Below are 72,089 nucleotides of genomic sequence, written 5' to 3' on the forward strand. Positions count from 1 at the left end.
TCCGCCTGCACAGAAAGCCAGAACACAGGGAGAACAGGGCTTTGATAGAACCGCAGGAAACTGGAGCCATAAGATGAAATCAACCTGAAGTTCTGGCTGATATCTGAATACCAGTAATGTTGGCCATGTATGATGCTATTCAAATAAGTTTGAGGTTACTTGTGGTTGAAACTCTTCCAATTCAGAAATTTCTTTGGAATATTTAAGAACAAAGGCTCAGGTATGTGAATAAAGATAGGGCACTGGGAAAAAGAAATGCAAAAAACCCAGAAAGATAGTTTTTTTCCCCAAATGTTTTGTCCCTGGAAACCAAACCATCCTTTCCTCTTACCACCTACTCAACTTGTGGCAGAACTATCTTTTCCTGATTTTGTATAATTTGATTCATTCTCAGATGTTTGTTCCTATCACCTTCCAGTTAGTATGGTAATGGCCTGACTGAACTATGGCATTTATTATTCACTGAAGCTCTTATTAAGTCAGTATGAATCATGTTCGCCTTCTAAGAAGCCCAGGGGACTAAGTTATTAACTTGGAAAAGGTGGCCCTCTCCCCGTACTGGGGTCGATGCTTGAAATTCTCCTGTTAGAATTCTACCACTTTCCTCTGCTTCCATTGATTGGGTGGTTCCTTCCTTTCTGTAGCGCTCTTGTTTCCTAGCTGTGGCAAGAATTATTTATCTCCACCCTCCACTCCCGTCATGTTACAGCAATAACAGGGCACTGATTAAGTGAGCAGTCAGTCAAGGGACTTGTAAAAGTGACATTAAAAATACTGTGAAGGAGCAAAAGGTAATATCTCAGAATGAGAATCGGTAATTTAAAAATACTTATAAATAGCCTTACAGTGTACTTATAACTCAGCTAAGAAATTCTTGACATCCAGAAGGTAAAACATTGAGTAAGAACATTGGTAATATTCATTGGATACCTACTATGTGCTCTTTACTATATGGGGTCCACCAAGCGCATTTCTCATTCAATCTTCACAATGATCCTGGGAAATAACTATGATTGTATACATTTTAGGGAGAAAATATTGAACTTTTTCAAGGTCTCACAGTTAACATGTGGGAAGTTAGGATTTGAATTTGGACTTGAGTCCATTTTATTTATACTACACTGTACTAGAGAGACATAGCACAGTGATTCTGGGTATAGACTTACCCATGAGAATAGTAAAATTTGACCCTGTCATCTACGAGTTGTATAATTTTGGCCAAATGACTTAACCTTTCTGCACCTTAGTTTTCTCCTTTGTAGAATGGGAATAACCTGTTGTTGACCCCCGAGAATAGCTGTCAGAATTAAATGAGATAATGTAACTAAAACATTTAGCACAATGCATGATGTATAATAAACTCTCAAAAGATGGCTATTTTTATTACCTAGTGAATGCCTGATACAATGTGGTTCATTAGACTGTTCTGTGATGATAGAAAAGGTCTATATCTGTGTCATCTGATGCTTTAGCCTCTGGACCCATGTAACTATTGAGAATTCAAAGTGTGACTAGTGTCACTGAGGAACTGAGTCATTTATTTCATTTTAATGAATTACAATTTAAATTTAAATGGCCACATGCACCTATTGACTATTATATGGGTTAACACAGGTGTAGTATGTGCTAGATACAATATGTAAAAAAAGAATAAGATTAATTCTCATCAGTGGGGAGCTTATGGTTAAGTGGAGGAACAGGCTGACAAGCAAACTATTTGCAGACACAATAAGTATTATAGTGCAGCTGTAGACAAAATGCTCTGGAAACTTGAAGAGCAAGGGGGTATTGTGCTCGAAAATCAGGGAGAGCATTTTAGATGTAAGGAAAGTTGAGTTAGGCCTTGAAGAAGGAGTAAGATTCTTGAGGTATTCATTCAACAGATAAGCGGACACACGTTTAGTGCCTTCTCTGGGCCAGCAGCAAGCTGGAGAGAGCATATATTGTCAGGTGAGAGGTAAAGGTAAGAGTTCAGAAGAGATATCTATGTTGTTTAGAGTGTTCAGCATGGTCTTATAAAGGTAGAGCTCTCAGTGTCCCTTGAATCAGAGATAGGATTTGAATGATGCTGGCATGCCGGGTAAGAACAGTATAAGGAAAGAGGTTCAGATGAGAAGAAGAGCCAACCATTAGGCAAGCTTTACTGGTTGTAGAGGATATGAGGGGAGAAGAGCTATGGTGAGGTCATGGAGAGGGTTAGGGTGAAGTCGGGGAGGGTGTGAAGCAGGCTTTGAATGGTGGTTAATGGAATTTTGCCTTTATAGCACTTGAGATTTTGGAGCCATATATTGTCTACGTTGTATCAAGCAGTGTAATAGACGGGCTAAAAGTGCACTTGAAAAATAAAGGCAGAGTTCATTTGGGAAAGAACCCCCAGGCAGACAATATTCAATGTTTAAAACATTTCCTGTTATTCAGGCCACCACCATCCGTAAATCCATTCCCTTCCCATAGCCTCCCTCTTCATCCACACTTCCCTAGGGAGGCGTGACCGGATCTTCATTGGATGTCTGGAGCTGTGGTCTCTCCAGTGTCTCCTTCTCACTGAAGGGGGAATCAGGCACCGCCCCCGGACTCAAGCATTGGGTGCCAGGGAGGGGGCATTAGGAGGTTAGAGCATCACTGCTGCAGTGTGCCAGAAGCAGCTGTGCAGAGCAGTGTGTCCTCACCAGACTGTCAGCGTGACTGTGAGCCTGGCTGTCAGGTCAGCTCTGGCTCTTACCTGTTCTCAGAGTCAGACTATCCAGTCTCTTGCAATTCTGATAGATTTCTATTAAATCTTGTTTAAGATCAGCAGTAAGTTTCCTGCTTATAGCCAAGAACCCTTGCTGATACATTTGAAAATGAACCTGGGAGTGGAATGCTTGGCAATGGTCCCAACTCTGCCCTAACCTCTCATCTCAAGGAAGTCCTCCACTGCTTTGGCCTCACTTTCCTGTCTCTCTAACAGGGGACTTCTAGTGATTTCTAAGGAAGCTTTTGAACAAACATTGATCCACACCATAGACTCCCAGCCATGGCTTTATTTCAGTGCGGGGCAGTGGAAGCAGCAGGAAAGACCTGGTGGCTGATTGCCCGGAGAAGACAAAGAAGTAGAGTGAGTTAAACATTCTCTGAGCTTTAGAATCAGAAGGAAAGGAAAATTTGTTTTAAAATCACCCAAATCCATTTTTATCATTCTGTTAGTTATTATCTTCATTTGACCAAAGAATTGGGGTTTAAAAATATCCTTTACCTTCCCTTCTCTGTTATTTCTCTTGAACAAGTTTTGTTCATAACCACTTACATCTATCAGGAGTTCCTGAGTCCTCAGAAGTCCTCTCACGACTGTAACTCACTAGTAATGGGATCACTACTGTCACCTGAACTTTAGTGTTGAAGGGAAGGGAACCTGGAGACAAACAGTTCAGTCAGGACTTGGGAATGTGTCCTCTTGGAGACAGAAAGTGATGGTGTCTTCTAGATGGACATATCTGATGCTTTCTGTTCATCACACACACAAAAACCTTGGCTCAGCTGTTCTCCTCTCTCTGGCAAGAAGCACCTAATCCATCCTTCCAACGCAAGTTCACTCTGTTCACTGAGTAGACATGTACTAAGCCAGGCTCTGTGTTAGGCCCCAGCAATTCAAAGATGAAAAGACACAGTCCCCAGATTCAAGGAGCTTCCATCAGCTGAGTTTGGAGTTTTGTCCCCAAGCTCACTCATTGATATTTGTTATTTTGCCTGTAGATGCACTTGGGCCATTTCCTGAGTCAGCATGGGGACTTGTTCTGTATCCTTTACAGGTCTGTGTGCTCTGAGTGGGTGTTCAAGTGTATTCACTGAAAAACCCACTATACTTTGTTTGGAGTAGAAGTCTTATTGTATAATAGCTAAGAGAGTGGGTTGTAAGGTTGTACACATTTATTTCAAATCCCTCCTCCAAACATGGCTGTGTGACTTATTAAGAGGGTGACAGGGGCAAGTATTCAACTTCTGTTTTCTCATTAAATGAAGGATAGGTAACAATAGCATCTGTTATTTGAGTTTAAGCAATGTGTTGCACTTGTCATATAGAATGGTCTCAGAATACATGGCTAGTGCATTTTTTTTTTTAAAGATTTTATTTATTTATCTTTAGAGGGAAAGGGAAGGAGAGAGGGAACGAAACATCAATGTATGGTTGCCTCTCGTGCATCCCCTGCTGGGAACTGGCCTGAAAGCCAGGCATGTGCCCTGACTGGGAATTGAACCGTGATTGTGTGGTTCGCAGGCCTTGGCCCAATCCACTGAGCCACACCAGCCAGGGCGCTAGTGCATTCTTTTAGTGCCTAGAGAGCTTCAGGGATGCAGTGTGTAATTCAGAGTGACACAGGGACAGCTCCTCCCTTCCTTTCCTTTCCTTCCTTCCTTCCTTCCTTCCTTCCTTCCTCTGTTCTTTCTCACTCTTCCTCTTTTCCTGTTCATTTTCATCATTTCTCTCCCATTCTCTCTTTTTCCTCCCCTCCATATCCATCAATATAAGGGAAATTATTGGTTATAAATTATATCCAAATGCAAAAATGTATTGAGCAGATAGGCTTGGTGAATGAAATCTAGACTGTGTCCTCTACTCTGAGAAGATGGACTTTTGTTTTCTCTTCATGTTGTTGGGGTCCAAGCATCTCTTGTGCTGTTGGTTTACTCAGAATTCCCACCAGTACAGACTCACTTAGCCATCTACCCAAACGCAGTGGAAGAAGAGCAAAGTGCAAATACATTTTCCCCTCTTTCTCCAGAATTCTGACTGATTTTCTGGTAGTAGAATGCTGGCTCTCCAGAAAAATAGAACAAGAAAGAGGGGCAAAGGCCCTGAGGGTTTGTCAGTTCCTGTGGGTTAGATACTCGGTCACATTCCAGCTTGCGGCATCAAATCACTGAACTCGGTGCTTAGGGAGATGTGCACCCTCAGCTCTCAAGTGCTGCTCTTGCTCTTGTGCAGCCTGCTTCTGCTCATCGCTGTTCAGGAACCTGCAAACTTGCTCTGCTCTTGGCCCTGTCCCCTCCTCTCTCCCACACTGGGGTGCTGTTCCCTCCCACAGCATCCCCGTCCCAGCTGGGGTTTCTGCCTCCGTTCTCTGTCCCTCCCTTCAGCTGCCAAAATAATGTTCTGAAGCCTAGATCAGAACATGGTATCTCCCCACTGTGGGCTCCCCAGTGGCTCCCCATTGTCACCCCAGGCCCTTCTCCACGTTCTGCACCTTTCCATGGAGCTAGGCAGACCTCTCACCTTGAGGTAACTCCGTGACATCTCCATGGCTTTGCTCACATCAAACATGCCGCCTAGAATGCTGTTCCCAGGGGCCCTGGATCTGCTTTCTTTTCTGCCTGGTGAACTCGAGTCATCTCCAAGCCTGGCTCAAATGCCTTGTCCCAGGTAGCTGTCCTGCCCCTCTGCCCAGCTCCAGATGGCACGATTGATGCTCTTAACTGGGACTCCTTGATACTCTTCTTTCATCCGCCAAACAGTCTGACATTCTGTTGAGGAGACCAGCAGCTTCCCTTCACTCACCACCCACTCTCCAGGCCTCTTGGAATTTCTTAGTTTCCATTGAGGAAAGAGACATCTTCCTGACTAATGGGCAGATCCCTTTGTATTAGGCTACTTAGATGGTCTTAGGCCAGCCTGTGAATAGGCCAGCCTGGGGTTAGTGGCCATCTCTGTTCTAAGCAGGGGTGCCCAGTGGCTGGTTCTGTTGATCTGAGCTGGGACTATGGACAGGGTAGTTTCAGAAAGAGAAGGAAATTGAAGCAGGGCTAGTGCTGCAATTAGAAAGTCCTAGATGTTGCCTCAAAGTTTTTGGTGAGAGAAATTCATTTGCCATGTTTCCTAATTTGCAACTACCTGAAGAACATCTAATTCATTTCATCATTTTATTCTAAAGATAATGACATTTTTGTATACACATTTTCCTTCCATTACCCTGGTTCATAGTGTTGTCTTTAGCTTATTGTTACTTTTCTTTTTAAACTTTTTTAGAATTTTAAGTGGTATTTAAGTACAGTTTTCTGTCTTTTACTCCCATCTCAGCCTACCCACCCAGCCCTCCCCACCTCCCTCCCATTTCCACCCCGCCCCCCCCAGTTTTTGTCCATGTGTCTTTCATACTTGTTCCTGTAAATCCTTCCCCTTTTCTCCCGAAATTCCCTTTCCCTCCCCTCTGGACACTATTACTTTTCATGAATTCTCTCATCCAGTTGTAGGCTCCATACTTCAACCAGAGTATGGATATAATAGAGCACAAATGTCTTCTTTTGTGAAACATTGTCATCAACATGTCATACCAGCATCTAACTGGCTCCAGGGAGAAAGATGGAAATAGACTTGCTCTATCAAAGAATGCTAGAAGCATACATTAAAACTGCCCATTATTAATCTCTTTGTAAAATATTTCTTCAAGAAGTCGTGTATACTAAAATGCAATATAACTTTCATATCAAATGATATTGGGATTGCTTTAAGCAAATTTGTACTCTATATAATGAATAAGGCAATAAAAATACATATTCGTTTCCTGATCACAAATCATAGCAATTTAAGCCATCTTCTCCCTGGTGCTAGGATTTGGAGGAAAAAACATATGTGTGAGTCCCCTCCCCCTTGAACACGTGGGTCTGGGAAGAAGCCTCTCTGGGTGTCGTGTTGCATGGAGCTCGTTTATTTGCAAGGTTTTCTCATCGGGACTCTGGGGGTGGTGGCGAGGCTGTCATTTGACAAACAATCAAAGAAGCACTGCTGCGATCACTGCACAGTAGGACATTAGTATGTTTTAAAAACGTGAGTGTGTTCAAGTTCTCTGGAAACTTGTTACCCTGCACACAAAATCTCAGCTCTGAGTTGGAGCGATAGAAAAATCCAAGTCATCAAAGTTGGTTTAATTTTCTTAAGTGGGAAAGCACATTCTCTGGGTATGGTTGAAATATTATTTAAATGACATGATGGTGGGTATCAAACAGAGGACTTCAGAGGTCACTCTAGGATTGGGGGAGTGGTGTGGAACACGGAATCATTTTCTTTTTACTGGGGAGCAAAACATGCCAGTGGCCTCTCTCTGTGACTGTTGTGCCTTCTGCCTGTGACTTCAGAGGATTTGGACAATCCTCAAATCTTCACTGGTGTCAGCATGACAGGTGTTGAAAGCATGTCTTCCTGATCTCTAGAGGTTCTTACTATCAGCAGCTTAGGGGCTGTGAGCAGTTTAACACTCTGAGTTGAAATTCAGCCCGAGAGGTAAGGTTTCTGAGAAGCATGGTGCGAGCCCCGAATATCTGTTTGCTCAGGAGAGTTAGGTTATTTGCTCTGCAGGGAACCTGAGAGATGACTAGGTATGAACTAGCCTCCTTGCCCCAGTGGCACCATATGGCCTCCAAAATTATTTCTAAATGTGGCTCTTTGTCCATAAGGGACTGCCTGGTGACCGCAATGCAAACTCCAAATTCTAAAGTCTCGCCTACAGTGGTTCTGGGATAAACTACGTGGTCAGTCTTTCTGCAGCCATCCCATTCCTCTCTCATCTTTGTAGCAGCCACATGGTTTACAGAGACTGGCTGTCCAGTTTCAAATGTCTCTGATTCATCTAAGCCAAAAGGATAACACCATGCCTGTTGCTATGGTGATTGAATGAGATGTTCCAAACCTAAACCCATGTCTTTTCCTAGCCACAGAGATTGGTTCAGGGGTGAGTTTGTCTTTTGTTAGATGATCTCAAGAACAGGCTTTCTTTCTTCCCTGGATGTTTCTTGGAAAACATGCAACCTTGGCAGTTGGCAGCCACTCTGTGACAATGAGGGGCATCAATATTAGGATGAAGAAGATTCTACAAAAGAGCAAACAGTAGAAAGGTAAAGAAACCACTTCTTTGGCGATACATTTGAGTCATGGGATCAAACAAGTGTTAAATCTGACCATCCAGGTATTCATGTTTTTAAAAGCCATAAACATACCTATGCCCCAAAACACTAAACCACTTTTATTGTTTGGGCCAGTTGAAGCTGTGTTTTCTCTTATTATCAACTAAAAGCCTTCTGACTAATATGTTGTTTGTAAAGTAGGCCTAAATCCCTCTCTAGATTCCTCTGTACCATTTCCTGCATACATCAATGATTTGGCCTTAAATTTTACTGTTCTGCCCTGGTTGGGTGGCTCAGTTGGTTGGAACGTTGTCCCATAAACCAAAAGGTTGCAGGTTTGATCCCTGGTCAGGGCACATGTGGAAAGTAATCAAACAACGTTTCTCTTATGTTGATGTTTCTCTCACTCTCTCTCCCACTCTCTCTCTTTCTCAAATCAATAAACATATCCTTGGGTGAGGATTTAAAAATATATATTTCTGTTCATTCTCAGTGAATTTGCACCTTTCGTACCCCCTGGCCTCACTATCTCCCTCCCTGTGTTATAAACTACTCACCCTACAAAATCCGACTCAGTATCACCTCCTCTGAAATCCTGCCTGCTCTCCTCTGTCCATCCCAGAAAGAATTAAAGCCTCCCTTCTTGGTGCTCCTTGACAGTTCCTTATATAGCTATACTAGAGCAATTTAAACACATTTATCTAATATAGATGGTTCTGCTAGGCAATGCGTTTTGTAGGTCATTATCTTGTTTAATTTTTACAGCTACCTTATGATATTATATTAATATCATAATTGTAAATATAAAGACACCATTTTAAAAGGTAAAGGAATTATCCTGGTGTCCACAGATGGCAAGAAGGGGAAGCTGGGACTTAGGTTCTCTAATTCCAGAATCCAGACTCTTAACCTTTGTGCAGTGCTCTCTTCCAGGCTAGTGAGTTCCTTAAAGCCAAATACTTTTTATTCATCAGTGTCTGAGTACTCTAGGCACTCAGGATATGCTAGCAGGATTAATAAACCAGTGGATGGATGGATGGGCCATCCGTGCAGGCCTTTCACATCACAGGTGAGGATAAGCCAGGACTGAAATGGCATAAATGACATATGCAGTTGGCTAAAGTATAAATAGCCATTGACTTCTTTTATAACATCTTGCCACCTTTGGGGGAAAATTGTATTTCTCTAAACAGAACTCCCCAAAGCTAGTTCACTGTTGGTGGGATTGCAGACTGGTACAACCACTATGGAAAACAGTATGGAACTTTCTAAGAAAACTAAAAACAAAACATGCCTTTTGACCCAGCAATTCCACTATTAGGAGTATATCCTAAGAACCCTGAAACACCAATCCAAAAGAACCTATGCACCCCAATGTTCATAGCAGCACAATTTATGATAGCCAAGAGTTGGAAGCAACCTAGATGCCCATTGGTAAATGACTGGATCAAAAAGCTATGGTACATTTACACAATGGAATTCTATGCTGCAGAAAGCAAGAAGGAGCTCCTACCTTTTGCAACATCATGGGTGGAACTGGAGAGCATTATGCTGAGCGAAATAAGCCAGGCGGTGAAAGACAAATACCATATGATACCACCTTTAACAGGAATCTAAACAACAAAGCAAACAAGCAAGCAAAATATGACCAATGATACTCAAATATGGAACAGACTGAAAGGGTCCAGAGGGGAGAGGGGAGAGAATCATAGGGGAAAAGGGGAGGGACTCACATGAATAAGTATAAAGGACACATGGACAATAATTAAGGTGGGGGGTGGAAATGGGAGGGAGGTGGGGAGCACTGGGGGGGCAGGGCTGGGAATATAAAATAGAAAACTGTACTTGAATAGGAATTAAATAAAAATAAATAAAATCTCAAGAAGCCTAGAGTTATCTCATCATGAAGCCAGTCTATGTCCCTCTTAGTTGAGACCTGAATGAAGTGGACCTCCTGGTCCCCTTCTTCAGAATCAGGTTCTATTTTTTTGTGAATTGTTACTGACACTTAACTAATTTGGGGTGAAAAGAGAATACAGTGAAATCACATTGAAGTTATGACTTAGGAGGCCTATGTATAACTACTTAGACATCAGGTTTTTGAAAGAGGAAGAAGGAAAGTTTGAGTGTAAAATTCAAAAGAACATTGAAAATAATAAGTAGACGAATACCATATGATTTAATTCATATGTGGAATCTAATGAACAAACTGAACTAACAAGTAAAACAGAGACAGGCTAGCAGAAGGGGGCAGTTTAGGGGATGGAGGGAGTGAGCAAAAAGGAAAAAGGACTCACGCGCATAGATGGCAGTATGGTGATTGCTGTGGGAAGGGGGATATAAGAGGACTAAATGGTAATAAAAATATATAATAAAAGTAAAAAGAGAAAATAAGAAATAGAGTCACACATTGTCCTAATTAGCCAACGACAGTAAAAATTCTGCACTCTGTCATGTCGCCATCTTGCAAGAGCAAACTGCAACATTAGTTTAATTACATGAATTTACGAGGTGAAAGGAACAACGTTTATAATTACTTAGATAATATTCCTATTCAGATTGCTGTGTAATGTCTGTATTTAGTCTTCATTTAAGTATTTTTAAAAACAATTCATTTTTCAAAACCCTACCTACATTTTAATGACCTAAGGAGCACTTTTAATTTTTCTTCTCCTATTTCTTTAAGTGGATGTCCTCGTCAAAGGCTTCCATTTCACAAGCCTCTCAACCTGTGTACGTTTAATATCTGCTCTCAGCACTTGCCGATGCCATCAGCATCACTGAGGGAAAGAGCAGCAAAAAGTGCCTCAGAAGGAAGTGACTGTCTAGGGGCTGACTCACATCTCGGGTAACGATAATTCTTCATTATCGTTATTATCATAACCATAGCGCTCATTTATCAACTATCTATTTCGTTCCTACATTGTATTCACTGAGTAATGACCATCAATCAGCCCCAAGCCTCCTGGACTGGATATGAGGGTCACAGATGTGCCCTGCTCACATCTCCTTCAAAGGGGAACTGCCCACCCCCAGCTCCCGTGCTTCACCCTCTCCTCCACTGCGGTGTTTGATTGACCCAGGGCTGAGAGCCTGACCGAAGGACAACTACTCCGTGAAATGGCTAGAGACCGTGATTTGTGTGACCTAATTAAAAATATTAACTTGATCAATAACATCCTCTTGGGAATTTAATCTAAGCACAGAAAGGCCCTGCCTATTTTCAGTGGGAGCTGAAGCAGAAAGCATGGAATTGGAATGGAGACTCAGCCTGGAGTCCATGAACCCATTTAGATTATGTGTGAAATTTTGTATTTATGCATATAAGTGGTATGAAAAGCTTCACTAATTTGAGTTGCAAATATAATCTCATCTTTTATTTACTGAATAAATAATAAAAAATGAGTGATTGCTGTTATTCATCTCCTTTACTGATGTTCTACTGTTGCCCTCTAATCTCCCTCACTCCTTGAGTAATCCAAGAACCCCGAGGTTCCCCTGCCCTAAAGGGCAGTGTCCACTTCCCTTATCTAAGCCAGAAAAGCTCTAGAAACTGATCAGTGCACTGCTACTGATGCTTCCTGCTGCCACACAGTCTTGGCTAAAGCTTGGTCCCCACTGTCAGCCGCTGACACCATCATTGTTCTGTGGTAATGACAGCTGTGTAGTTCCTGGAGGGGTGATCTGAGAAGCATCTTAAAGCCAGGCTCATCCTCTCAAGGCCCTGTGGCAACTACATGGTCAGGTCAGTGCCCTGTCTTCCTGTCTTCAAGAGGACACTTAACCCCAAATCAGGTCCTCTGAATGGAAAGCATCCAGCCCCACCCTTTAGGCATGACCACAAAGGTCCATGTCCTGCATCTACTGTTTTCAGTGAAGCTAAATGATAACAGTGCATTTTCTCTCTCACCTCTTCTTTTTCTAAATCCAAGGTAGGTTATTGACATCCTTCTGACTGATGCAGGTAGAAAAACCAACAAGTTATACTATTTAGCTGAACATTTCACCAGCTGTATTTATCTGAGAAGAGAGAGTCCTTAACTCTGATCAGATTTTCAATGGCATTTATGGTTCAGAAATACATGAAAGGGGGCGGGGAGAGGATGTAGCCCTGCAGAGAGAGGGTCCAGAGTGCTCTGGGGGGCCTGCTGGGAAGCAGCATCAGGGAAGCACCTGCTGTCTGTGAGAGGAGCCAGCCTACTGTGTGGGACAGAGCAAGGGCACCTGGAAGGTAACCGAGTCACAATAATGGTGAGGCTCAAGAGTGACAGTGCCACACAGTGTGGACTATAACATTTCATTCATATAGATGTTATAACAAGCAGAACTACCTACAGTAATATAGGTTGAAAGAGTGCTTATCTGGGAGGGATATGAACAGGCAGCAGCAGAGGAGGCACTGAGTGGGCTCTGTTTCAGGGGTTGGCTTATAAGGACCAGCTAGTAACTGTTTTGGGCTTTGAGGCCACAGGGCTTCTGTGGCAACTACTCAAATAGCCATAGAAAAGATGCAAATGGTGGTGTGATTATATTCTGATAAAACTTTTTACAAGAACCACGGCAGAGGAGTTTGGCCCACTGGCTTGAGTTTGCTGACCTCTCATCTATATCTTGATGTGGGTGGTAGTTAAAAGGGTGAGTGAAAAATTCACTTAGCTGTGCACTCACAATTTATGTATTCTACTATGTACCAGTTATATCTCAGTTGAAAGAAAGAGAGAAGAAATCCATTAAGAGAATTAAGAGATTAGGCCAAAAATAGCCCTGGCCAGCACACGCAGTGGATTGAGCACAGGCCTGTGAAGCAAAGGGTCACCAGTTCAATTCCCAGGCAGGGCACATGCCTGGGTTTCAGGCCAGGTCCCCAGTAGGGGACACATGAGAGGCAACTACACATAATGTTTCTCTCCAACTCTTTCTCCTTCCCCTCTCTCTAAAAATAAATAAATAAAATATTTTAAAAAGAGATTAGGCCAAAAATAGATAGATAGATAGATAAGTTAGATGATAGATAGATAGATGATAGATAAAAGTTCCATGGACTCCAGGTAGGTAGGTTCTGGAGTGAACCAGAATCTGGAATCCAGAACCCATCAGAGGCTGTGCTGTAGGGTGTTGTGAGGCTCTGTGTATCTTCGCATCAATCCCACTGTCCTCCCTTGACCTCAGCTGGCTGGAGTGCCTCTGTGCCTTCCTTTTTGGAAGCCTTCCCAGAGCACTCATCATAACTCTGTCAGTCAGGTATAACCATGTTGGTTGAACTGACAAGACGGGGTCCTGGAGGGTGAATAACCCGCACAGGATCATGTAACTCACATGCAGACATGCCTGGCTAAACACACCAGTCCTTGTGTGTGCTTTAAAAACTCTCTGGAAGCAGGACCCCCTTCCCTGGGCAGTTAGGAGAGTGCACATTTCCTAGGACTCTATTCAACTTCACCTGGGAGTTCACTCATGGCTGCCTGCCCTTTGCCTTCTCATGTAACAGTTCACCAGCAATTGTTTGTTCTTAGTGCTAAACTTGACAGGAGATGGAGAAAAGCACACAACCAAGATCAGAGAGCAGTGGACTCTCTCCACTATTAAGCCTGCCTTTGTCTGTAAACAGCACCTGATCAAAAAAATTATCGAAATGTTTTCTCTGAGCAGCCAGCTGGCAGGGTGATGGTAGTCTCTGAGCTCCCCTGTCTGTAAGTCTTTGCTCCCTGACACCCGGTCACACTGGCCCCAGGGTGAGCACTCTTGAGAGAAAAAGGATTCTGACCATTAGCTATATCTCTTAGAGTTTTCCAAAAGCTGCCTACTAGGCAAAATGAAAGAGGAAGAGAAACTATTTTCTGGACACTTTAGGTCTCAAGAACTCCAGCTACTAAAATTAGAAAGAGGTTTTGTGGAGCAATGGGGGTTGGTGGAGGTAGTAGAAGAGGGTATAGGGGAGATAAATGGTGATGGAAAAAATACAATAAGAAATGAACCAGTCAAAAAAAAAAGTAAGAAAGAAAAGGGAAGGAAACGAAACTGAGGCTTTGTTGTTTTGTTTTTGTGTTAAATTATCCATACAATTTCTGGTCATACTCAGCCAGGAAAGAGTGAGCCTTGCAGATTATAAACTTCTCCAGGCTGCACATTCTTAGCTCCTTGCCTAACCTCACACCATGTTACTTTTCTATGACCACAAGCTTAGTGGTTTTAAAAGACCATACATTTATTTTCTTATAGTCTTTGGTGTTCAACATGGGTCTCAGTGGACTGGGCTTAAATCCAGATGTTGGCATGGCTACATTTCTTTCTTGAAGCTCCAGGGGAGATGCTGTTTCCTTATTCTTTACAGCTTCTAGAGGCCACCTGCCTTCCGTGGCTTGTGGTCCCTTCCTCCATCCCACCTCCACTCGTAGTATAGAGGCACTCTCCATCTTCAAAGTCAACAAGATTACATCTCTCTGAGCTTTTCTTCTGCAGTGTTATATTCCTCTGACTGACTGACTCTCCTGCCTCCCACTTCCATGTTTAAGGGCTCAGGTGATTATACTGAGCCCATCTGAATAATGCAGGATAATACGGTCAACTGGTTCACAACTTTAGTTCCATCTGTAACCTAATTCCCTTTGCCTTGTAGCCCAACATAGTCATAGGTTCCAAGGTTTAGTTCAAGGATATCTTTAAGGGTCATTATTCTGTCTACTCATTATCTTGTCAATGAGTACAGCAAGTTAGGCCTATGTGTGATATACTCATTTTCCCTGAACATATGTATCAGGGTACATGGTCACAGATTTCCTTCCCATTTCAGAATCAAGATGGACCAGGATATTCACATATCACTCAAAGAACAAAACAGTGTCAATGTTTAAGTGGTTCAGCATTACTATGTTGCCTTTATTGAAATATGTCTACTTACTTTGCCTGTGTTCATTCTCAGTTTCTTCTTCTGTCCCACCCAGAACCTGCTTTTACTAGTAACAAATTATCCCAAACAAGGTTAAGAAATTGTTCAAATCCTATACCTAAATGTATGGTTCACTAAAGGGAAATTTGCAAAGCACATATGAAAGATTAAAAATGCTTACCAAGAGCAGTTACTATAGTGCACCCTGTGCAGATAACAAGTTAGATTACTCGCTATTTTCTCTAATGACTATTGGGGTACTTGCCAACAACCTAAGGGCATACAGAGTTAAAAACATTTCTCTTGAGTCGAGGAGGCATTCTATTATAGTTCAGGTTTGAGATGGTCAATTTACACAATAAATCCAGTAAATAAGTGAATAGGTTAACATGTGTGAACACCTATGTCATATTGAGCAAGTTAATGAAGTGATTAATGATAAGAGTTTAAAATCAAACTGCTTGAGTTCAAATTTTAGCAACAATTTTAGCACTGCTCTGTAAAATGAAGACAATAAATATCTATCTCACAGGGTTGCTGTCAAAATGAAATTAATTAATACATATAAAATGCTTACAACATTATTAATTCTTGGTAAGAATAGCGAGTGTCTATGACACTTGAGTTAGGACTCATTCTCTCCTTCCCCTCTCCCACAACTTCATGTTGCAGAGGCTAAAATTCAGGTGAATGTTTCCAAGCTGTTGGGGTTCCCTTCCTCCATCCAGCCCCCACTGATGGGGTAGAGGCCCTCCCCCAGGTATGGCAGGCTGAATATACGGGGTCCCACTACCTTCACCCAGCTTGCTCATCGGGTGCAGTTTCCACACTAGGAAAGGCAAGCTGGAAAGATCAGGTCACCCAGCACCCTGCTCCTAAAGCAAGGGTGTCGCGAAGAGAAACAGATCACTGTCCTTGACACCACCTCTGGGGGTGGACTCAGAGAAGTTGTCCAAGAGGGAAGCAGCCCCGAGAAGAGACCTTCAGGATGACTTTAACCAAAAAGGCGGATGGTAGCTAACACAGCTGAGAATGTGGAGAAATCGGAACCCTCTTCCACTGCTGGTGGGAATGCAAAACAGTGCTGCTCCCTTGGGGAACAGTGGCTACCACTTTCTTGACAGTATCCTTTAAGGACAAAATCTTTCAATTTTGATGAAATACAAATTATTTATACATATGCTATTGGAAGTCCAAGGGGCAAAGAGAGAAAAAAAGGAGCAGGAAGGATGTATGAAAAAATAGTGGCTGAAAATTTCCCCAAATTGAGGAAAGGGTAAATACCAAATTACCACATGATCCAGCGATATCACTCCTAGGATCATATCCAAGAGAATATTCACACAAAAAAACTTATTCAAAAATGTTCACAACCTCAGTATTCATAAGAATAGAGAACAGTATTCTCAAGAACTAGAGACAACCTAAATGTCAACAACTGATAAATGGGTAAACAAAATGTGGCATATTTCTATGGTGAAATATTATTCAGCCATAAAAAGGGATGAAGTATTGACATATACTTCAACATTGGTGAACCCTGAAAACATTATTCTAAATGAAAGGAAGCAGTCACACAAGACTACATATTGTTCATTTGTATGAAATATCTGCAATAGACAAATTTATATAGACTGAAAGTCAGTGGTTGTCAGGGGCTGTGAGGTTGGGAGAAATGGGAAGTGACTGAATAGGTATGGGGTTATTTTTAGCATGATGGAAATGTTTGAAATGGATTATGATGATGGTTGCATAACTTTTAAACATATTGTAATAAAAAGCATTGAGTAGCATACTTTAAATGGATGAATTGGGTGGAATATGAATTCTATCTCAATAAGGTTGTTATAAGGGAAAAAAGTGAGACTGAAGAGGTGGTTTTATTTCAGGCAAATGGGAAAACAATGGTTTCAGTGTAGGGAAATGATATGATCTGATTTATATTCTAAAAATACTGCTTATTACTCCTTGTTCATATTAAAAATGTTATCACCAATATTACTATTCTCTTGACACTGCTGCCTGTGTGGAGTAAATTCATCAAATGACTATCCTGTAACCTCCAAACACCAATGACCATCAAGTACTCACCAGCTGAAAGGTCCAGGGCCAGGTAAGGTGACCAGAAGATTCTGAACAAGTATCAGCCAGGCCTTACCCTGTGCTGTGATGGATGACCCAGAATGGCTTCACCAGCTGCTCAACCTTAATGTAGTTTTAGGGGTAATACACAGAGAAATCACATCATGGGGACATCCATCCAAGACCTCAGCTAGCCTGACATCTGCCTTTATCTCTTTGTCTGACCCTGATCATGGAAGAGAAAACTCAGGCCCCACCTGAGCCATTCCCAAAGCCAGGTTACCCCACAATGAAGAGTGTTTCATCTGATATTCTCCTGTGAATATGTCCTCAAAGACCCTTGGGCCCTTAGTAATAAATGTTAGCATGATTCTCAAAATGAAACAATACTTCTAAAGGAACAAATTCCCCACCCCCCTCTGTCCCTCTCTGTCTCTCTCTTTTTCTGTGTGTGTATGCGTATGTGTAAAAACAGAGTTTCAAACAGCTTTTTCATGTGAGGTCTGGCAGCTACATGCAGGGAAGGAAGGAAACATCTCATTTTGCAGTTAACCTGTCTCATTACATCATTTGTTGGCAGCCTTGGATGACATTAGTTCTGGGAACTGGCCATATGTTTTTGAAAAGATAAGGACTCTTCCTCCAGATATATTGATGACAATGAGATCATGACATGAGGAGTCAGGGTTGTAATAGTAAAATCTAGCATCACAGATTTAGACAAGAGGTCAGATGCTCAGTGCCTTCAGGGCAAGAATGATAACATAACACTGTGTAGCTGCTTTCTATTGAGATAGCAATGAGCTGCAGTTACCTGAAAAGTTGTGGTTCAAATACATTCAAATAATAAAAAAGATATGACATTAAGCCTAACCTAATTGGTAGGCCTGCTGGCCTCCAGTTTATAAGCCATGAAATGAGTTTGCTGAATTACTTTTAAACTTGAGACTATTTTTTAGTTTCCTCAGACAGGTTTCTTTCTATAGATGTTGACTTATTTAAGATATGTTCTTGATGGGAGGGTTTCTGGTGACAACAGGCAAGGATGACAGGAATGATTCTGAGTGTTTTCCGTGCACCAGACACTGGGCTAAGAGCTCTGCATCCCTTACTTTATTTTATATGCTTACCTCTTTGAATCCTCATGAAATGGATAACACTTGAGCCTTGAATTGAACTGAGGTAGTGACTGATGGGCAGGGAAGGTAAGTAACTTGTCTAAAATTACACAGTTCTATTCAGAGAAAACGATTTAACAAAATACACGGTCCTTTTGTGGGTTTCAGAATGTCACAAGTATTAACTTGAATTTCAATGAAAATTTTCCAGATGTGTCCATGGATATAAACATTTATTGAAATGTACTTTTAAGGACAGTAAATAAATCACAATTATATGGTAAAAGACAATAAAATAAGGGGCAGAATAGACACCTTCTAACTAAAACTAAACCTGAATGTTCCAAATGTTAATCTAAATCAAATAATGTTATGTTCTGCAAAAGTATACTATCTGTCTCTTTATAGAAAAATTCGTCAAACTTTGTTCTTAAAAATGAACACCATAAACATAGTATGTATATAATTTCCTTCAATTCTATAACCTCTCCTGCTTTATTACCCTAGGTTTTGATGATGAAGCAAACCACCAGGACAAATAAATGCCTTGTTAAAATTCCCATTTTACCACCTGTGAGTAAAGGCCTCCTTTTCTTCACTGGGGAGGGTGAACAGTACTGGGGAGACAAAGCTACTTGCCCCCCAGGTCCCAGAGCAGGTTGGGGGCAACACTGGGTAATAACAAAATGATCACCTTTATCCAGTCCTTAAGTACAGTGCTCTTATGTATATATGTATGTATGTATGTATGTATGTATTTATAGGATCTTAACAGAATATAATATCTGTTTTCTTAAACTCTTAAAATTTGAGAAAAACTCACACACGCACACAAAAGAGAATTTTATAGGCTTCTCACCATTTACTGAATGTTTGTTTCCCCAGAATTTCTATGTTGAAACCTCTCCAATGTGATGGTATTTGGAGGGGGGACCTTTGAGAGGTGATCAAATCAAGAGAACGGAGCCCTCATGAGTGGCATTAGCGCTGCTTTAAAAGAGGCCCCAGAGAAATTGCTCACCCATCCCACCAGGTGACATTACAGCGAGGAAACAGCAGTCTAGGGACCAGGAAGCAAACATCACACACTGAATAGGCCGGGGCCTTGATCTAGAATCACGAGGAAGAAATTTCTGCTGCTTGTAAGCCGCCCAGTCTATGATATTTTGGTATAGGAGTTCAAACAGACTGAAATACTACCTAAAAGTAAAATTTCTTTTGTTTTTGAGAAATAGCTATTTTTCCAGATGGTTTGTACCTTTTAACTTCATGCCCAGGTGTGGGCACAGGAAAAAAAAATGCTCTGCGCTTTGCAGGTTGCATCTCCCAGAATCCTTGTAACTGCCTTCTGGGGCAATTACTATTATTACTCCCACCTGATAGATGAGGACAGCGGGGGCGTTGACTAGGAAATTTCCCAAGGTCACATGACCTTCCACTGACTCCAAGGGGAGTGAGTGCTTTTTAGGACGCGTAACATCAAGGCATCTTGAGTATGGGCTCTACCTTGAGGCGCTCCTCAGGGTTTGGGGTGCCAGAAATAACAGTGTGTCTGCTGTGAAGAAACAAGTCTCTTGTGGCCACAAAAATAAATCAAGGGTCTGGAGAGCCTTTGGATTGGGGGGGGCACCTGCCAGGGCTCCAGTTTCTCGGGACCCATTTGTACCTCAATTGCTCCAAGCCCACTGGGTGCAGGATGGCCAGCAGAGCTTTCTCCACCACTCAGCTCCCAGTTCACTGAGTACCAGGTGAACTCAGTTTCCAACAGCAGCAAGCACATCAGAACCAGATTCCAAATGGAAACACGTGTACCCAGGTGATTCCTATGGAAGCTAATGTTTGGGAACCGCTGAGTAGATGCTGAAAAGAATGTTTTTCCCAGAGAAAGCTGAGTAGACGCAGGCTGGTCTTCCTGGCCAGCTCCAGGAAGAGACCTGAAGTCAGGCCACGTTTTAAAGAACGGGAATGTGGTGAGTAGCCAAGCTTGCTTCCAAAGTAGAGAAGGGAAGTGCTGGGAAGGAGGTGGGGAAGGAAAAGGAGGTAGTCAGGTTTCATCCCTCCTCCATTCTCAGCATCGGCCCTTCTAGTGTGAGCACCATCCTTACATGGAAGGTGGAGTAATATGTCCCACCCCCACCCAAGATGACTATGCCCTAATCCCTGGAATTTAGGGGTTATCTTACCCTACAGGACAAAAGGGATTTTGTAGAACTGAGTAAGGGTATGGATCTTGAGACAGTAAGTTTACCTTGGACTATCTGGCTGAACCCAATTTAATCAGATAAACTCTTAAAAGCAGACATTTCCTGGCTAAATTTAAAAAGATTCCTCAGGTGAGGAGAGCCAGAAGAGATGTAAAGTGTGAAAAAGACTCGACCTATTGTTGCTAGCTTTAAGAAGTAGGGGGGCCATAAGCTGAGAAATGCAGGTGGTCTCTAGAAGCTGGGTACAGCTCTCAGCTGTCAGCCAGGGAGGAAGGAGGGCCCTCGGTCCTTGAACCTGAATGGTCGGGGAAACAGTTTATCTCCTAGTGTCTCCAGAAAGGAGTCCAGACAGCCTTCCTCCACCTTGGTTGGGGCTAGTGAGATCTACATTGCACTTCTGACCTGTAGAATGTCAGGTAATAAAGGTGTGTTGTTTTTAGCCTTTAAGTTGGTGGCAACTTTTGGGGGAGGCAGTAACAGAAAACAACTACGTCTTGTGAATTAAACAGTGTAAAGGATATTTCTAATAGTGTAAAGGATCTAATAGTGTAAAGGATATTTCATTGAAGTTTCATTGTAATTAGTATGGATTGTTATCAGGTTGAGCATCTTCTCAAGTTGGCTAATTGTTTCTTCTGTAAAAAACTTCTTCATGACCTTTTTCTATTGAGTTTTGTTTATTGTTATTAACTCACAGGAGCTCTTTATATGTTCTAGATCAGAGCTGCCTAATAGAAATATAATGCCAAATATATATGCTGGTTGTAGCTAGAAAGTGGTCAAGTTGGAGGAATTATGGGAGAAAAGATGGCAGAGAAGCTTCGTTTTGTGAAGCCCCTTGTGAAGGATATGGATGTATGTGTATCTATGTTATCTAATCTTGTGCCAGATACCATAACTCTTTTTTTTAAGATTTTATTTATTTATCTTTAGAGGGGAAGGAGAGAGGGAGAGAAACATCAATGTATGGTTGCCTTTCGTGCATCCCCTGCTGGTAGTTGGCCTGCAAGGAACTGGCCTGTAACCCAGGCATGTGCCCTGACTGGGAATCGAACCGTGATCCTCTGGTTCGCAGGCCCGTGCTCAATCCACTGAGCTGCCCCAGCCAGGGCCCAGATACCATAACTCCTGAGATGTGTTTCCTGTTATAATGTTTTCCTGCTTGGTCCCTACCTGACCACTAAAGCAGGAAACTGAAAGAAACAGAGTGCTGGGAGGGAAGCTTTCCTTGATTTAGTCTCAAAATGTTTATGAAAGAGAAGGCTCTGTCTCAGACTAAGGAGAATCAGTGTCAGGACTCAGCTTTCTATTTGCTGTTGGCATTGAATTTTTAGGCTATAGTCATGCCATACTAGGAACAGGTAGTGAACTGTTTTCTCCTTCGGTTCAGTTCAGATCTCTGTCTCCAAAGTCCCTAACAGTCTGAGTGCACTGTTGGGTTCCACTTACACCTGGACCAGAAATCCTGCAGCAGTGTGAGAGGGAGGGGTGGCTGTGGGTGCTTGCTATGCCTTCAGATTCTTCTTTTTCTCTCCAATCTTCTTGAGAATCTTCTTTGTTTCTTTTCTACCCTGTGTTTATTGTGCAATGTTTTTCTTCCAAGAAGGGAAATAGATGTATTATTTAATTTATGAGTATTTAATACTATAATAGCATATTCCTCTGCCCGAAATGTATTCTTAAGCATTACTTTCCTCTCTACTTTAATTGAATTGGATAGAGAAGGCACGGTGCCATTGTTAAGGTTAACGACCCAATGATTTACAAGACAGGGCACATTTACTAGCAAATAGATTTTAGTAATTGTTCCGCTCCTCCATGAGAATAATGGTTTGTGTATTGATTCCTCCTGTCCTGGAATTGGGGCTCACCTGGAGGAGACAGATCAGGGTCCTGGAAGCCACAGAGAAGGCTGCCTAGAATCGATGAAGTTCTTTAGCCAGCAACTCCCTGCTAAGAGTATAGTATTTTAGCTCAGAGAAGGTCTCAGTTGCCTTCAGGTGGAGGGAAGGATATTTTCAAGCTGAATTGGGAATGCTACAGGTGCCAGAATTAAAACACATACACACAACTAATATGAGTTTGTTTTTGTTCTTATCTAAAGAAGATGAGTTATACCTGATATTCTGGGTATTTCCATTGAAGATTCAATTTGGCATTTCTAAAGGGAAGAGATAAATTCAATAGTTTCAGGGAAAGTATCCTCTAGGGTTGTTTGACCTATGTTAAAATATTACAATGTGTTCAGGACCAGGGTGGAGGTCCAATTTTCAGATTGACTCAATGTGCTGTTTTGACCCTCTTGCCTCCAGTGTGGGTTGAGGGGGCAGAACTGTCTGTGAAATGTGGCCACTCCAAACAATGTGATCAGTTTGCTCCTTTTTATTTTCTTATATTACATCTTGAAGAATATTAACAGGAAGGCACAAGTTCTCAAGAGCATCTCCAATTACCTTGCATTTGTGACAACTCAAATGAGGAAATCAAAGGAGGATTAGACTGAAGGTGTGGAGAGATGGAGACACTGGGCTCCTGGACACCACATGCTCCTGGGGCTCTGAGCTTGGTGGCAGGGAGGGCCGACGAGGGCCCACCCTGCTTCCTTCCATCTTGTGCAATTCCCAGAAAAATTGACTGAGATGAGTCAGAACACAGAAATGACCATCTTTATTTTATTGTTATTCCAAGAAGGTAATTCACATAATCTGTAATCTGGAGATTACATAGACCAGGATATGAGAGAGGAGCCAACTTGGAGAGAAAAGACCAACAGAACCTTGTCCCACTTCAGAGAGATCATTATTAAAAGGCATATGGATGGCAGCGGTTTTGACTGAATGTATTTTATACACAGAGAGTAATGCTCTTCCTTTTCCTTTTAAAACTCCTTTAAATTGTGAAATAGCACACTTTGAAGTCAGGATATACAGTGTATATTTACATTTTAAGTTAAAGAACATAAGCACATGTGGAGCCACCACCCAGTTTAAGAAACAATGCCGTCTGGCACCTTCTATTCACAAGGACTTATCCCGACTCACACCTAAGCCCTCCCTCACAGCCAGGCTGCCTCTGAATTTTCTGTGATCATTTCACCTTTGAGAGAGATTTATCTCTACATGTGTCTAAAATTGTTCAGCTGTATGTAGCACCTATTCATTCTTTTCTGAACATTCTTTATAGCCTTTTGTCTTATAAATAAACCAAAACTGATTTAACCACTCTAGAATTGATGGGAACTTGGGTTTCTTCAGTTTGTAGCCCACAAATGAGGCTGCTACAAATATTGCTGTAAATGTCTCAGGTGGCACACATGCAAGTGTCCTCTCAGGTGGGTATGCAGGAAAGAGTTTGTCATGTCACAGGGTAGCTGCACACTCAGTTTTACTGCCTACTGCTGAGTGTGCTTCTCCCAGGGGCAGTCCATCAGAGCTCATGTTGCTTCACACCCTTGTCTTTGTCAGATGTTAGAGTTAATAGTGTAATAGTGTAAAGGATATTTCTAATAGTGTAAAGGATCTAATAGTGTAAAGGATATTTCATTGAAGTTTCATTGTAATTAGTATGGATTGTTATCAGGTTGAGCATCTTCTCAAGTTGGCTAATTGTTTCTTCTGTAAAAAACTTCTTCATGACCTTTTTCTATTGAGTTTTGTTTATTGTTATTAACTCACAGGAGCTCTTTATATGTTCTAGATCAGAGCTGCCTAATAGAAATATAATGCCAACTATAACATAATGCAAAATTTTCTAGTAGCCACATTAAGGAACCCATATAATTCATTTTAACAATTACTTCATGTAACTTAGCTTATATTATTTATCCAAATATTACTAAAATATTATCAATGTAAAATTTATTAATAAAGTCTTTGAAATCTGCTATGTGTTTTATACTTCTGGCAAACCTCACTTCGTGGTAGCCTGTTTCAACTACGCAGTAGCACGTGTGTCTCAAGGCCACTGTAGAAAGCAGTGCATGTCTAGAGGCTGTTCGCTCATCACTACATTTTCTTCCCACCTGTGTCTGTATTGCCACTCTTTTTGTGATTTTTCATGAAATGAAGTTCTTCAATGTAATGTAGTTTTATTGGATCAGTCTTTCTTAGCACTTTTTTGCATTTCATTTAAGAAATCTACTGAGGTGATAAAAATATCCTTTTTTTTGGTCTAAAATTTTTTGCAAGTTTTTAAAAATTTAATTATTGTTCAAGTACAGTTTTCTGTCTTTTACTCCCATCCCTGCCCACCCCCCCAGTGCTCCCCACCTCCTTCCCATTTCCACCCTGCTTGTTTTTGTCCATGTGTCCTTTATACTAGTTCCTGTAAATCCTTCCCCTTTCCCCCCTGAAATCCCCTCCCCTCTCCCCTCTGGTTACTGCCCCCCTGTTCTCTATTTCAGTGTCTTTGGTTGTATTTTCCTTGCTTGTTTGTTTTGTTGTTTAGCTTCCTGTTAAAGGTGAGATCATATGGCCTTTGTCTTTCACGACCTGGCTTATTTCACTCAGCATAATGCTTTCCAGTTCCATTCATGCTGTTGCAAAGGGTAGGAGCTCCTTCTTTCTTTCTGCTGCATAGAATTCCATTATGTATATGTACCATGATATTTTTTAAAGATTTTATTTATTTATTTACCTTTAGAGGGGAAGGAGAGGGAGAGAAACATCAATGTATGGTTGCCTTTTGTGCGTCCCCTGCTGGGAGTTGGCCTGCAGGGAACTGGCCTGCAACCCAGGCATATGCCCTGACTGGGAATGGAACCGCGATCCTCTGGTTCGCAGGTCTGTACTCAATACACTGAGCTATGCCAGCCAGGGCAGTACCATGATTTTTTGATTCATTCATTTACTGACGGGCACCTAGGTTGCTTCCACCTCTTGGCTATTGTAAATTGTGCTGCTATGAACATTTGGGTGCATAAGTTGTTTTGGATTGGTGTTTTGGGGTTCTTAGGATAGAATCCTAGCAGTGGAATTGCTGGGTCAAAAGGCAGGTTTTGACCTGCCTTTTTAGTTTTCTGAGAAAATTAATTTTTTAGTTTTCTGAGAAAATTCCATACTGTTTTCCACAGTAGTTGTACCAGTCTGCCATCCCACCAACAATGGATTAGGGTCCCCTTTTCTCCACAACCTCTCCAACACTTGTTTGTTGCTTTGGTTATGATGGCCATTCTGACCCGTGTAAAGTGGTATCTCATTGTGGTTTAATTGGCATCTCTCTGATAGCTAGTGATATTGAACATCTTTTCATGTGTCTCTGGATCCTCTGTATGCCTTCCTTGGAGAAATGTCTGTTCAAGTCCTTCGCCCACTTTTTAATTGGGTTGCTTGTCTTAGAGTGGAGTTGTGTAAGTTCTTTGTATATTTTAAAGATTAAACCTTTGTGTGAGATATCATTGGCAAATATGTTTTTCCATACAGTTGGTTGTCTTTTTATTTTAATACTGTTTTCTTTAACTGTGCAAAAGCTTTTAATTTTGATGAGATTTGTTTATTCTTTCCTTTATGTCCCTTGCTCTAGGGGACATATCAGTAAAATAGTTGCTGCATGAAATATCTGAGATTTTCTTACCAATGTTCTCCTCTAGGACTTTAATGGTGTCACAGCTTATATTTAAGTCTTTTATCCACCTTGAATTTCTTTTGGTGTATTGTGTAAGTTGGTACTCGAGTTTCATTTTTTTTTGCACATAGCTGTCCAGTTCTCCCAACACCATTTGTTGAAGAGGCTATTATTAGTCCATTTTATGTTGCTGTCCCCTTTGTTGAATATTAATTGTCTGTATGTTCCGTCCCGCGGAACAGTCAACGGGGGTCCCGAGTCTACCTGAAATGGATGTATAGGGATGGGAACAAGAGGCGCGGAGAAAGGCAGCAAGACAAAGGATTCTGATCAAGCTGCAAATTTTATTTTGGGCGGGGCTGTTACATATATAGGGGGCAGGGGAAAAGGGGAGGTGGTCCTGATAGGTTGTCCTGTGCATGCTCACTGCATGCTCTTGGCGACGGTTGGTGGGTGGGCGCGTGATCAGCATCTTAATTGGTAGGTAGTACTTGTGATCAAGAGATGCCTACAAGGGTGGGGGCTACCTGGCTCGGCTGCAGCATCCTGTTTGGGGCTGCCTCAGCCAAGCCCTCCTGGTGCGATTTTCTTGATGGATTGCATTCACCGTCTTTAGGCCCTGACATCTGTAGAGATTTTATTGTTTATTTCTGGACTCTCTGTTCTGTTCCATTGGTCTATGTGCCTGTTTTTATGCCAGTACCAGGCTGTTTTGATTACAGTGGCCTTGTAATAGAGTTTGGTATCAGGTATTGTGGTTCCTCTTCCTTTGTTCTTCTTTCTCAAAATTGTAGCTGCTATTCGGGGTTGTTTATGGTTCCATAGAAATTTTTAAAGTTTTATTTTTTACTTGTAAGGTCTTAATGCACATGGACTAAATTTTTGTGTGTTTTTTTTTGAGGTAGAGAATCAATTTCACTTTTCCATCTAACCAACTCTCTAACTCTTAATTGAGGAGTCTCTTTGGTCCCATTGCTCTGCATGGCAGTCAGGTTTCTGTTATAGGCACAGGTATATTTTTGGACTATTTTTTCTTTTCCATTCATATGTTGTCTACATCTTTTCAGATACCACACTGTCCTAATTACAGTGGCTTTAAGCCTTACTACCTGGTGGGGAAAGACCCTTGGCTTGCTTCTTTCACAGAAGTTTCTTGGTATATTTCACCCTTTGCTTTCAGCTATAAATTTTAAAATAATTTGTCCTATCTGTGAAAATTATTTGGTGGCCATTCCATTTTCACAACTGAACTATAGGGACTCAGGTGACTCACTTTGCCTCTCTGGCCTGTATTTTCATCTATAAATTGGAAGCAGCACAGTTCCATCTTTACACAATTGTTCTGAAGATTAAATAATTAATGCATGTGAAGTACGTAGCACAGCACCTGGCACTGGGAAATTTTCAATGAGTAAATGAGTAATTGTTGTTAGAGCGGGGATGGAGCCAGTGCACTGTGCAGAGCACTGCAATCCTGAGAGGAAGGCTGGCTTTTCTTGTGCAGAGCTGCTGACTTATTATGCCCCTTGTCCTCACATTTGACATGTACTTTCATGTTTAATGTTAATCACTCATAAGCACAGTATTTTACACTTACTGTATATTCAGTCTTTTGGTCATATTGGATTGGTCAGGAATTTTGAGCAGGAAGTAAGCATGGCCATGTTTGCAAATAACAGACTGGAGCTTTGGCCAATCCTTGAGAGCTCTATCAGGACAGTGGGGTGAAAGGTAATAAGGACCAGAATCTTCTGCTTAGCCCACCTACACACCAACTATCCACCAAGATGATGACATGCGGAGGTGAGTGGAGATATGAAAGGCAAACCTGAATGTTTTTATCTAATGTGTGCTGACAACTGATGCTTTCCCAGAACAGCTGCATTTGTTTTTCAGATTAGTAGCAGAAACATTGGGAAGGTCAACCAGACTTGGAATCCACAGGGTGGGGGGTGACATTGTGACTCACACAAGTTCTAGCAAGTGCAATGAGTCCCAAGCAAGTGGTGAGTGCTGAAACATTTTTTTCTCATCAGAATGTAATGAGTACGAGATTTGACGAGGTCTGAAGCCAATAAGTACCCAGGTATGACTGTGTATATTCCAAATATTGTACAAGACATGCTTATGTTAGCAGATAGGGAACCTGGCCATGAGTGGGTCTGCCTAGAGCCAGCTGGTATTGTGTGGGTTCTTTACTTTGTGTATGAAAGATTATGCAACATGAATCCAGGTGACTATGAGGGTAAGTTTATTAAAGTGGGGGACAGTAAACAAGAAAGGGCTTAGCATAGAAAAAGCAACAGGAGACCCTAGGCTTGGCTGCCTTAACTCACTAGGAAGTCAGAGAAAAGTGGGCCTTGGGGACAGATTCAGTGGATTAGCCTGGTACAAACTGCCATTGCCTATTGCTCCCCTGATTACAAGTCTTGGGGTCCCTCAGAGTTGAGGAGCTTTGTGCCTGTAGGGGAAGAATTGAGGGAAGAAGAAAAGGAGTGGTTCAGGCTGCTTCCTAGAGGAAGAACATTTGGGATGGGTCCTTTGTCTTGAGGCTCTTACCTCTTTCTTGCTAGGGGGATCTCAGGGGAGGGTTTCAGCAGACTAGTCATCAGTTTTCCAGGTGTGCCCTTTCATAGTCATGGTCTCTACTGATTGGCCAGTGCCAGGACAGAACATCATTAGTCATTGCAGATGGTCTTGGCCTCAGTCACCTACCTGGTTTTTCTGCTTCTCTGGGCTGGAAGCTAAAATACAAATGAGGCCTAGATGTTATCTCTAGGGAGGTGAACCTTCTCTATCTGACTATGTTATTGCTCAGCCAGTTTGTTCAGCTATCTGTCTCATTTCCCTATTCCACTTGCCAAGGAATTTTCCTAGTAGTTTCTTACCATTTTGCCTCTCATATTAAATTTGAGTTTCAGTTAGTGAATATATCATAACCGGGCATCCTATGTTGGTATTTGCTAAATCTGGCCATTCTAGGTGGAGGATTTGCTGTCAGTTCAAATTGGCATTGTATTCTCATGATGTTGTGCATAAATCACTCATTGATGGCATGCTGTCTAACCCTTTCTTGTGGCAAATGTGGTCCCTCAGATCAAGAGACTCAGAGATGGTTAACCGCAGACACTGGATGGTTCCTAATTGTGTTCTTTCTAATGTTTTTAGAAAATACCCAGTCACCTTTTCATTATCCAGCCACCTTTTCATTATCCTCTTATCCTGGAGAGGTAGGGACCTTTGCCACATCAACCATAACCTTTGGTCGTGTGCAGTTCTGTGGCAGACCCTGGCTATCAGGCCAATATCTGGTCACCTAGAAAGCTGACTCAGATCTGAAGTGATCAGGATTCTGGAAAGCATTATGTTGGACTGGAGTTTAAGGCCACAAGGGCTAAGAGACTGGCCTTTGAGAGCCTCTGTCACAATGACAGCCTTGTTAAAGTCTTTGGTTACTATGGTGATGGAGACCAGAGAAGCAGATAAAAAAGCATATAAATTTTCAGATAAAAAAAAAGAATAAGAAATGATAAAGGGAAAGGAAAGAGTAACCAGTGAGAAGAAACTGCCACTTCTTGCATCTGGAGGGGATGAAGGGCAGAATGGCAGAGAAAAGTGGAGTTCCGTTGGGAGAAGCAAGTGTTATAACAAGACTTAATATCAGAATATTCTTTTTAAATGAAGACTCTCAGACTGAGAAAGGGCTCCCACGGGCCTCTTAGAGCGATGATGAGTCCCATTGCTGGAGTCATTGAAAGCCAGAACTGAGCAAAGCAATGGAAAGTGAACTGCAGAAAACACTCCCCTGGATATCTTTTGGGAGGGACTTGATAGTTTGATAGATCTCCTTTCTCTCAATGTCTGTGGATCACTGGCTCATTTGAAAACATGATGGTTAAAACTCCCAGGGAACTAGAAATTGAGAATTTAATTGAAAGTAATTTTTATACAAGTGAAGCATGATCTACAAATTCATTGTGTCTCATTTTTTAAAATCCAGATCAAATAGGTAACTAGTCTCAAAATCCACACCAGATCAAAGCTTTGTTTCACCTTTGATGAGCTGTTACTATTCTTAACTTATAATTTTAAATTATTGTTATGTGACACTTGGACAATTATTTCTATTTGACTTCTTTTTCTAAGTAAATAGTCTTTTCAGGAAATAGATATCCTGGATTACTCCAAAGCTTTAAATAAACATCCAAAGTGACGATGCACTACAAAATCACCTCCTCTGTGAGGCTCGTCCAAAGCAGGAAAATTGCCCTCCTGCTGCTAGATGCCAGGCCTGGTTGACCTTCCCAATGTTTCTGCTACAAATGTGAAAAACAAGAGCAGCTGTTCTGGAAGAGCATTGGTTGTCAGCACACATTAGATAAAAACATTCATTTTTTCCTTTCATAGCAGATGGACTCCCAAGATGAATTATATAAAAACTCTGTTAGCAGGCTTTAATTGTTGTCACATTATTTTTTTCTGCATAAGTCCAATATTCCTGGTAATAAATGCATTTAGAGGCAATTTTGATAGTAGCTGTAATCTTTTGCTTTTCATATCTTGTCACCTTGCATACAATGAACTAACAAATATTGTTGATTCTACCCTTTTCTTCCACTTCTTCCCTCTATCCTTACCTCTGCAGCCCCGCTGTCGCAGCCAAAGGCCTCCATCTCCCTTGCTGTCTGTTGCATGGCTGCTGCCACATTAAGATTCCCAAAGCGTAGCCTTGATCCTATCACTCCCCTGCTCAAAAACTGGCACGAGCTCCCTGTTTTCTATGAGACGGTTCCCAAACATTAGTAATTCCAACGCCACCTCCATTATCATTGCTGTTTTCTTTTTCCATTTGTGCTGTTGTTTACTTCATGTTTATCTGTAAATGGACTCACTTTTCTTTTTTTACTTAAATGCATTCTAACAGGAAACTTTATCTCTAAGTAAATGGAAACCAGTATCATCTATCATAAATAGGAGGTAACAATAAATACAAAGGAAAGCAAACAAAACAAAAGTAGTGTCTTCTAGCTAGATAGTACCGCCTGAACCTGTAAGCAGCCAGAAGCCTGCTCTCTCTTTGTTTACAAAGGGTCTAATTTATTGTCATCTTCCATTGCCCCTCCAGATCCATTTTCCTCCTTTTTCTTCCCTCTCTGCCCCAAGGAGGCTGAGCCCTGTGAGATAATCCTTTCCTTCTAGTTTCCAGTGGGGCTCAGTCTATGGGAGCCCAGCAGGGTATTTATTGGAAGGAGAGAAGCCATAGATCCTGGGCTGTGTTCCTTTGTAGGGGACCAGTTTGTTTTGGTCTGGCAAATGTGACTCAGCTCTGTATGGAATACCTACAGAAGCAAAGTGGTGGGTAGGAGCCAGACCTTCAAACCGAGTTTTCCCATGGGAATCTGGCCTAGAAAGTGCATACAGATGGTTATGGCTTGCTCTTGCTAAAACTCCATCACCCTGGCCTAAAACAACAAATGAGTATTGCCTATCTTCACGGTAATATCCAAAGCCTGTATGAGTTTTCCCAAGGACAGAGCTAATCAGCTCATCATCATTCCCCTCTGCATGGTATTTTCATTTTCTTGATTGTACCTAAAATATAATTCTACGTAATAATAAATCTTTCTCTGATGTAAGACCCCAGCAAAACAACAGAAGCCTGTCTAGGCAAGGGTCGAGATGCTCCCCTCTTGAGGGAGTGGCTGAGGCATTCATAGGCACTCTCCCTTTGAGAGAGTAGTCATGCCTGTTCCCTTTTTCTCCACAATATTGTTGTTGCCTATGCATTCATTCTTGCTGTAAGTCACAACAGGCAGACTCTGCTGGCCAGGGTTCGCCACATTCCTTCCAGGCTGCCCCCTTGCAGGATCACCAAAGCTTGGCAGTGTACCCTAACCAAAAGCAACTGCTTGTTTTAGGGTGGCTTGTTCTACTTGGGCCTCCCCTTCTGAGTTGTGGTGAACTCTCCTCTCATCCCTTTTGGCATAGAGATGGTGATTTGGGGGCCTTTACAAGCCTGGGGTTAGTGTGATGGCCCTTGTGGTTTCTTATATCCATCCTTGGGAGACCCTGACTAAGACAATCGTCACAGACTGTATGTTCTGGATTGATCTACATCAACTAAGACTTTCTCCCTGGCTTCACCAAAGATTGGATGGAGATTGATAGATGTACTGTCTCTGTTTCACCTGCCACCACTTGTGGGCACCGGTAACACGTTTCCCCCTCTGGAGAATGCCTTCCTACAGGATAACCTCCCATATTCCTTGTGTATGGTATAAGTTGGACTAGAGTCTTACTCACCCTTCCCACTTGGTCTCCATCCACACACCCTTTGTTAGAGACCAACAAGCTTCATCCTGTTTTTTCTTCTTGCCCCGTGATTCCCTACCTTCAGGCTGTATTTTAGCTATTTCTCCTGCTAGAAAAGACACTTCCTCTGTCTCCACATTAACTTTTGTTTCAGTGTCACCCCTTTTGGTACTAGGTGACTTCCTTAATATTGTCTCAACTTCCCCCAAACCCTGTGAGTTGTCCCTTCTTGTCTCTTGTTGAACACAGAAAGCTGAACTTCCCCAGGTTCCTGGCTGAGCTAAGACTCATATCACACCTATTGTCTGCAGGCACCCATATTTGTTGCCATTTGGCCCTTCCTCCTTGGAGCTGGTCATATTCTAGCTTGTTTTATGATTATGCCTTCTCTCCAGTGCTATGAGGAAGCCTTCCCTCAATCACTAAGTTAACGAATTAGTGATTAAAACCTACAAACTTCTACATGTGTGCTGGAATATAATGTGACATGTAAAACAATGTGATCTCTGTCCCCAGGGAGCATAAGCCTTGCAGAAACCCTCTGAGTCTGAACCCTTTTGGGAAAGCCACAAACTTTAGCCATCAATAATTTATTTGCACACAGACAGAAACAACATGTAGTGGTCACTGGTTTATCATTTGGGATGAAACTTCCATGTGTTCTGAGGATACCTTTTCCTGGAAAATGACTTCCATTGTATATTCTCCTCAGAAGGTATTGCAAGAGATTAAGATATTACAAACAAAGGCACATAATAGTGCCTGGCACCAAATATGGGCTCAGTGTACGTGAGGGGTTGTGGTTGTGTTGTTGGTGGGAATGCTGTTCTTGCAGTGTCTAAAGGAAAAGAATTTCGTAAGACCTGCACTGGAGGATGTGGCCCTGTGATATGGTTTATTGATGATATACAAGGGGGTCCCCCTCCTGACATCCCAATGTCCCATGTCCATCTATCTCATCATGGAAAAAGCCCAATCTTATCTTCAGTAGGGGCAGGATGAAGACCACTGCCTAGAGTCTATGCTCCATATTAAAGTCCAGTGCAGTCCAGCATGTGACTAGCTTAGTATGTATTTCCAGCTGCAGTTGATTGCTGTGCTTCAGTGTTCAGCTTCCTTCTGGAGGTCATGGGCCCATGTGACTGCTAAGGCCACAGAGGCGATGGGGAGAATAGGTATGTGCACCATGTGAGTGCAGGTGAGGAGCAAAGGGGAGCTTCTTTGTTCTCCTGGGGTTATAAACGGAAACTTGGGTTTGGAATGGACCAGGTGGTTTCTCAACAGAGCCAATTAACTCCCCAAATTTCATGGGCTTTGGATAGGTCCAGTCCCTAGTTAAAATCGACAGGCCTCTGTACTCCAGCAACTCCCCTAATGCGCCACCCCCCACCCCCCAATCTGGTTCTTATGTGGTACTAGAGGGGGGAAGGGAGGGGTATGAATCCCCTTGGTGGAGCACTGCTATAATCCCTCAGGGTGTGAAGCAGCAGAGTCCTGGTGAAGCAAACAGCCTCATGCTTCCCAGGTTATTAAGCTCAATAGCTTGTTCTCTTTGCTCCTCTTTCTCAATATCTAGCTAAACACTGATGGTAACAGTAGGAGGGGAGTGGTCATTAGCTAGTGAAAGTCTAGACATTGTCTTTCTAGGAAAAGGCAAAATTCATATTTGGTTCAGAGCATTTGGGTATGTACTCCTAGTGGAAAATCATCTGAGTGACAGGGCTGTGATTACATGCAAGCTTGGAGGGAAACTCAGAAAACACATCAGAGCAGCAGCTGTGGAAAAAGCTGGAGTTGTTCAGAATAAACAGGAACTGCCACAGGCAGTAGAAAGATCAACCTAGAAAATTCATGCACGTACTTCACTAAGATTTTTATATGAAACTTTTTTGGGTGCATCTTAGAACTGAGCTAAGAACGCAGAACTGTATAGATTATCAATCAACATTTACCATATTGAGTCCATTTTGGGTATATAACACTACAAGCTGAATTTGTGGATAATATTGGGTGCGATCTATTTTTAAAAAATAAACTATTCTTTCCTAAGAGATCATACAATGAACATATCAGCATAGGGATTCACCTTTTTTCTCTTGATCAAAGGAATGTAAGTTATAACTGGAGGAAGATTGAAGAAGTAACTACCTTTTCTATAATGCTAAGGGCATTGGAGGGCAGAGAAGTGTTTTTATGGGATTGCCTTGCATCTTTCATCTTGGGTGAATATGGAAGGAGGAGATGGAAGAGGAGAATCTCTATCCTGGATTCCAGAGAGAGCCCACCTGGGTGGAAGCATGTGGGTATTTTTCATGCTGCCCCTCTATCAGAGTGAGAGACTGAATTTTCTCAAAGGGAATTACAGCTATCTCTTTGAATAGCTATTTTGTGTGACCAGCAATGAACGGATACTTTACATTTCATTAGCTCATTGTGACAAAAACACTTTTCAGTAGGTACAACTTTCCCATTTAACATGTGATGAATCTGAGGCCCACTGAGATCAAGTGCAATGTCTGGAGGATGCCCAAATGGTGATTGAGCAGCAAAGCATCCAGGTCTCCCTGATGTCCAGGCTTGCTCTCTTTCTACTGTCTCACACTACCTCTCAAGACATTATGTTCCAGGTATCTTCTTAGACTGATGGGCCGTGTGAATATCTCATAGCTTCTATTCACTGCTTCAGTGACTGCTGAGTGATTGATGTTTTAAAGGTAACTCAAGTCCACTGCTACATCTTGAAGAGTAGTCTGAAGCATTAAAGAGAGATGTGATTGTTGAGCAAAGCTGCGTGTTACAGCACAAGATGGGGCTCTGCATCTCCCCCCACCACTCTTCTGTGTTGCAGCAGCGCCCATATTTGTTCCCTGCCTGGAGAGCACCTCTCCCACCAGACTAAAATCCATGAGGCAGGGGCTGTAACTGTGATGTTTCTCTCTCTATTCCTGGTACCTCTACTCCTGGTACCTCTTTGTTTATCCCAACAAATAAATATCTGTTGGACCCACAGGTAACATGTATGATTTAAGTCTACTTAGCATGATTTTTCAAGCAAAGTTCTGTCCCTTTTGACACGTTGTCTCATGGTTTGTATAATTTATTCATAGTTCTTCTTAGTCTACTAATAAATTCCTATGGGATATAGTCCCTTTGTATGCTGTGGAATCCACCACCATAGTCACAAGAAATGACTTCAAAAAGTCTTGTTTGGAGTTATGTTGATAATGAATTTCTGAATCATTATTCCTGAACTTCTCTTTGTCTTATAATACACAACATAGAATATCAGCACCGTTTTGTATTAGGACACTTAGCAATTCTGAGTTAAGTGTTGGGAGGTAGTGGGAGAGGGAAAGATATCATATATCTCTATTCTCTCAAGCTCAAACACTTCACATACCCAGGAGGTAAATTCTTGGCATAAACTTGAACAAATACATGCATGTCATTTGCACATTGTTTATGTGTCTGGATGATACGAGGATCCATGAACAGGGCCCCCACATCTACTCTGTCTCTTTCTATTGCTGTGAATCTGATGCATTTTCATTTTTGTTTATCTCCCTTAATAAAATTGAGACATACCCACACACCTCCTGACAAGTCATTTTTTTGTGTGTGGGCTTGCAGCCACCCCACTTACGTGACAGCCCCCCTCCACACACTGAGGCACAGCAGATGCAGAACAGGAAAGGGGCCTCTGGAGAACTTCCATGACACCAGTTTCTTTGACTTTTGCCAACCCTCTTTGCAAGTGTTCTCAAAAGTCACTTATTACCTCTGCGGGTGTGAAGAAACCCTGTGCAGTTCAAGGGTCTGTGAAATCACATGAAACAGGGTTGAAAGCTGTTCTGGCAAAGCAATCCCAGTCCGAATTAGCTATGTCACCAAACCACATCCTGGCTTAAATGATGTTATTTATACCCATCTGTACTTGACGACTCTCAAAGCCCTCTGTCAAGCACCAGCTCTTGCCACAGCAATGACTCTTAGCCCCTCTCTTTTGTGTGAGGACAACAAGAATCACTCTTATAAACCTCTCTGCTTGAGCCCAGAAGGAGCACATTTCACACAGAAAACATGTTCCTAATGTGGAAGTGGATGAACTGCTGGGATTTCTGGACATGCTACATAAACTCAGAAGGTTGTGAATTAAGAGGCAGAAAGAGAGGTCATTGCCTTCTCATCCCTTTCAGTATGGCTCCCTGAAGAGAAAATGTAGGAGTATACAGCAATAAATAGCATTACTAGGCTCAGTGTTTTTAATCGTAATGTAGGAGAAAAAATAGCACCTAAGGTCTCAGGCTTGGTGAAGGATTCTGGGAGGAGATGTATGCAGGGGTCTTAGCACAGCCCCTGGTGGATAATGAACTCCCAACAAGTAGCCATCACTGTACAAGGTTATAAGGGAGGCTGCACAGTGTGTGCAAATTAGGAGTGTAGGGTTTACATTCCATGGGGTGCAAATAAATGTCAGGAGTCTAAACCATTCTCAGGCAGGCAATAGGTGCTGGGGTTCCAAGCCAAAGTGCCCCTTCTCTGATAGCTCTCGTCCAACACATGTGATCTCATGTGATACATTTTCCCCAGCAACCAAAAGATTCCATGTGACTTCTTTAAGTACAGATTAAAAGTACGGTACTTGCATTTTGGTGCCTAAGTCTAATGTTTGATGATCTTATTATTTGGTTTCAATATTTTGTGCTTTGTGTTTGTATTTATCTGGAGTGTGGTGGCGATAAATATAGAAGCTTTTCATTTTAGTGACATGAATCTGAAGTTGTTTTAGAGTATCAGATAAGAATACCCATTTCTTGTTACTGCTCTGCAAATAGAATTAATTTGCCTTCTTGGTAATGAGCATCATTGCTTTCTAAATTTGTCCAACTTCTCAACCTCATTCCCACATTGGAAGACTGTATGGCTCACTGGTGAGAACAGCAGCCATGCTTTGGCCAGAATAACTGTCTTAATGGTTCCAAGATTCCCCTCCAGTCCCCTAATGCTGAAAAGTGTAAAAATGACTGCCAAGGGTCTGGGTCTGGGAGAGTAGCCAGAGGGGCTTTGCCAGGTGCAAAATTGTTTGCAAGGATCAATGTTTAGCTAAAAAAATGTACAAAGTTCTCATTTTATTCTCTTCTGTATCCATGTTTGTTCAAAAATTGATATTATAATTGTTTGAATTATTTCCCCTCAACACAAAATTTTTAAGTAAAGTTAAGGATGCAAGAAGATCTATATTAAGACCATAGTTTCACTGACTCCCAGTGCACAGCATTGACTTTGCGATTATAAGATATGAAAGATTTGAGACTGTAAACCTTAAATTCTTAACCATTCTTTTATTTTTTTGTTCAAACTAAGGTCTGTCTAAGAATAGGTGGGAAGGAAGTTAAGTACAGTTTTTAGAAAAATTCAGGAGCACACTCCTGAGGTATGAATCAGGAATATCACTTCCCACAACTGTGACATCCTGGGGGAGAGCCCTGTGTTAGGTTAAAACAAAACAATCCAGCCTTAGTTATCATTCACTTATTTAAGGACAGCCTCTGCCTCCTGCTCTCATTTATGCTGTGACAGTGAAAAAATACTAGATGTTTCAAGCAAAAAAATTTTGAATGGCTGTTATGAGGCAACTTCCCTTGGACTGGATAAGCAGGAAATCTTCACTGTGTATCAGAGGTACTTTTCCAACCCTCCTCTAATGTGCGTAATAAAACGGCCTTGATTCTGCCTGAGAAAACTTTATTCATTGAAAAAAATATATATGAATAGGGTCCCCATATCTTATCAGTAGGCTAGATATACCTATATCATTTATATCCATATCCATATCTAATGTAGATACAGATACACACACACACACAGCGCCATATATTAGATACTAGAAATACCAGTCAATCAGTAAGATATCACTAACCTGTAGATGAGGTCTGCTAGTCCAGGATAGGGAAAAAGGTGGTAAAGAAGTAAACACAAGAATGAAGTAATTTCAAAAACTGATATGTGCAACAGGGAAAAGTCCTGAGGATATAATTAAGTTTGCCTGCTTTTGATTGGGAGGTCAAGGATGGCCTCTCGGTGGAGGCATCATTTAAACCTTGACCTTAATGATGAGAAGCCATACACGTGACTATCAGTGAGAGGAGATGTCCAGGCAAAGGGAAGGCCCTGAGGTAGCGTCGGCTTGGGCTCTTTTGGGGGAGCCCAGAGAAGGCCAACATGGCTAGATCCTTTAAGAGAAGATTCTGACACAAAGTGGGAGAGGTAGGCAGGGGCAGATCATGTGGCATTTGTTGCCATGGTAACATGTTTAGGTTTTAATCAGAAACCACTGAAGGACTTTGAGCAAGAGGAAAATATGGTGTGAAGGATTTGAGAAGATCATATTGACAGCTGTGGAGAAACAGTCTTTCAGGGGCAGTTAGAAGTGTCCAGGTGTGAGCAATAGTGACTGACACTATGGTGGCTGCCCAGAAGAGGGACGAGGGTCTGGGGTAAGCATATGGACGTGGAACCGATGAGACTCATTGCTGAATTGGAATGAGAAGAATCGAGTAGTGCCTAGAGTAGCACCACCCAGTAGGAATGGAATGCAGGCCATGTATGTGACTTTTCTCATAGCCACATTGAAAATAAAATTAATTTTGAAGACATCTTAAACATGTTGGCTTAAATAAAATATATTTTAATATGTAATCAGTATAAAAATTATTAGAGATTTTTATATTCTTTTCATACTGTGTCTCTAAAATTCAGCATCAGTTTTGTATTTACAGTCTTCACAGTTCACCCCAGCTGCATGTCCAAGCACCGAATCCTGGTGTTTTGGGTAGTGCAGGCCTAGCTGGCCTCAGCTCTGAGCATCCTGGAACCCAGCTGTGCTCTGGCCAGGTTTCACCCCCCCGACTGCAGTTCTTTTCTTCCCAGAAGATAGGAAGGCTGTGTTTTTTGCCTCAAAGCACTGTTGTGAAACTCCTGTTGTTCCTGTAGACAGCCATATAAAAAAGCCTCATGAATATTTGTTTAGCTTAGAAAAAAGTGGTCAGGATTCTGCCCACACAAGGGCTGGGCTTCCTCACACACAGAAGGCAGAGCCATTTGCAAAATTAGGTCTTGGGGTCTCTCTTGTCTGTCTTGTCTCAGAGACTCCAGGTTTGTGGATCTCCTCTTGCCACAAAGACAGTGGGTGACAAGTATCAATGAAAAAAGGAGCCCCGGCTGGTGTAGCTCAGTGGACTGAGCAGGGGCCTGTGAAGCAAAGGGTCACAGATTCGATTCCCAGTCAGGGCACACGCCTGGGTTGCAGGCCAGGTCCCCGGTAAGGGGTGCATGAGAGGCAACCACACATTGATGTTTTTCTCCCACTCTTTCTCTTTCCCGTCCCCTCTCTCTAAAAATAAATAAATAAATAAATAAATAAATAAATATTTTTAAAAGGGACAGAAATGGACGTTACATAAGTTGTGTGCTTGGGTGCACCAAAGGAATTTTGTGAACAAAAAGGTGGCATAAACGCACAAATTTCACAATTACATACAAGAGAGCACTTGGTGTTCACATTGCAGGTGACAGTTTCATTGAACAAAACATGCCACTTCATTAATTTAATGTTAATTTTAATTATGTTGCTTTTGCAATTTTGTTCATTTTTAAGTGTGTGGTTTATAGCTATATCAGAGCTGTGATCATTATTGAACTTTTCTACACACAATAAGTAAACTGATACTGCCTTTCTGTGTGAAGGTTTTTCTTTTCAAAAGGGGGTCTTTAAATTCACCAACTCAACTACACCGTGTTTAAGGTGATAAATAGCTTCCAGAAGCTGAGTGGGCAGATGCCCATGAAACTACTCATGGTATTTGACCCCATGCCCATGAGCTGTGCTTTCACAGTCATAACTAAAATGCCAACTGTATGACTTGAGTGATTAACTAGAGACCCCAGTAAGTCTTCAGTTCTTCATCTGGGTATGTTGATATTTACTTTAGTATTATTTTGCCTTTCATGCCATGATCAGTTTTGAATAGTTAATGTCATATAAGAAAGGAAAAGCCCTTTTAATAACAATGCAAATTAAAGTACTGCATTTTGGCTACTTCAGGATTTTGGAAATATTACTGGTTATTTAACCACCCTTTGAAAAATGTTTCTATAGGAATGTATTTCTGAGTTCTAAATCATGGATTTTTATTGTTGGGATATTTCAAATTAAAAACCTCCAAAAGACAAAATTTGCTAAAGTTCTACATCGTGTGTGTGTGAGAGAGAGAGAGAGAGAAAGGAGACTACAAACCATCAGAAAGGAATATATCACTTAATATAATTTCAGCACTAAAGATGGTCTAGCCATGGTCTCCATATCTTATCCTTAATGGCACCCGTTGAACTGCTAAAAATTCAAACATCAGGGCTTGACCCCACTGGAGATCTGTAGTTAGCTCCCTCCCCCAGAGAAGACGCAACACTATGCCTTGTGGGCAACACCACCCATTGGGATTGGACTAGCCTCCTGCTCTGGGTCAGAGTACCTGGCCCTTCAGAATAACAACAGCCATTGCTGCTAGGTCCCTAGTTTGAGGCAGATTCTTACAAGCTCATTAAATAATCTGTTAGTATTTTAGGCATGTCAGAGGTGAGGAAACGAAGGTTTGGAAGAAGCAAGCCCCTTACCCACTGTTAAACGACTAGTCAACGAGTCAAGTTGGGGAGCTGGGGACAGAAAGCCTGTCTGACTCCGAAGGCTGCCACGCCATCAGATTTGTTGCCTGGTAAGCATTCATGGCTGAACCTTCACCCTGTGCTGAATCAACTGAATTAACCAAAAGGGTAATTTGGTTGCAGGTAATTTTAGTCCCAAACCTGCAAAGTGTGGCCTAGTTGCGTGATGAAGTTCTGGCTTCATAGCTAAATTGTGTTCTCTTCCACCCGTGATCGTCCATTGTCATTACTATATGGCCTCTGCCGGACTTGTACATGACTCCAAAGTCTCTGCCCTCTGTCTATTTTGGGGTGAGTGAGCTTCACACATGTTTTTGATTGAGAAAGCAAGCTGCCTCATTGTGCCTGGTTTATTGTGAGCCCAGTAGAGTGGCACTGCTCTGTTTAGCGTAGTCATGAATACTTTGAGATGATGCTGGTCTAAGTAATTGTCCTGGATAGACTCAGACAGATTAAACTCCTGGATTCAAGAGTCAATGACACCCCTGCTCAGGACAGAGGGCAGCCGGTGAGGGTTAGGACCCTTCTCCCAGCTGTGGCAGACTGTGGGAGCTGGATACATTGTTATTGTTTTGGAGATTACTCCTATTACAAGAGACTTAGAAGAAACCCTAATCAGACATCAGTCTGGTGCAGCTAGTATTCATTTCATCCAACCTGCTGGCAGCTCATGTTGGATAATGGGTAAACAGATCTCAGTGTGCCTACAGAGGTCTCCTGAGGATTGGGGAGGGGGATCTGTAAACAAGATGAAAATCTAACCGCAGGTATAACAATGAAGACCTAGAAGGTAATTGAGAAAATAAAAACACTCATGTAAAATTAAAACAATGACAGGGATATATCTTCGAGATCTTCTTCTTGCCTAGAAGATGGACTATCTCAGCTACACTCTTCTCCTGCAGAAGAGGACTTCTCATAGAATTATGTGATAAGTTTTATATTCTCAGAATGGTTTTCCTTGGAAAGGTGAGTTAGAGTAGAAAGTCATCATGAATTATATTTAGGCATGGAGGAGGAGACCAATGTGCAAACAGTAGCTTGAAAACCTACAGGAAAAAAACAAAACAAAAAAGAATGGATGAATAGCTGTGCTGGGGACAAAAATGTACCAGCACAAGAGTTTGTTCTGTTTTGTTTGACCATCCCTCAGCTCTTAAAAAATAACTTTTTCTAAGCTTGCGCACTTGCCCTTCTTTTCAACATTGTGGAGATTTTCTCCTCTGCTGGTCCAGTTTATAAGATTCTGTGATGCAGAGCTTGGGGACTGTGTGTGTGTGTGTGTGTGTGATATACAAACACATGAGTATCCATATAGAGATATGCACTTATATATACACATGCCTAATGTGTATAAGGCATTTTATATACATATATCTCTATGTGTGCTTCTGTGTGGATGTATGTCTATCTCTTTGGATCATGTGGCCTAGAGGTTAGAGAGAGATTTTGGTAAAAGCTTTAAAATCAGGAATTAGGAGAGGTTCTAGAGTAGTTGTGGAGTTTATGAATTAAAGGTAAAAGGAAAGAAGATTTGAAGTACCATTCTGGGTTGTAAATTAGTGTTCCACTAATGTTCTTCAAGAGCTGTGAGACTGAAACTTCTCAGGTGCATGGGCTGATGGACCTGTGTCTCTCTGATGTGACAGTACCAGGATTGAATCACATGGGGCCCCACCTCCCCTGCCTCCAACACACACATCCCCTCTCCAAGCATGCTGTCTACATTTTACTGCACTGGTAAACATGATTGGTAGGTAGGGCATTGGGAAAAGGGAAAAAAATACTTTTTAGAAACAAAACAAGTTGAAGTTGATTTTCCAGAAGGCAAATTTCTTTATTGGCATTCCTAAATATACAGTCAAACAGAGGGGCTATTTGAGAGGAATAGACAGGGAAGTGGAGCCACTGTCCAACCAGGTGCCTGCTCGCAGAGCTTTACGAGGATACTTTCTTGCAAAGAAAAGAGCAAGAGAGAAATGAGCTGTGAGACTAAGTGTACGTGCTGCTAGTGAGAATGGGATGTCTACATCAGGAAGGATTTTTGGGTGTGTTGTCCTTTTGGCTTTGTCTCTGACTTAAGTAAGTTCCAGAAAGAGAGGGGTGAGCTATGTGTGTGGGCGTGTGTGCCTACGTCATTGACTCAGCGCCCCCTTCTGATGTGTTGCCTCATAGGATGACAAGGATCACTCTCAGTGATCATCCCTAGCAGAGCTAAGGACTGATCACTGGTCTGAGGAGGAAGAGCTTTGCTGAACCACTAAGTTGGATTTTATGGATCTTCAACAATCATTTATAAAAGAACTTGACGGTAGATTACATATTGTGGCGCATTCTTATTTATGGTAGACTATTTCAATTTGGAAGAGAATTGCTATTGGTTAATCCTATCTTTAGATATACCTCCAAAAAAATCTAGACATAAGTTTTGTGCACATGTCTGTAGAAGTTTGCTTTGTAAGGATATAATACAGGAGTGGGCAAAAGTAGATTTTCAGTTTTAATACAAGTAAGTAAAACAATGATGAATAAATAATGGTACAAGAATGAAGTCTGTTCCACATACCCACAACTGTAAACCTTCTTTTGACCATCCCATACATTTTAACAAACTAGGAAATAAAAATATTGAAACAGTTCCTTTTTGTGTCAGAAAAAGGAAAAAACTGTATGTGTGTGTGCACGTGTGCAACAGCAATTAATGCTTTTGGGGAACAGTTTCTCTAAATATGTCAGGCAGGAGCAAACTATAACAGCAGGGAGAAGAAACCCAATTGAGGGATGCATGACACCATCTAAAAAGGGTGAGAAATTACTCTGTCAAACCAGAGAGCATTGAAGTTAAACAGGTATCAAAATTACATACTACCTGAAAGAGAGGCTTAGCCTGGGAAATTGACTACCATTCAGGGTGTAGGAAAGTAAACTGCCACCTGTGTAATTTCAGCCTGTCACCGGCTAAGTACAGTTGTAGTCAACATGCTAATAGCAAAAAAGGGGCCTGTCTGCCGCACACTCGGAAGGAGCCAGCTGACGAGCCATCTGGGTGCATTAGTAAAGAATCAAAATCCCTTCCTAGCTCTTAGTGCACTACTAGAATTCAGAAAGACAGCTATTCTTTAAAAGCAGTAAATTTATATATATATATATATATATATATATATATATATATATATTGGTATCAATGACAAAAAATATTCGTGAAACATAGTATGAATGAAAGTATTCAGTATATGGTAAAACTGGGAAGAAATTGCAGGCAAGTGGAACACTATAATAGTTCAGAGCTGCCACAACTGCTAATGACACATCAGCATAGGGTACATAATGATGGCACAGGTAAAGAGAGATAGGGAAGGTGAATTGGTCACAGTCCATGGGTAAAACTAGCCACACGGCCCTAATGTTGGGGGTGGGGGTGGGATGCAGAGGGATGTGTGGATGTCTGGTAAGCATTCAACTCAAAGTCCAGCATCTCTTGCTAATGCCCCATAACTAGTCTTTCAGGTCTGGATGTGGCTCTTCTTGGTTTAGGGATCTAAGAACTGAAAAACCAATTGTCTGCTTCTCCTACTTATCAGAATTCATGGCAGACAGAATAATCACAGCAAATACACTTATTGGGATTCCAAATAATTCTCTGTTACTTGGAACAGGAAAGAATGGGGTCACCTAGCAGCCCCCGATCCCCAGTAATTTGACATCTTCCAGATGTTGGAAGGCAGCCTCGCCTCCTGGTTAAATCCTTGATGAGGTTCTCTAAAAGGAGTTCCTTTGTCCAGTAGACCCTGGATCAGTAGATCTACTGATCTCCAGTAGACCCTGGCCTGGCCCTCTAGGGGATTCCTCCCCTTCCATTTATTTATTTATTTATTTAGTGATGACTGAAGTAGGTGTGGGGTAGCATTACCTCCTCAAGAGCTGGAGAGCTCTCCAGCCTACTTCCTGTTTGTGGGAGGGCAGATCCGAGAGTCATTGTAAGTTTCAGACAGAGGTCTTTTACTCCCAGCATCCAGGTTTTTTGGCAATACATTTCCCTTAAGAATTAAGTTGGCTTCTGATAATTGATTCCAGCACATCTCAGGAGTCCATAACCATAGTTGCATATTTTGAGACTGTTTTCAAATGTGGTGTTTGACCTCTCTTCTTTTTTTTCTTCTTCCCAAATTGATGAACAGACTGTTGAGGCTTTGGGGAACAAAAAGTAGGAAAACCACATTTCATCTCCCCTGCCTGTTAAAAATTTTTTCAAGAAAGGGGCCTAAGGTTATAATGAATAGCTTTCATACATCAGGAAGAGAAAGATGAATAACTCAGTAGCAACAAGACAAAGTATTTGAGGGAGACATTTAACAAAAAGACACACAACTGACCAATAAATATACATATAAGAAAAATAAATGTAAGAAAAACATTTATCATTGCAAATTTTAAAAATTATGAGATATATTTTCTACCTATTAGCTTGGTATACATTTAAATGTATATATTCATATATATTTTTAATAAAAATTACATATATTTAAAGTGCATAGAGTGATTTGATATGAATATACACAGTGAAAGAATTACCACAGCCAAGCCAATTAACATGCTATCTCACTGTTACCTTTTTTTTGTGATGAGAGCACTGAAGTCTATTCTCAGTATATTTCCAGTATTCAATCGTTTTATTACCTGTAGTAATTATGTCTGTACATTAGATGTCTAGACTTATTTATCCTGCCACACCCTTAATTTAGTCTTATTTTATCAAATTTAGAGTTTTAATTAATCATCTGGAATGCAAGGCCCTGAATTTGGAGATTCTGTGTATTTCCTTGTATTTGCTTTATTTTTGTAAACTGGCCAATTCTTCCCCAGTTCATCTTTCTAGCAATATCTTCTGTATGCAACCAATGAATCCACACACATGCATAATCTGTTTTCAGGGTGGCAGGCGCATGTTCTGGCTGCTGAGCAGGCGTGGGCACAGGCCACTGAATGGGTTCCCCTGCACACATGGACTCCCACCTCTCTGTCCTCTGAGACCTAGTTGCTTGTTGCCTGCTGCCTAAGCTACACTAATGTGTATATCTTATGGTTTTTGTTATGACAACACACTGCTTCTGGATTCCAATTTCTGTGTGAGGATAATTAATAACAAAATTTCAGAAGTGTAACACAATAAATCCCAGCTGGCTCTGCTTCAGCTAATGGCTATGCAATCAGAAATGTGTGTGTGATCTTAATGCTTTTCACAAGTTTCTGTGGAGACTCTGTAGTAAAATAAAGCCTAAGAATAGTAACACACACTTAAGCAGCCAACTGCTAAAATGTAGTTCCCTTTTCAACTACAATATGAAGATGCAGATATTGTCCAAATTCCTTGTTTTCCAAAATTGCTCAGGACTATGCTCCTCAATGTCCCTCTCCTCTAAATTCCTCCCTCTTTCACCATGTTGCTGGCTTTGTAGAGGAGCATGATCTGGTTTGTCAGTGAGCAGGCAGGGATTTTTCCTAGAGGTTCTGCTAAACCTCTCCAGTCCCACTCTTTGCACTGAATCTGATGTTAGGCTAGGTGACCTCATTCCGGACTCTCACCCTAATCTTTTTTATTTACAGACAAACTCCTCAATTACTTCCTCCCTGCCCCTTCCCTTAACATTGCTTGCTTTTCAGGTCTAGAATACTAGAGTGAAAGGAGCTTTAAGTTTTCCCTTATTTAATTTAATTTCTTTAAAAAATATTGAATTTATTGGGGTTCAATGGTTAATAAAATTATGTAGGCATCTAGTTTACATTCTATAATACATCATCTGAATATTCTATTGAGTCTTCATCATCCAAAGTCAAGCCTTTTTCCATCACAATTTATCTACCACTTACCCTCTTCTCCCTGCCCCCCTACTTTTCCTCTTGTAACTGCCATCCTGTTGTCTGTGTCTATGCTTTTCTTTTTCTTTTTTTATTTCCTTGACATTTTTTACCTAGCCCCACAGTCTCTCTCTGCTCTGAGAGCTTCTGTCTGTCTTCTGTATCTATAAGTCTGTTTCTATTGTTTGTTTAATTTTTCTTTATATTCCATGTATAAATGAAATCATACGGTATTTTTCTTTCTCTGAGTGGTTTATTTTGTGTAGGATAATACTCTTCAGGTCCATCCATGCTGTCACAAAAAGGTAAGAGTTCCTCCTTTTTATGGCTGAGTAGTATTTCATTATGTAAATGTACTACAGCTTTTTTTATGCATTCATTTACTGTTGGACACTTGGGCTCCTTCCAAATCGTAGCTATTGTAAATAACACTACAATGAACTTAGAAGTGCATATATTCTTTTGAATTAGTGCCTTAAGTTTCTTCAGATATGTTCTCAGAAGTGGGATCACTAGGTCATACTTAGTTACATTTTTAATGTTTTGAGTTTACTACATGCTGTTTTCTACAGTGGCTGCACCAGTCTGCATTCTCACCAACAGTGCACAAGGGTTGCCTTTTCTTCATATCCTTAGTAACAAATGTTGTTTATTGATATATCAATGATAGTCATTCTGATAGGTGTGAGGTATTGTCTCATTGTGGTTTTAATTTGCATCTCTCTGGTGATTAGTGACATTGAACATCTTTTCATATGTTTATTGGCTACCTGTATGTCCTCTTTGAAAAAGTGTATATTCAGATTCTTTGCCCATTTTTAAATTGGATTGCTTGTTTTTTAATGTTTTTTAGTAAGTCCTTTATAAATTTTAGATATTGACCCCTTATCAGATGTATTGTGTCACTGGTGGATAAGTTCTCCCATTCAGTGAGTTGTCTTTTCATTTTGTTGATGGTTTCCTTTGCTGTGCAAGGATTTTTTAGTTTGCTATAGTCCCATTTGTTTACATTTTCTTGTGTTCCCCTTGCTCAAAGAAATATGTCAGAAAAAAATTGCTACAAGAAATGTCTACAATATACTGTCTTTTTTTCTAGGATTTTTATGGTTTGGGGACTTACATTTAAATTTTTAATCCATTTTGAGTTTATTCTTTTGCATGGTGTAAGAAGGTGGTGTAGTTTCACTTTTTTGCATGTAGGTGTCAATTTTCCCAACACCAGTTATTGAATAGACTATCTTTACCCCATTGTATGTTTTTGCCTCCTTTGTCAAATATTAATTTACTATAAAGACATAGGTTTATTTCTGGGCTCTCTATTCTGTTCCATTGATCTATATGTCTGCTTTTGTGGCAGCATCATGCTGTTTTGATTACTGCGTTCTTCTTTCTCAAGATTGCCATTGCTATTCAGGGTCTTTTGTGGTTCCATATTAATTTTTGAAATAATTGTTCTAGTTCAGTGAAATACACCATTGGTATTGTGATAGGAATTGTGTTGAATCTATAGGTTGCTTTGAGTAGTATGGACATTCATTTAAATGATGCTCATTCTTCCTATCCATGAATGCAGTCGCTATATCGCAGTTCACTTACTGCAGCTTCACTGTATCACGGGTTTTCAAAAACAGTGAAGCCACAATAAGTGAACCACGATGTAGTGAGGGACAACTGTATACTTCCCTGGTGAGTACCCATATAGAATTTTATATGATGTTAAAACTACATAGGTTTAAGAGTGTAGAAAGTGTTTAAGAGCATATGAAGTGTTAATAAGAGAGTGGGAAAGGTTTATAGGAGTGTGGGAAGGGTTTATAAAGCCTTAAAATATATATAAATAATAAAATAAATATAATGCTTCTACTTCATGGATTTTCACCTATTGTGGGGGTCTCTGGAATGTAACTCCCGTGATAGGTGAGGGATCACTGTATGGTATGTGCTTCTATATATTTTATCTTCTTTAATATCTTATAATTTTTCAAGTAAAGGTCTTTTACATCCTTGGTTAAATTTATTCCTAAGTATTGTTTTTGAAGCAGTTGTGAATGGGATTTTTTTCTCACTTTCCCTTTCTGATAGTTCATGATTGGTATATAAAAATGCAACCAATTTCTAGATATTTATTTTGTATACTGCTACTTTACTTAATTCATTTTTTAGGTCTAGTAGATTTTTGGTAGAATCTCTAGGATTCTGTAAATACAGTAGTATGTCAGCTGCAAATAATGACGGTTTTACTTCTTCCTTCCCAATTTGGATGTCTTTTATTTCTTCTTCTTTTCTGGTTACTATGGCTAGGTCTTCCAGTACTATGTTGATTAGGAATGGTGAAAGCAGACATCCTGTCTTGTGGTGGACTGCTCTGCTTGGTTCCAGGAATTGTAACTCTCTACCCCTTGCGGCTTAAGGAAGAGTGAGCAACTACCTCTGGAATGCAAGCCACAGGAGACAAAGCTTGTCTCTGGTAGCAAACACTGCCTCAGTTTCCTCTCCCTGCCCCCAAAGCTTGGTTGGAAGTCAGTGGCGAGTAAGACCCCTCATGGGGGGGGGGTGCAACCTAAGCCAGACTCAATCACTTGGGAGGCCTTCATGGAAGGACTTGGGGGACTGTAACAAAGAGCAATGGACTCTTGCACCCCCCCTCCCTGCTTTGACAAAGCCCGAGTCCCCATGTTCTTTGGGAGAAGTGCTTCCTGGCTCTAATCCACTTAAGCCTGAATACCTGCTGGGGAGAGGTACAGCTCCTTGCCTTGCTAGAGTGTGTCCTGGGGAAAAATCTGGCATCACAAAGATTTTCTGATAAACCTGTGAAATCTGCTCTGCTAAGAGTGCTTTCATTCATATGTTAAGGGTTTGAGCAAGAAACCCTAAAACTCTGTTCCTGACAGACTCTGACTCATACCAAGCCTTCAGATTTCTTTGAAATGTTATCTACTGTTTGATCCTTGCTGCCCTGTATTCTTGTGTATTAGAACCCAATAAAAGGCCCTGGAGGAGGGGGCTTGGGGCCTTTTTTTCCTCAGAGAAACTGGCTGCTGCTGGCCTTTGTCTCCCCTGAGAAACTGGCCACCCCTCCTCCCCAAGCAGATCAAATCATGTTTCAGTCATGATTACTTTCATCCGTGGCATACGGGGGGTCTTGAGAGGAAAGTCTCCCCCACACTGTCTTATTTCTAAGTTTAAGAGAAATGCTCTTAGTGTTTGCCCATTAAGTATGATGTTGGCTGTGGATTTGTCATATAGCCTTTATTATGTTGAGATATATTCCCTCTATTGCCATTTGCTGAAAACTTTTATCATAAATGGGTGTGGAATTTTAACAAATGATTGTTCTGAATTTATTGATATAATAATATGATTTTTATCATTAATTTTCTTTATGTGATTATTGTGTTTATTGATTTATGGATATTGTAGTAATATCACATCCCCAGAATAAATTCCACTTGATCATGATGTATAATCTTTTTCATGTATTGCACGATCTAGTTTTGTAATATTTTGTTGAGGATTTTAGCATGTATGTTCATCAGGAATTTTTGTCTATAATTTTTTGGGGGTAGTGCCTTTTCCTGGGTTTGGAATTAGGATAATTCTTGAGGTGTAAAATGGGTTAGGGCATCTTTCCTCCCCTTGAGTTTTTTGAAATAGTTTGAGAAGGATGGGTGTCAGTATTTTGAATGTTTGGTGAAATTCACCTGTGAAGCCATCTGGTCCAAGATTTTTGTTCATTGTGAGTTTTTTGATTATTGACTCAACTGCATTAGTTGTAATTGGTCTATTCAGATTTTCTGATTCTTCCTGGTTCAGTTTTGGAAGATTGTATGTTTCTATGAATTTATCCATTTTGTTCAGATTGCCCAATTTGTTGACACATAGTTGTTGTAACTGTTTCTTACAATCCTTTGTATTTCTTTGGTGTCAGTTGCTACTTCTATTTCTGATTTCATTTATTTGGATCCTCTCTTTTTGTTGATGAGTCTAGTTAAAAGTTTGTCAATCTTGCTTATCTTTTCAAAGTACATGTTCTTGATTTCATTGATCATTTATATTGCTTTTTAAAGCCTGTTTCCTTTATTTCTGCTCTGATCTGTATTATGTCTTTTCTCCTACTGACTTCAGGCTTTGTTTCTTGTTCTTTTTCAAATTCCTTTAAGCATTAAAGTTAGTTTATCTATTTGAGTTTTTTCTTATTTCTTGAGATAGGCCTGCAATCCTATGAAGTTCCCTCTTAGAACTGCTTTCACTGTGTCCCACAGGTTTGGGGTTCTTGTGTTCTAATTTTCATTTGTTTCAAGGTATCTTTTGATTTCTTCTTTGATGTAATTATTAACCAATTTATTGTTAATGTGTTCTTTTTTAAGCTTCCTTGTGTTTGTGTGTTTTTCAGTTTTTTTCTTGGGATTGATTTCAGTTTCATGCCATTATGGTCAGAGAAGATGTTTGATATGATTTCAATCTTCTTAAATTTATTGAGACTTGTTTTGAGTCCTAACATGTGGTCTGTCCTTGAAAATGTTCTATGTCACTTGAGAAAAATGTATACCCTGCTTTTTGGGGTGAAATTCTCTGAGAATATCAATTAAATCAATCTGTCTAGTGTATCATTTAAAATTGCTGTTTCCTTGTTCATTTTTCTGTCTGGAAGATATATTAATTGGTGTCAATGGGGTATTAAAATCCCCTAGTATAACTTAATTAATGACTATCTCTTTTTTTATGTCCATCAAGCTTTGCTTTATATATTTAGATGCTCCTATGTTGTGTGCATAACAGTTCATAAGGGTAATAGCCTCTTGTTGGATTGCTCCTTTTGTCATTATGTAGTGTCTTTTTTTGTCATTTATCATAGCCTTTGTTTTAAAGTCTATTTTGTCAGATATCAGTATTTTTACCCTGGCTTTTTAAAAATTTCCATTCATGTGAAATATCCTTTCCTATCCCTTTACTTTTAGTGTGTGTGTATCTTTTATTCTGAGGTGGATCTCCTCTAGGCAGCATATATATTGGTCATGTTTTCTTTTCCATTCAGCTGCCCTCTGTGTTTTGATTGGGATATTTGAGTCATTTACATTTACAGTGATTATTGACAGGCACATGTCTATCGCCATTTTATTCTTTTAACTATGTTCCTCTGTTGCTGTTGTTTCCCTTCTCCTCTTCCTCCTCCTCCTTCCTTTTCTTCAAGAAGACTCTTTAACATTTCTTGTGATAATGGTTTGGTGGTAATGAACTATTTCAGCTTTTTTCTTGTCTGGGAAGCTCTTTATCTCTCCTTCAGTTTTAAATGATAACCTTACTGGGTTAAGTTGTCTTCATTATAGGTCCTTACTTTGCATTACTTTGAATATTTTGTGCCAGTATCTTCTGTCTTCAAATGTTTCTGTTGAGAAATCAGCTGAAACTCTTATGGGAGATATCTTGTAGGTATCTTTCTCTTGATGCTTTTAAGATTCTCTCCTGATCTTTAACCTTTGCCATTTTAATTATGGTATGTCTTGGTGTTGGTCTTTTTGGATTTATGTTATTTGGAATTCTCTGTACCTTTTGGACTATTTTCTTCTCCAGGTTAGGAAAGTTTTCAGTCATTGTTCCTTCAAACAAGTTCTTGATCCCTTGCTCTCTCCATTCTCCTTCTGACACTGCTATGATGTGGATGTTGTTACTCTTCATGTTTTCCCAAAGATGTCTTAATCTTTCCTCATTTTTAAAAATTATTATTTTTTGCTTCTCTGATTATTTATTCCTGAGACTTTGTCTTTCAAATCACTGATTCAATCCTCTGTTTCATTCAATCTACTATTTATTCCCTTTGATGTATTCTTCATTTCAGATATTGTATTCTTCATTTATGACTGCTTATTTTTCATAGTTTTTATGTCCTTTTCCATGCTGTCATAGTTCTCATTAAGTTCCTTGTAATTCTCACTAATTTCCTTGAGCATCCTTATAACTACTTTTTGGAGTCTATATCTTGTAAATTGCTTGCCTCTCTTTCATTTCTCCTGTTTGTATTGTTTTTAATTTATGGCCTGTTTATTGTCTCCCCATTTGTCTGCCTCCTTGTGTTTGTTTATATGTATTAGGTAGTTCTACTATGTCTCCTAGTCTTGGTAGGGTGGCCTTATGTAGTAAGTGTCCTGTGGAACTCACTGGCACTTATTTGTGGAACTTACTTATCACCTGAGCTAGGTGCTCAAGAAATGTACCTTGTGTGGGTTATGTAAGCTCTCCTGTTATAATTAAGCTCTGATTGCTATTGGTCCATTCTTGTGTGGGTTTGACCCTCAGGTTGGCTGACTATGAGCATTGACTTTGACTGCTGTGTACATACTGCTGACCACACTAAGTAGAATTTGCCTCAATGGGGTCTGGTGCCTACTGTGGTCTCCCTTTGTATATGACATTTGTAAATCTAATTGGATATTCTCTGTTGTTATCTGAAGCTGGACACTGAGTGTGTTGGTTCTGGGGCCTCTTGAGAACTACTCTGGTGCAGACCAATGTCGATGCTGCCTGTGACTGGCCCTGGAAAACCTGTTTGGAGCTACAGAGTGATACAGTTTGTGGCTGCCTTTGCTGGATCTGAGTGTTGTGGGAAGGACCAAGCTGTTCACTATGGCTGGCTACCACCAGCACTGAATCTGGGGGCAGATCAGCAAGAAGCCCAAGGTAATCTGAGATCAACCTTTGCCTTCTGGCTACCTATTAGGTTCATCACTGGAAGAACCTTTGGAAGTACTTCAGTTGCATAAGGAAGGTTCTCAGCGAGTCATCAGGTTGGTGCAAGAGGTGTTTAAATTGACTGATACAGGTTCAAACTTCAGTGCCAGTGTTGAGTCTGAGGCCACTCAGCAAAAATCTCAGTGTATACCAAGTCTAGCTGCTACCTACCAAGTGCCCACAGCCATTTAGGGGGATCAGGGTCTCAGGAAATAATCTGGGTGAGGCCAGCAGAGTTTACCAATCCTGAACAGACCAACAGTTGGCTTTGAACCAATTTGGGCATGCAAGGGAAAATTACCTCTTTCCTAGAGCTGCACAACTCAGTCTGTTCCAGATTCTACTGAGATCCTGAGCTCAGCAGGCAAGGAAACTGGGAGTTGGGTGGGTGGGGTTAGTGGATCTCCTGTGCAGGGAGAGCCAGTCAGGCTTGGGGGAAGGAGAGAGGAGTATCCCCTAGAGTCATGTAACTCAGTCACTGACATCCCCTCAGTCTGCCCGGACCTCCACAACTCACTGTGACTCCTCAGCAGGGTATGAACTCCTAGGATTGGGTAACACAGAGTTTGGAGGGTGGGGCTATTGCATTTCCTCAGGCTGATGCCATAAGGAAGAGAGAGTGCTCCAACCAAGAAAAATAGTGTATGTGGGGGGCTTTGCATAGGGATCCTGGCAGCTGTCCTTTCAGGTCTCTCCCTCGAGGTACAAGTCTCAATCCTTCCTCATGTAACTCTGTCCTTCTCCACTCTCCCTCCACTGGATCCAGGGATGAGTGGCTGCAAACAAGGTGTGGTGCATTGGCCCTTTGAGAGAGCACCCGTGTTTCTAGCACACTCTCATCTCTCCCTGGTTAACAGGATCCTCACTGATTTCTACAGCCAGATGCTATGTAGATACCTCTTTCCAGCCCTGGTTCTCTGGGTTGGGAAGCCCCACATGGAGTTGAGACCCCACATTTCTCATGGGGAACTAAGATAGCTGAGATATTCTTCTAGAATCTCAGCCCCTGCCTGTGGGAATGGGGGTGGCCCTTTTTGCATCTCTGCCCCTCCTACCAGTCTTGATGTGGCTTCTTCTGTAAAGCCACAGAAGAACAAGCCTTTGGTTATAAGGCCTGACTTCTGTTAGCCCTCAGTTGATTCAGGTTGATTGTTCCATATTTTGGTTGTAATTTCAGTTTGGTCCTGAGAGAAGGTGACTGTAGTTTCTATGTACTCTGCCACCATGTTGGGGCCTCTTCCCTTATTCAATTTTTAAAAAGCTGTTTTCTGCTATATTTGATTTTAAGAAAATGTGTGTGATGATAAATTTCAAAAATACATTAGTACATGAAAAAGAAATCTGTTTTATAACCTAAGGATTGCCACTATTAGTATCTTGTATTATTTCCTCTGGTCTTTTTTTTCTAAGCATATCTATTCATATGTGATTTAAATCTATTATAGGTCATTCTGTGTCTTGCTTTTCTTAATAGTGAATCATAAATATGACATTGTATTACTGGGTATTTCTATAAACATAGTTGTTTTATTGAAGTAATAGTCACATATTATACAATTAACCATTTTAAAGTATATAATTCAGAGGCATTTATTACATTCACAATGTTATGCAGCTATTATCTCTAGTTCCAAAATGTTTTCATCATCCCAAAGGAAACCATTCCCATTGACCAGTCACTCCCTGTTCCTTCAATTTTCCTGGCCCCTGGAAATTACCAATCTGTTTTCTGTCTGTCTTGATTTACCTATTCTGGATAGTTCACGTAACTTGAATTATATGTGGCCTTTAGTATCTGGCTTCTGTTACTTTGCATAATGTTTTCAAGGTTCTTCCATGTTTTAGCATGTGTCAGTATTTGTTCCTTTTTAATGGCTGAAAAAATATCCTACATTTTCTATATTTGGCATGTCACATAGTGAATTATTTCCAAGAAGGATCTCAGACTTCAGCCCTTCACTGAGATTTCTATGGCCTTCTATGCATAAGGCCTATCATCTATCTGATAACAATAGGTAAAATAAATTATGACATTCTATCTTAATGATGGTGTAGATTCTCATATTCTGCTGTGTTTAGACCTACATAAACTCTAGAGTTTTCTTTTAACCAGAGTGAGAATGGTTAATCTTTATTGTGGTTTCTAAAAATTGAAGTTGGAGTGGGATATTGTCATTCATTTTTTAAATTAGAAAAAAAGTATTTCCTTAGTCTTCTAATAATTAGATCACATAATACCTATAAAACCCTCTGAAAAGTACCTGGCATATAAGTCCTTTATAAATGTTAGTTGTTTTTCCAGAAAATTTCCAATTTCCATTCTGTCCCCCACACCTGTGCTCATTTACCTATGTGGTATAGTCCAGCAAGGGCATGCTATTAAGAAAACCACTTCAGTCCTGACTCTGGAGAAGTTTTTAACCTCCCAGTTCTGTGCTCAAAGCTATGTGAGAGCTTTGGATGCTTTCTGTCAATAAACAAATTTATTAATTGTTATATCTAGTTTTTGATCTAAATATAATGTGACCAAAACCATTTAAAAACATATTCCACAAGACCACTTCTTATAGACATTCCAGTTGAAGGGTGATAAAATGTCATACTAAAATATGCCACTTGAGCCTAAAGATTATTTTGAACTGAAGGCAATTGAGAAGCAGCAGATACAAGAAAAGCCCTCTGTCCTCCCCCTACTAGGCTAAAAGTAGCATGTAAATGTGTGCAGATGTATTCCATCCCCTCTCTACCTAGAAGGTCAAAAGTCAATCTTTAGAAAGAACTCTAAAACCAAATAAGCCAAAGATAGTACCAGGGGAATCTACATACCAAAACTTTGCTAAAATTAGCCCTTATCTACCATTGGTTTCCCTATATTTTTGCCTTCCCACAATTTGCTACTCCTAGAAACTCAGTCTTTTTTCTTTGTCTTGTCACTTCTCTAATAGTCTACTGCTGTTTTGTTAAAATTGTTTATTAGCCCAACTTTTGTTAAAAGATTTTATTTATTTATCTTTAGAGGGGAAGGGAAGGAGAGAGGAAGAGAAATATCAATGTATGGTTGCCTCTCATGTGTCTCATGCTGATAACTGGCCTGCAACCCAGGGATGTGCCCTGACTGGGAATCAAACTGCAATCCTCTGATCTGCAGACCTGTGCTCAATCCACTGAGCTACACCAGCCAGGGCTATTAGCCCAACTTTTAACAACCCCTTTGAAGTACTTATCTCTAGGTATTCCCATATGTACAAATGATGCATATACTATTGGGTTGGCCAAAAAGTCCATTTGGTTTTTGCCATAAGTTGGCTCTAGTAGCATTTAGTTATCTTTAATTCCTTTTTTTATGTTTATTTTTTATTTAATTATTGTTCAAGTACAGTTTTCTGTCTTTTACTCCCATCCCAGCCCACCCCACAGTGTTCCCCACCTTCCCCCTATTTCCTCCCCCCGCCTTAGTTTTTGCCCATGTGTCCTTTATACTTGTTCCTGTGAATCCTTTAATTTCATTTAAAACAATATTGTTAGACTATATTATGACAGCTGTCATATCAAGGTGCATTTTAAAAAAACTAATCAAAGTTGATGAATTTTTGTGTAGCCATTTTAATATTGAAAATCAAAGAAAATATGCAACATTTTTGGCATGTTATGATTTCTTATTTCAAGAAAGGAAAAGCACAACTGAAATGCAAAAAAAGATTTTTGCAGTGTATGGAGAAGGTGGTGTGACTGATTGAATGTGTCAAAAGTGGTTTGCTGGGTGATGCTCCATGGTCCAGTAGACCAGTTGAAGTTGATAGTGATTAAATCAAGACTTTGAGAATAATCAACATTATTCCACATGGGAGATAGGTGACATACTCAAAATATCCAAATCAATAAAGTTATTTGTGACAATGAAAAAGTTGTGTTTTATTGTACAGAAAAAACTATGCAAACTTTTTGGCCAACCAAATAACAAATGTTCTTTTTCTTTTCATCTTTCCTTTGTTAGTGTAATTTATAGGGCCCCAGTCAAAATTCTAATGGGTAGAGGAAAAAATTGTTCCCTTCTCTACACAGTTATGCCTTTAGGAGCTATAATAGGTTGTTCCAGCTTCCAGCATAGTCAGTTCATGGTGCTATGGCTCTTAGTGGCTCCTGGTTATGGTAAAATAGAAAAGATCAAAAGTCAGCCATGGGTGTGATTTGTTGAATAGGTCCAGAGCATGATGCACAAAGACTTTTCTTTTTGCTGAGAAATAAGGAGTCACAAGAATTATCTCCCCTGAAGGGCAACTTCACCAAGAGATAGAACCCCCTCACTTCCATTCCATCAGGAGGAGTTGAAGTGGAATGAGGTGGGGATGGGGTGGGACAAGGTCATCAAGGGATGAGAGAACCCAATGAGTTCTCCTAATCCATTTTTGGTGACTTCAGACTTCCTCTGGTTCCATTTAGAGCACTGTTCTTCCAACTTGGTTCTACCATGAGGTATAGTTATTATATATGATAAAACAAAAAAGTTGATATCAATTATTTTAATAATGTTTCAAGTGAACATAGGGACTCTTTAATTTGAGATTAAATGTGTTTAATTTGAGATTAAAGAGTCCTAAAAACAAACAATGATATGCTGTGACCCACTAAATTGATTCCATGGCCCTTGTAGTAAGTGGCAACCCCAGTTTGAAGGAGATCACTGAGTGTCCAGAAATCTCCAATAGAAGCTCATTCTTCCTCAGGAGGAATAAGTTCAGTAGGCTTCAGTCTCTCTAGCAGATGCTTTTTGTGTATTTCAGTTTTGTTCTCACCCAAGAAGAGTCTAAGTTGCCTGAACTGATGCAGGGTGTTGCAGCAGAACTTTCTCTCAAAGTTTTCCTCTCTTTACCATGTTCCTTCTTCAGCTTGGGTGCCCAGATCTTTTTTTTTTTTCATTGAGTAAGAATCAATGAATTATATCTCCAAAGATGGGAAATAGGTATCTATAATTTTTGTTAACGCCCTACCGTAAACTTCCTCTAGCTTATCCTCAGGTGAGAGAGAGAGACAGCATTTTTCAGTCTCAGCAGAAGGCATCCTGTGATGTTTTCTGACACCAGAAATTCTCTGACATCAGCTGGTTATTCTGTAATTCAGTTCAATTGTGATGCTGTTTACTTGGAGTTAGCATCAGATCCCACAAGGTAAGGACTCAGCCCCATAAGACTGCTGCCACTTGAGATGCCAGTTGAAAGTAGCAGGTTGTCACTGATAGCTCTGACCAGCATCTATAAATTGAGGGGTTCCTATAAACCCCTTCTCAAGTTTGATCATTATCTATAATAATTCACATAACTCAAAAAAGCACTTTACTTGCTATTCCCTCATTTATTATAAAGGATACAACTTAGGAACAGCCGAATAGAAGAGGGGTTTTGGGAAAGGTGTAGGAGAAGGCCTACATCTTGGTGTAGGAGGTTGCTCTTAGTATCTTGATGTGTTCACTAAATCTGAGGCTCTCCAAACCCTGCCATTTAGGAGGTTTTACAGAGGTTTTATTACATAAGTATACAGTTGATTAAATCCTTGGCCGTTGGTGATTGAACTCAACCTCTAGCTCCCTCCCATTCCCAGAGGTTGGGTGCTTGGGCTGAAAATTCTAACTCTCTAATCATGCCTGATATTTTGGTGGCAAGTCCCATCCTTAAGCTATCCAAAGACCTCCAACTACCAACTGTCTCATCAGCATACAAGACATTTCTATCCCTTCCAAGATTCCAAGGGCTTTAGGAGCTCTGTGCCAGAAACCAGGGACAAAGACCAAAAATTTACTTTTTATTATAACATATTTATTGATTTTTTTTCCCAGGAAGATTTGTGGGTATCTGTGCTAATGTAGAAGGTTGCAGGAGAAGGGCCAACTTCAGGTATTTATTTTCTCCCCTCCCTCACCTGGCATGTGCACAGGGCGAAGGTGAAGTTGTAGAAGGAACCAAGTCAAAATTGTTTTCATTCATCTCATTGCCCTTATCTTCTGATCAAAAGCAGAGTGTGTCTAGAAACTATCTGAATGTAAAAAAATCTTCCTACTGAAGACAAAATTGGAGAGTGGGTGAGAGAAAAATCACAAGGGTTGAGAAAGTACTAGAAAGTTTTAAAAAGATGTCCAGCTGTAGCCTGCTGTAGTCCTCTTCCCTACACTGTTGAAAAATTATGGAAACTTCAAAGAATGCCCCTTGACTGTACAGTACAGACAGCTGCAGTGGCCCTGTGTTTGAAACTATAAAGAAAATGCCGTGGTTAAAAACATTTCTCTGAATTCTTTACATGTCCTCTCTTTTATTGCATATCTTCCTTGAGCCTGTAATTCTTCTGTTCCTATCATGACCTTTTATCATGTTCTTTGTGTTATTTCTCTGCTCAAATTGCTTTTCCATCACAACTCTGTTTGCCATGCAATGAGCTGGTGCTGCTGTGAGTTCCTTTGTTTTATCTTTTTGCAAGTTTTTAACACTCGCCTTTCTGCCTCTTGACATTCATGCCACCTAACACAGGCTTGTAATCATGATACTCATTTTGATTTCTTAAGATTTTCATTCTAATAAGTTAAATATTTCTCTTAAAGGGCTGCTCTTTAAAAATGATAGACTATTTTAATTTTAGATTAAAAGAAAAATTGAGGGGAAAGTACAAAGTGTTCCCGTAGATCCACTCACAGCCCTTCTCATGTGCCAGATTCCTCAGTTATCACCTGTTGAATTAGTGTGCTACATTTATTGTAATTGATGAGCCAATATTGACACACTGTTATTAATTAAAGACCATGGTTTATGTTAGGGTCCTTACTTTGTCTTGTACATTTTATGGATTTTGACAAATACATGTCACATATCTACCATTGCGTGTATAGAACTGCTTCACTGCCCTCAAAATCCTCTGTGCCCTACCTACTCATCCTCTCCACCCCTGAAAAAACATTGATCTTTACAGGTTGGCCTCTTTCACTTAGCCATATTTATTTGTTTTCTCAATTGTTTTTTCCTGACTTGATAGCTTATTTCTTTGTATCACTGAATAATGCACTGAATGGATTACTACTATTTGTTTATTCATTAGAAGCTCTTTTTTATTGTTACTCAGTTACAGTTGTCCCAGTTTTTCCCCCTTTGTCCTCCTCCTCCCAGCCCACCTGCTGTTCCCACAGTCAATCCCCATACTGTTGTCCATGTCCGTGGGTCATTTATACACGTTCTTTGATGAGTCCTTTCTCATTCTTTCTATCATTATCCCCTTCCCCTGCCCCTCAGGCTGCTGTTAGTCTGTCGCATGTTTCCATGTCTCTGGTTCTACTTTAATTGAAAAGCTTCACAATCTTGGCTCACTTTAACACAACCAAGAGATTTATTATTCCATATTGCAGTGACAACATCTTTATCTTGATACTTATGGAAAAACCCTGATTTTTCATAGTTCAGAATTCTACAAGAAACCAATGAGAACTATACTTGCATCACTGTAATTTATCTTCATTCCCTATCTGGTTTGACTTGAGGAAAATTTTGCTTGAACATCAACAATATACTAGACATTCTAGGGAATCTCTGAATTCTTAGCCAAGGTCCTCATTTGCAAAGGTAGAGAATATTCTCCCTGCTTTTCCTTTGGTTCATTGTCATCTTTCTCCTTTGTAAAAAAAAATTTGATAAATTGTAAAATAGCACTGTGGATTTTTATGTTTATCTAAGATATACACATATCTATGTGTATATATTTATATGTATGTATGAGGTCTGTCCGGAAACAGTCCTGCTATTGTTAGTACAATGAGAACAGTTTGTGTGACATGGGCGAAACCTGGCAGACAAGGAGAGTGAACTGGAATGAGCATGTGTGAACAATGATGACTCACTGTATTAGTCAGTGGATGCAGTAGACACCATTGAGTGAGCATTTTTTCTGTGCAACCATTGCATTCTGAGTGAGTAGAGCAACAAATCTGCATCAAAGTTTGTGTTAAGCTTGAACATTCCTCCACAGAAACTATTTGGATGATTCAGAAGGCTTTTGGGGATGATGCAGTGAGTGCAGTTCAAGTAAAAGTATGGAAGGGAAAGTGGGAATGGTGGAAAGAAGGGGGAAGGGAGTAGTCAAAGAACACATGTGAATGACCCATGGATGTGGACAATGGGTGGGAATGGACTGTGGGAGTAGGGCTGGGGTGGGATGGAGAGGGCAAAGGGGAAAAATTGGGACAATGGTCAGAGAATAAACAAGAATTTTTAAAAAGTATGGCAAAATTGCCTTAAAGATGGTCAAGAATCTGTTGAAAGTGATCCACGTTCTGGAAAGTCTGCAACAAGCAGAACACCTGAGAATGTTGGATGTGTTTAGGCTGCAATCAACAACGATCAGTGACTGATGGTGTGAGCACTAGAATCTGATCTGTCTGAGATTTTGATGTAAGATATTGACATGAAACATGTCATGGAAAAATTCATTCCATGGCTTCTGCTACCAGAGCAGAAAAGAACATCATGCTGCAGTTGCTAATGACTTGATTCAAACTGCTACCAATGAACAAGACTTCTCCAAGAAGGTCATAACTTTGAAGGGGACTGAGGCATCATTGTCCTATGTACAATGTTTCTTGTATCTTAATGCCTATTTTTCATATTACATAGCTGTGTACTTTCTGGACAGACCTCATATATGTACATGTGTATATATCTATACATGTATATATGTGTGTGTATGTATTTTATGCCTTTTTCCAATCTTTGTTTATTTGGTATCTTGGTCTCTTTGAGCTGCTATGATAAAATATGATAGACTGGGTGCTGTATAAACAACCCAAATTTATTTCTCACAGTTCTGGAGGCAAGATGTCCAAGATCAGGGTGCCAACATGGTCAGGTGAGGGCTTTCTTCTGGGTTGCAGATTTCTCAGCATGTATCCTCCACTGGTGAAAGGGCCAGGGAGCTCTGTGGGATCTCTTTTATATGAGCACTAATACCATTTACGAAGGATCCGCCCACAAGACCTAATCGTTTCTCATAGGACCCAACTACTAATACCTTTGCCTTTGGGGGTTAAGGCCTCAATTTGTAAATTTGGGGAGAATGCACAAACATTCAACCCATAACCTTGGTATGTAGACTTCCAAAATGAACCTGGCTGATACCTTTCCATACCCTTCAGTGAAGCTCATTGGCAGGTTAGAAGATGGAGACAATCCCAATGGCTTAATAGGCAACTTTGTCCCTGGGTAATCCAGATAGGACTGGCCCTGTGAGTTCTGAATTAACATGAAAAACATACCATGGGAGGGACAGTGTATGTTCTCAAAGGGCCTTTACTGTGTTTTTCATTTCATCCTCTCCATAATCCATGTAGTGCCTTTCCTTGATGAAAACTCAATTCATTAGATTAGTACAGAGTTTTTGGCATGATGGATATAAAAATCAATCTTGTTTAAGTAGGGGTCTGATCTATTTACCCAGGATAGTAAATTAGGAATGAGAAACCTCAATTTAATCTCAATTCAGTGAAGATTTATTGAGGACCTATTAGATGTTGGAAACTATTCTAGGTGGGTGTACAGGTGATAAGTCAGAAATAGATCCTAGCCTCAAAGAATTTACAGTTTTAGGAGGACATATTTGTTGGTGATAAAAGATTTGGTGGCAAGAAAGAAAGAAATCTAAGTTATGATAGGGGAATAATTAGAGGTAAAGGAGCTGGTAGGCAAGACTAAGACCACGGGATGGGAATGTTCTATATTATGAGTAGCACAAAGGGAGAACTAGATATTCCTAGAGAAAGTTATTGGAACCTTTGGGTGGTAAAAACTACAAAGGCAAGAAGAAAGGCCCCATCTTGTGAGTATGTCATCCTACTGAATCCTCCTGGATCCCACTGAATCAGCAGGATTCTCTGTCACTGCATCTTCCCTCATGTCTCCAATCTCCTCTCTTTTTTTTCTTTCTCTTTGCCTTTCTTTTTAAATTGGCTGCTAAAAACTCAAAACTCATTATGTGTTGACTACATTGAATATGTTTTTAGGTGCCTGTTCCTACTTTGTGAAGCTATGTGAAGTAATTTATGCCTTACAATACTGAATTAAACTTGTCTAATGTATATACAGAGATATCATACTCTGTGTATATACTTTTATATGCAAAGGGGTACTAAGCTCTTTGAGGCAGAACTGTGTCCACCCTGTTTACTAAGTGTCTAGAGTAGTGCCTGGGGCATATTCATTGTCTCGGATATTTGTTGGAAAAGGCTTCAGGCCAGAAAACCTGGAGTCTGTACCATTTACTAACTCTGTGGCAATGGACATTTTGGTCAATCATTTTAAAATATATCTCCTCATTTAAACAGATTAAATCATATTTCTGATTTTACTTTAAAAATCAGAGGAAATAGAGGTAAGAAAACATTTAAAAGTATAAAATGTTTAAGTATAAGTTGCCCTTTTTTTGTGGCATGACAATCAAGAATTCTCAAAGGAATCAAATTCTCCAGGCCTGAAAAAGTCCTGCTCCAGCCTTTTGCAGCAACTGGTTTTGAGAAATAATTGAGGTTTGTGGAAGCTCTATAAATTCCACAGTTCAGGGCCATCTCAGTTCAACGGGCTCATGATATGTCCCTTGTGAATCTTTCACTTGTGCAAATATTTCCAAATCAGTTCCCTTTCTCCTCCTGGCCACTACTATGTACCTTTTTAAAATATATATTTTTATTTGTTCAATTATAGTTTATATTCAATATTTTATATTAATTTCAGGTATGTAGCATAGTAGTTAGACAATCATCCTGATAAGTCTAGCATCCATTTGGCACTGTACATAATAGTTATTATAATATTATCACTATATTTTCTATGCTGTACTTCATATCCCCGTGGCTATTCTGTAACTACTACTCTGTACTTCTCAATCCCTTCACTGTTTTCACACACTCCCCCATCCCCACCCCTCTGGCTACCTTCCACTGGTCTCTGTATCTGCGAGTGTGTTATCTGTTTTGTTTTTACCTTACTTAATACATGCTAGGAAAAGGTAAATTCTTTGCCTTTCTAACTTAACACAGAGAAGAAGGTCCTAAAGATTTATTTGTAAAATGGATCATTTATGCAGCTCATAGCTCAATGTTATGTAACGAATACCTGGAAACTTTTCACATTTCAGCCCATTAGCGGACCTATCCCCCATGCACATCGTTAGGATCTTATAAGAAGTGAACATAAATGTTACTCTCCTTGTATGGGGCTACATTAGGGTGATGCAACAGGTGAAGACAGTGCACACCACTGAGCCAGTATCACCAAACTGATGAATGGAGAGCTGGCCCCAGGATGTCCTCTTGATGTGCATATATAGATTATAAAGTACTTCTGAATGAAAGATGCTGAGAAAGGCATAAGGAAGACCTGGCCCATCATCCTATAACTTCCATCGTATAACTTAAAGGAGTTTTTGGAGGAATGAAGAGGAGGTTGCTAGTTCTAGGACACTCCCTGCCCAAGGACACACATGCCTGGGCACATACATGTACACACTCACAAACTTACATTCTCCCACCCAAACTAAACACTGGGAATGGATCACGTTTGAGCCAAGTTACCATCCAGGGCTAGTGTAGGGGCAATGGTGACTCTGCACTGTTAGCTCCCTCATTTGCTCTGTCCTGTGTGGTTCCACAGTCTCTTTCTCTAGCATGTTTTGGGCTGTGAAAGGTGGCTCTTCTTTAAAGCAAAGCACTGTCTTCATGTTGCAGTAGAAATATCCTAAGATGAAGGGTACCCTAGCCATTCTTTGTCAATAACCCAATGATAGATCATGCCTCCTAAGTTTGTGTCTTTTCTCTTGGAAACATTCTTTCTCAGGGAGGTGCTCTGTTGGCTGGGTTGCACACAGATACAGCTAGGATAAAGCAGAATGAGGACTCTGCTCCCAAACCAATTAGGGACAGCTTGGTTTATTTGGAATTCCCAGATAGTATTTGATAATTGCTGCCTTATAGAGTACATGTCCTTGTATGGATGTTTCATAAGGAAAACAAGACACTTACAGGTGAGCAGGGGTAGGTACAATGTAAAGTTGCCAGATAAAATTCAGGATCCTGGTTAAATTTGAACTTCAGATAAACTTCTGATAATTTGTCGATAGAAGTACATTCCAAATATGCTCAGTTAAATATGAACTTCAGATAAACAACTGATTATTTTTAGTATATGTATATCCCAAGTATGCCTACATTAAGTTGGGATTTCTTATGAGCAATGATGCTTTTGCCATAAGTATGCCCCCTGCAAAATTTTCAAGAGGATCCATTTAGGTGGTGAGAGGGGGAACCTGTGACTAACAGCCTTTCAATCCTATATTGGAATTTGGGAAGAGTTTCTAATGGAATTAGAAGAAACTGTGAAAAAAATTGTTGACATGAAGAGACACCACAAACAAAAACACAGTTATCACACAGATGGAATAGTTGAAATTGGGCTAAAGAGAAAAAAAAGTAATTGTTGTAATCCATAAATATTTTTAGTCTTTAAATTTTGAAGCAGTTTTTTCACTAATACATTCACCATGAGAGCTCTAATTTACTTAAAGTAAATCCCACTGTTTACTCTAGGGTTTCTTTATTGGAAAGACTGTCTGGTAAGACACATATTCTCTTTCAGGTTCATTTGCTTTGCCTTCTCCACACTTTCTAAAATCTCTATCTGTCTATTTGTGCATGTTAGAAAGTGTTCACCATTTCTCCTCTATAACCAGAACCAAGCAAGTGCTTAATCAGTTAATGTGGTTCTCTCACTGTCTTCCCACAGGGAAATCTGGGCATTTTGAATAGAAATACAGGGCAATGTCTCTGTTCTTGTCCACTTCAGATTCAACTTTCCCCTTAATGTATGCCCTTCTTCTCAGAAGTAGTTCTTTGCCAATTTCTGCTGCTTCCTTACCAAATGTGAACCTCTCCCTGTGGCTGGCTCAGTTGAGTGATTTTTCTCAGGTGAGAGGGTGAGATGTCTCAGTTTAATAGCTTGTGAACAGAGATGGCACCTGAGAAGCAACCTAATGCTCGCCCAACTGTGGCATCGGTAGGAAAGAATCAATCTAGCATAGAAAGCAGGCACAGATAAATTGCTAAACGCTGTAGTACAATGATGGCATGCATCTCTGAAATGAGAATTGTGAAAATCAATAAGAATTGAAATTGAAAAAGGAAGAATTGTAGCTGTCAAAATGCAGGATGTCCACAGGATATTTGAGCTGAGGTCCGCATTGGCCTCTCTGGTGCCTGGAGAATTGCCTATTAAGAAAAGTTGTCTCTAGAGTGACTCATGTCTCTTTGATAAACACTGCATCTCATCTCAGAGACTGGATTCTTCTCCCAAGTGTTAGAAGGCATTCCCTCAGCAAGAGAGAAAGCAGCGAGGGAGTTTCAGAGGAGGGGTGAGAAACCTAGGTTCAGAGGTTCATGAGGGAATGGGGTCTGGATATCCTGAGGCACATTTAAAACTCATCTAATGATTTTTTTAAAGTGTTGTTTGGAAAACTTGCTGGGGTACAAGTAGCAACAGGGCATAGTCATGATAGAATTTGTAAAAAAAAACCCCAAAAACAAAAAAACCAAAACCTTGGGGACCAGAGACCTCTCCTCTAGATCTTAGATGTTGTAAGATGAAATGTAAGACCTCTCCTCTACATGTGTTACAACAGATGTTGTAAGATGAAATTTATTATAGGTGGCTTTACTTTTTTTGTATCTCCTTTTTTTACAGATTTTTTTTTCAGAATTACACGTGTTACATTAGCACACAGTTCCTACTACTCCACAGTCTTGCCAACACTTAGTAAGGGCAGATATTGTATTGCTTTTGGGTTTTTTCTTAGCCATCCTATTGGTTGAGTGGTAGTGGTGTGGCATTGTGGCTTTAACTTGTTTCCTTAGTTCTGATCAGATTAAGTGCCCTTTTAGTTGTGTAGCACCATTAAGATATCTTTTGTGAAGAGTCTTATTTTTTGCCCATTTTAAAATTAGAGTCTGCATTTTTTCTTATTGATTTATAATTCTCTATATCTTTTAAATACAGTATCAGTTATGTTGATTACAAATATCATATCCTAAGTATTTAGTGTATTAATTTTAATATAGTTCAATTATATTTTTATGGCTAATGCATTTTGGGCCCTATCTGGATCTTTATTTTTCTACTTGTTTTTTATTGTTACTGTTTTAAAGACCTTTATTTATTTATTTTTAAAGAGAGACAGGAAGGAAGGGAGAATGAGAGGGAGAAAACATCAGTGCGCAAGAGAAACATCCATCGGTTTTCCTCTCACACACCCCCCAACTGGAGACCTGGCCCACGACCCAGGCATGTGACCTGACTGGGAATTGAACTGGAAATGTGTGGGTTTGCACCATGATGCCACACCAGTCAGGGCTTGCTTCTCATTTTTTTTAAAAAAAGGCTATGTTAAAGGATGTATCTTTGAGCATTGGTCACCAAAAGATGTAATTAGTTATCATCTGTTCAAAAGAAAAATTGTGCTTTTGTAAGGTAAATCAGCTAGCATAATTCACAGACTAATACCATCAATTCATTCCGCAAACTATGCTTTGAACCCTTGTATATTATCACTGGCTTGAAGCAAGAGGAATAAAAGTGTGTACACATTCATTTCATTAAGTCCACGTTGATCTTTCACATCCAAGTTCATGGGTAGTATTCTCTAAAGCAGCACTTCTCAAACTTTAATATGCCTATGAATCACCTGGGAATCTAGTGTAAATGCATCTTCTGATCCAGTAGGTCTGAGGTAGGACCTCAGACCCTGTATTTCTCCCAGGTATATCAATGCAACTGATTAGAGAACCAAGGCTCTTCACCACAGGGCAGACTTTGCTAGCAATAGATGAGGAACACTATTTATCTATTAGGCACTACATCAGTAATATTTTTAATAGATCAAACTGCTCTACTCTTACCCCTCACTGTCACTGAACTAGTGACACAGACTATTATTCTCAATTTTTCTTAAATATAGACTTGAAGCCAGTGATTGCTAGTTTCAATTTTAAATATCTGAAGGGATTGGAAGTTGAGTCAGCTTGCCTTGCTTATAACTAACAGCGTTTGAATCCTGTAAGGCTGACACCAACCAGTTGGCCAACATAGATTAGTAACCTTATGAAAGAACATTTTTAGTATAGAAGTTGGAATAAGTGCTTAATTTGAAATGTGCTTATATCTTTCTTCTCTGTCCTTCTTTCTCACCCCAACACTTTCCAGCTTCCCACTCAGCTTCTCCCAGGATACTGTTGAGAAGACCGACAATAGTGACACATTATATTCTAGCTTCTTGGGTGACAAATTCTTTAAAATACCACCTAATTATTTATATTGCATTTTAGGCTTAGCTGCTTTTAAAAAAAGTTTTACTGAGAAGAAACCTGGAAAAATACCTGCATATACTGCTGATTTGATGGAATGAGAAAGGCAATTTACTTCCCCCAAACCCAGGACCTCATGAGAAAACCATCATACAAAAACAAAATGGGGGATATTCTATGACGTATCTGACCAGTGCACCTCAAAATTTGCAAGTTTGTACTTCATAGACCAGAGGAACTGAGGATGAAATGCACTGTAGTTTCCTAGGTTGAGTCTTGAAACAGAGCGAGAACATAAATGGAAATCTGACATAAATCTGAATCCAGTCTAGTGTTTAGTTGACAGTAATGTATCCGTGCTGGTTACCTAGTGTTGACCAATGTACCATAGTAATGTGGAAGCATTAGAAAAAACTCAAGTGAGAGGTATACAGGAACTTTCACTAATTCACAGTATTTCTGCAAATTTATTCCTAAATAGAAAGTTTGTTAAAATGGTGCTGAAGCAGGGGGCAGGATGGGGGGAGCATTTGAGGAACTATTGAAACATTCTTTTTTCAGAGTATATACCATGGACATTCCCCCCCCCCCATAAAGTGTATGTGTGCGTGTGTGTGGGGGGGGTTTTGTAGGACTGTGAACTTAGCTAGTAACATAATGAGAAATTAAACTAATTCAAAAATCAAGGACTACCACCAGTTCAAAAAGAAAAGCAAAAGAACTGTGTCTTCAAAAAAAAGTCTTACTCATGAACAGAAGCCCAGACACTCAGCTGACATTTACGAAATTGCTTTGAAAGGAAGCATAATGTACAGGAACTGTTGAAAAATCTGTTGAGTGACCAATGCCAAATTGGATTCCAATGGGAGAAATTGGAGAGATCCATTAGGTGGACAAGTCCGTCCCTTTCCTGGTAATTATCCACCACGGCGCTGCCCTGGCTCCATGCTCGGTGCCACTGGAGAAACTCCCCTGCTGGAATTAAGTGGAAACATCACAGTCAATAAAAGACTGTCTATTTTCCATTTGCTCATGATTTTTAAGGGCTTATTTTGTAACAGCACACGAAGGATTCAATTCAATATCAAGTCACCTTCTGGATGGGAAGAAGAGTCCAGATACTGACGTTTAGCACCTGGTAAAGTTTGTGACAAGGCTGGGTTTGCTGACATTGTGACCAAAGTGCAGCCTTGTCCTTGCGTGACACTGGGATCCCTTTGCCAGTTCCCTGGAGAAACAAAATCAACAAAAGCACATCGGCTGAGTATCTACTGGCTGCTAAACCAGCCACAAGAAATATTCAGCGTTCCAGTTGCAAATTTTCTTTGGTTTGTTTTTTTTTTTTACATATTAAATAGGATTTAAATTAGTAGTTTCCCAGCTGCTCCTACCATTCTACTTTCTTGTCCAAAGGTGAGTTAAATGGTACTGTTAAGCAATGTTTGAGGTTTTTTAGGGGGCAACCTCTCAAAAACAAAACAAAACAAAACAAGAATTATTTTCTAGGAGGCAAGTCCCTTATAGTACAGGCCTCTCCCACTAGGTGAGCGCTCTAGGAACCCATCTGTATCAGTGTACTAGCTGCCATTGCTGTGAGAGGCTGCATTCAGTTTCAGTGAATTTTTTTTTTGGAAGACTCAGTGCATTTGCCCATTTCGTGATGGGTGATTTACAAGTGCACCCGCACACACCAGGCTGAGTGTTCAGCAGTTTTTGACCAAAAAATGCATGACCCTGGGTTCCCACCCTCCCTATTCATCTGATTTTGCCCCAAGCAACATTTTTTTTGTTTTCCTGGATGAAAATTCCTCAAAGGGAAATGTTTTGCCAATGTGGAATAAATGAAACACAAAATGGCAGAAGCACTAAAAAGCATCAAAATAGACAGGCTCAAAACCTGTTTTGAGCAATGGAAAAAAAGGCTCGATATGTGTATTGCATCAAATGGAGAGCACTTTGAAAGTGCTTGAAGTTTAAACATGTAAGAATAAATACACAGTTTTTATAAATATATCCCATTTTTAGGGTCCTCCCTTGTATATTAACATCATTTTATATACGATGGTGATGACAATGTGCTAGACTCTCTTAGAATTTTCTTTTCATATTTTCCCCACCTCCTGCTCTTGCCTCAACTGGAAAAATAATGTGATTAACCAGGGATGTGGTTGTGTATATATTTAATATATGTAGCAGATTATTTTCAAAGATGGCTGTGACTGTTCCTCCCATTCATATATGCATAACACCTCCCCAATGTGACTTTGCTGCTCTTCTTATCAAGGGGAGGAATCTATCTGTTTCTCCACCCTTGGCATCTGGTTTGTGAGTTGCTTTGGCCATCAAACTATTAGCCAATATGACAGGAGAGGCTTAAAAATGTGGTCATTGGGGCTTGCTTTCTCTGGCTGCTGGAAACCCTCTGCCCTCAAAGAGCCAACCAGGGCTACCCCACTGGAGGATGAGAGGCCACAAGAACAGAGTCCCTGGCTGTCTCAGCCATCCCGGTTAAGTCCCCAGTCATGGGAGTAGGTCTTCCCAGGCCTCCTGGCCCTAGCCAAGTCAATGCAGACGGGAAGAACTGCCAAACTAACCCACAGAATGGTGGGTAATTACACATGTTTTAAGCTACAATGTTTTGGAGGGTTTGTTACATAGAAGAAACTAACTCATGCAGTAAATATTATCAGAGTTGTTTACTCCCCCCCCCTCATTTAAGTCTTTAGAGTTTCAAATCCTAATTCATGCTGAGGTCCAGATCAAATATCTTGTCCTCAGAGAAGCTACCTTATCTGTGAGACAGAATCAATTTTCTTTCCTTGATACTTTCATGCCACTGTGTTATACAGTATTTCACATGTGACCCTTAAGCTATACTTCATTTTCCTTTGGTGTCCATGTCTGTGATTCCCTCTTTTGCTAAGCTCTAAATGGTAAGGTCTGTGCATTTTTGGCATAACCCTGTCTTCAGTATGGTAGACACTGAAACATTTCTTGAAATGAACTAGGAAAATGTTTTCTTTTTTCAAAATTAACTAGGTTCTTGTTTGCACTGGAATCTTTGAGGAGGCTCAACATATATGGTGGGGCAAAGTAAGTTTACAGTTGTGAGTATGCAAAACACAGTTTATTCTTGTATTATTATTTATTATTGTATTATTTTCCATGTGAACAACTGTAAACCTACTTTTGCTCTAGTCTATGATAACATCCTCTTGAGTTTTGATCAACCCAAGAAATAAGACACAGAAGATGGCAAATGGAAACTATACTGTCTATTTTATACTAAAAGCTAGGTTAGAGCAACTGTTTTTTTTTCTTTTTTTAAATTTTATTTTATTTTTTTATTTTTTGGGGGGGTTATTTATTTATTTATTTTAAAA

Source organism: Sturnira hondurensis, unplaced genomic scaffold, assembly GCF_014824575.4.
Source record: "Sturnira hondurensis isolate 20B ecotype Veracruz unplaced genomic scaffold, ASM1482457v3 Scaffold0002840, whole genome shotgun sequence".
Classification (NCBI taxonomy): domain Eukaryota; kingdom Metazoa; phylum Chordata; class Mammalia; order Chiroptera; family Phyllostomidae; genus Sturnira; species Sturnira hondurensis.